Source organism: Anomaloglossus baeobatrachus, chromosome 7 (genome assembly GCF_048569485.1).
Source record: "Anomaloglossus baeobatrachus isolate aAnoBae1 chromosome 7, aAnoBae1.hap1, whole genome shotgun sequence".
Lineage (NCBI taxonomy): Eukaryota > Metazoa > Chordata > Amphibia > Anura > Aromobatidae > Anomaloglossus > Anomaloglossus baeobatrachus.
The window spans coordinates 299,620,605-299,673,382 of NC_134359.1; the positions used below are offsets into that span (position 1 = coordinate 299,620,605).

Consider the following 52,778-nt stretch of genomic DNA (forward strand, 5'->3'; position numbering starts at 1 on the left):
TTTTCTTGGCTGTGTGCTTTGGGTCGTTGTCTTGTTGGAAGATGAAAAGACGACCCATCTTAAGATCCTTGATGGAGGAGCGCAGGTTCTTGGCCAAAATCTCCAGGTAGGCCGTGCTATCCATCTTCCCATGGATGCGGACCAGATGGCCAGGCCCCTTGGCTGAGAAACAGCCCCACAGCATGATGCTGCCACCACCATGCTTGACTGTAGGGATGGTATTCTTGGGGTCGCATGCAGTGCCATCCAGTCTCCAAACGTCACGTGTGTGGTTGGCACCAAAGATCTCGATCTTGGTCTCATCAGACCAGAGAACCTTGAGCCAGTCTGTCTCAGAGTCCTCCAAGTGATCATGAGCAAACTGTAGACGAGCCTTGACATGACGCTTTGAAAGTAAAGGTACCTTACGGGCTCGTCTGGAACGGAGACCATTGCGGTGGAGTAAGTTACTTATGGTATTGACTGAAACCAATGTCCCCACTGCCATGAGATCTTCCTGGAGCTCCTTCCTTGTTGTCCTTGGGTTAGCCTTGACTCTTCGGACAAACCTGGCCTCGGCACGGGTGGAAACTTTCAAAGGCTGTCCAGGCCGTGGAAGGCTAACAGTAGTTCCATAAGCCTTCCACTTCCGGATGATGCTCCCAACAGTGGAGACAGGTAGGCCCAACTCCTTGGAAAGGGTTTTGTACCCCTTGCCAGCCTTGTGACCCTCCACTATCTTGTCTCTGATGGCCTTGGAATGCTCCTTTGTCTTTCCCATGTTGACCAAGTATGAGTGCTGTTCACAAGTTTGGGGAGGGTCTTAATTAGTCAGAAAAGGCTGGAAAAAGAGATAATTAATCCAAACATGTGAAGCTCATTGTTCTTTGTGCCTGAAATACTTCTTAATACTTTAGGGGAACCAAACAGAATTCTGGTGGTTTGAGGGGTTGAATAATAAATGACCCTCTGAATAAACTTTTCACAATTTTAAAAAAAAAAAAAAAAAAAAAAAAGAAATAACATTCTTTTTTGCTGCATTTCACACTTCCAGGCTGATCTACAGTCCAAATGTCACAATGCCAAGTTACTTCCGAATGTGTAACCTGCTAAATCTGCAGGGGGTTGAATACTACTTGTAGGCACTGTATATCTAACAAGGACCTGGTGGCAGTCTACCGCACTGTACCGGATCGGCAGATTTCTGTTCCACTGGGGCTAGTGGAAAGTTCTTGTTGGCCTGTCGGGCTTGTGGGAAAGCTGTGCTGGAGGTTGCGTGGCCTGCTGTCTCCCTCCCTGTGTCCGCGAGGACTGGAGGTGTCAATGTTACATGGCGGCAAGCGGACCTTAGGTACCCCTTGGGGTGCGGAACATCGCATGTTGGCGATAGTGATGAGACTGTATCGTGTGGCTCCGATGTATTAGAGACGTCAGGCTGGGGCTGCAAGGTGCAGTTTCATCACAGATTGACAGGGTCGTGACCGAGTGAACCCCCCGGCCCGTTTCGTTTCCACCCAAAGATTGTTTACAACCCAGCGACAGGGCGGCGCAGAGTGCAGACCTCCATCATAGAGGAAAGAAGACATACAGCTGGAAAATGGCAGCCAGAGATGAAATGCTGAGAGTCTAAAGGCCCCGTTACACGCAGAGACGTATCTAACGATATATCGCCGGGGTCACGGATTCCGTGACGCACATCCGGCATCGTTAGCGACGTCGTTGCGTGTGACAAGCGCGAACGACCGTTAACGATGGAAAATACTCACCAAATCGTCCATCGTTGACACGTCGTTCCTTTTTAAAAAATTGTTGATTGTTAATCTCGCAGGTTGTTCGTCGTTCCTGCGGCAGCACACATCGCTACGTGTGACACCCCGGGAACGACGAACTGCAGCTTACCTGCGGCCGCCGGCAAGGTATGTGTGATGGCTCCTAACGATATTGTGCACCACGGGCAGCGATTTTTCCCGTGACGCACAAACAACGGGGGCGGGTGCTTTCACCAGCGATATCGAGTGAGATCCGTCCCTCGGTGAGCGCTGCTGTGCGGTTGGGCGATATTTCTCTCTCTGTGCTACCGAATGGAAATGTATCCGGAAAAACCAGACGGCGTAAAAATGGTCCGCGTGCCGTCCGTTTTCTGTCTCGCACCCATTCAATTGCATTGGCGAGTCTTGCGGGATATACGCGGCCATACGCAGCAGCTGGACTTAGTGGGGCTTGGCCCATATGCTGCATGTTCCTGTATACATTGGTTGTGTGTTCGGCACACAGCGGGGGTGGGTCTTAGCATATATCCTGTATACACAGTGTGTCCACCCATATTCTGTCCACCGCCATTAACTGGAGAACGGCGGCGGCTATCCTCTATTATTATTGCTGTCTTCTGATTCTTATCTATCATGGGATTTTTGCCCTTTTGTTCGCCTCGACTTTTTTTGGCGCCTCTGATGTGGACACATCAGGGGCTCCAAAAAAGGTTGAGGGGAACAAATCAACCAGACAAGTCACTGGAAGCAAAGATCACCGAGATACGACCCGTCCACACATCGCACGAAGAGCGTAATCACTGGAGAAGGACATCATGGTGGCAAAAATATAAGGAACAAGGTGAAGAGGAAGACGGGAACCCGATGGCTTGATACTGTCAAGAAAACGGCAGAGAAGACCCTGGTGGACATATCTAGGCAGCGAAGACCTTGGTATACCTATCTAGGTGAAGAAGACCCTGGTAGACCGATCCAGGCAGAGAAGACCCTGGTGGATCTATGTAGGTGAAGAAGACCCTGATGGACCTCTGTAGGCGGTGAAGACCTTGGTAGACCTATCTAGGCAGGAAAGTCCCTGATGGATCTATCCAGGCGGGGAAGACCCTGGTGGGCCTATCTAGACAGAGAAGACCTTGTTGGACCTATCAAGGTGGAGAAGACCCTCATAGACTTATCTTAGCGTAGAAGACCCTGGTGGACCTATTTACGTGGAGAAGACCCTGGTGGACCTATCTAGATGGAGAAGACCATTGTAGACCTAACTAGGCGAAAAAGACCCTGGTGAATGTATCTAGGCGGAGAAGACCTTGGTGGACCTATCTAGGCTGCACAAGATCGATCTTCCTAGAGAGCGTTCATCTATCAAGTCACCATGGCTAGAGATCGAGCTGAAGGCTACAATAGAAGGGCTACAACAGATCCCAGGAACATCAGTCCACCACCAGTCAGTCCACACTGCGGCTTTCATTCTATCCCCCCCCCCATCACTGCCGGTCAGTCCACACTGCGGCTTTCCTTCTATTCCCCCCCCCATCACTGCCTGTCAGTCCACACTGCGGCTTTCATTCTATCCCCCCATCACTGCCGGTCAGTCCACACTGCGGCTTTCATTCTATTCCCCCCCCATCACTGCCTGTCCGTCCACACTGCGGCTTTCATTCTATCCCCCCATCACTGCCTGTCAGTCCACACTGCGGCTTTCATTCTATCCCCCCATCACTGCCTGTCAGTCCACACTGCGGCTTTCATTCTATCCCCCCATCACTGCCTGTCAGTCCACACTGTGGCTTTCCTTCTATTCCCCCCCCATCACTGCCTGTCAGTCCACACTGCGGCTTTCCTTCTATTCCCCCCCCCCATCACTGCCTGTCAGTCCACACTGCGGCTTTCATTCTATCCCCCCATCACTGCCGGTCAGTCCACACTGCGGCTTTCATTCTATCCCCCCATCACTGCCTGTCAGTCCACACTGCGGCTTTCATTCTATCCCCCCATCACTGCCTGTCAGTCCACACTGCGGCTTTCATTCTATCCCCCCATCACTGCCTGTCAGTCCACACTGTGGCTTTCCTTCTATTCCCCCCCCATCACTGCCTGTCAGTCCACACTGCGGCTTTCCTTCTATCCCCCCCCCCCATCACTGCCGGTCAGTCCACACTGCGGCTTTCATTCTATTCCCCCCCATCACTGCCTGTCAGTCCACACTGCGGCTTTCATTCTATCCCCCCATCACTGCCTGTCAGTCCACACTGCGGCTTTCATTCTATCCCCCCATCACTGCCTGTCAGTCCACACTGCGGCTTTCATTCTATTCCCCCCCCCCATCACTGCCGGTCAGTCCACACTGCGGCTTTCATTCTATTCCCCCATCACTGCCTGTCAGTCCACACTGCGGCTTTCATTCTATCCCCCCATCACTGCCTGTCAGTCCACACTGCGGCTTTCCTTCTATTCCCTCCCCCATCACTGCCTGTCAGTCCACACTGCGGCTTTCATTCTATCCCCCCATCACTGCCTGTCAGTCCACACTGCGGCTTTCATTCTATCCCCCCATCACTGCCTGTCAGTCCACACTGCGGCTTTCCTTCTATCCCCCCCATCACTGCCTGTCAGTCCACACTGCGGCTTTCCTTCTATTCCCCCCATCACTGCCTGTCAGTCCACACTGCGGCTTTCCTTCTATTCCCTCCCCCATCACTGCCTGTCAGTCCACACTGCGGCTTTCATTCTATCCCCCCATCACTGCCTGTCAGTCCACACTGCGGCTTTCCTTCTATCCCCCCCATCACTGCCTGTCAGTCCACACTGCGGCTTTCCTTCTATTCCCCCCATCACTGCCTGTCAGTCCACACTGCGGCTTTCATTCTATCCCTCCCCCATCACTGCCTGTCAGTCCACACTGCAGCTTTCATTCTACACCCCCCCCATCCCTGCCGGTCAGTCCACACTGCGGCTTTCATTCTATTTCCCCCCCCATCACTGCCGGTCAGTCCACACTGCGGCTTTCATTCTATCCCCCCATCACTGCCTGTCAGTCCACACTGTGGCTTTCATTCTATCCCCCCATCACTGCCTGTCAGTCCACACTGCGGCTTTCATTCTATCCCCCCATCACTGCCTGTCAGTCCACACTGCGGCTTTCATTCTATCCCCCCATCACTGCCTGTCAGTCCACACTGCGGCTTTCCTTCTATTCCCCCCATCACTGCCTGTCAGTCCACACTGCGGATTTCATTCTATTCCCCCCCATCATTGCCTGTCAGTCCACACTGCGGATTTCATTCTATTCCCCCCCCATCACTGCCTGTCAGTCCACACTGCGGCTTTCATTCTATCCCTCCCCCATCACTGCCTGTCAGTCCACACTGCGGCTTTCATTCTATTCCCCCCCATCACTGCCTGTCAGTCCACACTGCTGCTTTCCTTCTATCCCCCCCCCATCACTGCCTGTCAGTCCACACTGCGGCTTTCATTCTATCCCCCCCCATCACTGCCTGTCAGTGCACACTGCGGCTTTCATTCTATTCCCCCCCCATCACTGCCTGTCAGTCCACACTGCGGCTTTCATTCTATCCCCCCATCACTGCCTGTCAGTCCACACTGCGGCTTTCCTTCTATTCCCCTCCATCACTGCCTGTCAGTCCACACTGCGGCTTTCATTCTATTCCCCCCCCATTACTGCCTGTCAGTCCACACTGCGGCTTTCCTTCTATCCCCCTATCACTGCCTGTCAGTCCACACTGCGGCTTTCCTTCTATCCCCCTATCACTGCCTGTCAGTCCACACTGCGGCTTTCCTTCTATCCCCCTATCACTGCCTGTCAGTCCACACTGCGGCTTTCCTTCTATCCCCCCATCACTGCCTGTCAGTCCACACTGCGGCTTTCCTTCTATTCCCCCCCCCATCACTGCCTGTCAGTCCACACTGCGGCTTTCCTTCTATCCCCCTATCACTGCCTGTCAGTCCACACTGCGGCTTCAATTCTATTCCCCCCCCATCACTGCCTGTCAGTCCACACTGCGGCTTTCCTTCTATCCCCCCCATCACTGCCTGTCAGTCCACACTGCAGCTTTCATTCTATTCCCCCCCATCACTAACTGTCAGTCCACACTGCGGCTTTCCTTCTATCCCCCCCATCACTGCCTGTCAGTCCACACTGCGGCTTTCCTTCTATCCCCCCCATCACTGCCTGTCAGTCCACACTGCGGCTTTCCTTCTATCCCCCCCATCACTGCTTGTCAGTCCACACTGTGGCTTTCCTTCTATTCCCCCATCACTGCCTGTCAGTCCACACTGCGGCTTTCCTTCTATCCCCCCATCACTGCCTGTCAGTCCACACTGCAGCTTTCATTCTATTCCCCCCCCATCACTGCCTGTCAGTCCACACTGCAGCTTTCATTCTATTCCCCCATCACTGCTTGTCAGTCCACACTGCGGCTTTCCTTCTATCCCCCCCATCACTGCCTGTCAGTCCACACTGCGGCTTTCCTTCTATCCCCCCCATCACTGCTTGTCAGTCCACACTGCGGCTTTCCTTCTATTCCCCCATCACTGCCTGTCAGTCCACACTGCGGCTTTCCTTCTATCCCCCCATCACTGCCTGTCAGTCCACACTGCAGCTTTCATTCTATTCCCCCCCCATCACTGCCTGTCAGTCCACACTGCAGCTTTCATTCTATTCCCCCATCACTGCTTGTCAGTCCACACTGCGGCTTTCCTTCTATCCCCCCATCACTGCCTGTCAGTCCACACTGCAGCTTTCATTCTATTCCCCCCCCATCACTGCCTGTCAGTCCACACTGCGGCTTTCCTTCTATCCCCCCCATCACTGCCTGTCAGTCCACACTGCAGCTTTCATTCTATTCCCCCCCCCCCATATCACTGCCTGTCAGTCCACACTGCGGCTTTCCTTCTATCCCCCCCATCACTGCCTGTCAGTCCACACTGCGGCTTTCCTTCTATCCCCCTATCACTGCCTGTCAGTCCACACTGCAGCTTTCATTCTATTCCCCCCCCATCACTGCCTGTCAGTCCACACTGCGGCTTTCCTTCTATCCCCCCCCCATCACTGCCTGTCAGTCCACACTGCTGCTTTCCTTCTATCCCCCCCATCACTGCCTGTCAGTCCACACTGCGGCTTTCCTTCTATCCCCCCCCCATCACTGCCTGTCAGTCCACACTGCTGCTTTCCTTCTATCCCCCCCATCACTGCCTGTCAGTCCACACTGCGGCTTTCCTTCTATTCCCCCATCACTGCCTGTCAGTCCACACTGCGGCTTTCATTCTATCCCCCCATCACTGCCTGTCAGTCCACACTGCGGCTTTCATTCTATTCCCACCCATCACTGCCTGTCAGTCCACACTGCGGATTTCATTCTATTCCCCCCCATCACTGCCGGTCAGTCCACACTGCGGCTTTCATTCTATTCCCCCCCATCACTGCCCGTCAGTCCACACTGCGGCTTTCATTCTATTCCCACCCATCACTGCCTGTCAGTCCACACTGCGGCTTTCATTCTATCCCCCCCATCACTGCCTGTCAGTCCACACTGCGGCTTTCATTCTATCCCCCCCATCACTGCCTGTCAGTCCACACTGCGGCTTTCATTCTATTCCCACCCATCACTGCCTGTCAGTCCACACTGCGGCTTTCATTCTATTCCCCCCCATCACTGCCCGTCAGTCCACACTGCGGCTTTCATTCTATTCCCACCCATCACTGCCTGTCAGTCCACACTGCGGCTTTCATTCTATCCCCCCCATCACTGCCTGTCAGTCCACACTGCGGCTTTCCTTCTATTCCCTCCCCCATCACTGCCTGTCAGTCCACACTGCGGCTTTCATTCTATCCCCCCATCACTGCCTGTCAGTCCACACTGCAGCTTTCATTCTATCCCCCCATCACTGCCTGTCAGTCCACACTGCGGCTTTCATTCTATCCCCCCATCACTGCCTGTCAGTCCACACTGCAGCTTTCATTCTATTCGCGCACCAGGGAGCTCAGGATGAGCGGTTGTTGCGGTCGCGGTGTTGCGGTCTTATCTCGGGGTCACAGTACGCTCCGTCCTCGCCGGGTGGATATTTGCTGTGTTACTTGGCTCGTGATCAATGATAAGAAGCTTCCAGATCTGCGGAATGTTCTAGATGGACTGGGAGGACAGGACGACTTAAAGGGAAAGTCTCCCAGTAGAGGCCGCTCCGCTGTATGGAGCAAGCTTTCTGTTGCTCTCTGCTCAGCCAAAACGAGCAGAGCTGCAGTGTAAAGCATCGCGGAAAACGAGAGTTCAGTCCTGGATTCTAGAACATTTTTGAAATTCAGGTAAATTAACCCCTCGTTTTCCCGACTCCAAAATTGTGACAAACAGAAGTCGGAGGGAGATTTTTTTATAACTTTATTGGAAAAACAAAATTCAGCTGTGATCAGCGTTGTCATCGTATAGACCTCTGCTTGCGGTCAGTGAGCGGGAACCTCAGCGGATGAGGGTTTGGTACCTTTGCGTCTGGGTTAAACACATCAGCACCTCTGATAGTTTGTTACAGTGTATCAGCGCAGTCCGGATAGTGTCCTCCAATCAGAGATGACGTCAGGTGGAGTTCCCCTTTAAGTCACAGTGTGGAGTTACAGAAGAGGTGGCGCTCCCCGTGTGTGGCGGTTCCGCGGAGGTCCCGTGGATGTGGGGATTTGGACGTTCTGAAGATCTCCGCTTGCTGTCAGGGATCCTTTCTGCCGTCAGATGTTGTTGCGGAATCTCAGGGTGGATCCCTTCATCTGCCGCTGATATTCCTCATCAAATATCTTATTCTGAGACGCGGTGAAGTGATTCATCCAATCAGCAACTTCCCCTGAAATTGTAAAAGGAATAATAAATACATTAAGAGGCGACACTCCTGTATACAGATGGGGGCCGTATATGGCGGCACTGAGGTCCGTACGGCCCGCGGTCACTCTACAGGTCCGATTTATGCCGTTTTACGCCTTTTACAGCGTATTTACAGCTTGCCATAAAGTGAGAAGCCATGATGAGCACTTCGCTGACATCTAGTGGCCACTAGAAGTACTGCACTGCTTTTTATCATTATTCCAATCCCCCATAGACTATTTTGCCCGCACCTTTCCTCATGAAGGGGGACACGGTCTGGTCCAGCACGGTTCCGGGGATGCTGCTGTAGTTGGCCATCGGGTTCTCCTTCATGGCGCTGAACGACGTGTGCTGGTGGATCTTCTCCACGGCCTCCTCCGACAGATCCTTCCCTAAGAACTTCATCACTTTTCTGATCTCCCGTTTGGGGTCCTGTATAAATAGTGATAATCAGTGACATTCTTGTTGTGACCAGCTACTTCTCTCTGGAGTCAGCCAGCTCCTCACCTCCTTCATGTCTTCATAGAACATGTACAGGATGTCGTGCTTCTCTCTGGCTTTCCACCAGCTGAGGACGTGCTGGAACCAGCTCCCCCAGGCCACTGTGAGAAGAAAGAGGGTCAGGGGCTGGAGACACGGGAGCTCTCAGGCTGCAGACACGGGAGCTCTCAGGCTGCAGACACGGGCGCTCTCAGGCTGCGGACACGGGCGCTCTCAGGCTGCAGACACGGGCGCTCTCAGGCTGCGGACACGGGCGCTCTCAGGCTGCGGACACGGGAGCTCTCAGGCTGCAGACACGGGAGCTCTCAGGCTGCAGACACGGGCGCTCTCAGGCTGCGGACACGGGCGCTCTCAGGCTGCGGACACGGGAGCTCTCAGGCCGCGGACACGGGAGCTCTCAGGCCGCGGACACGGGCGCTCTCAGGCCGCAGACACGGGATCTCTCAGGCCGCAGACACGGGATCTCTCAGGCCGCAGACACGGGCGCTCTCGGGCCGCAGACACGGGCGCTCTCGGGCCGCAGACACGGGCGCTCTCGGGCCGCAGACACGGGCGCTCTCGGGCCGCAGACACGGGCGCTCTCGGGCCGCAGACACGGGCGCTCTCGGGCCGCAGACACGGGCGCTCTCGGGCCGCAGACACGGGCGCTCTCAGGCTGCAGACACGGGCGCTCTCAAGCTGCAGACACGGGCGCTCTCAGGCTGCAGACACGGGCGCTCTCAGGCTGCAGACACGGGCGCTCTCAGGCTGCAGACACGGGTGCTCTCAGGCTGCAGACACAGGAGCACGCTCTCAGGCTGCAGACACGGGCGCTCTCAGGCTGCAGACGCGGGCGCTCTCAGGCTGCAGACGCGGGCGCTCTCAGGCTGCAGACGCGGGCGCTCTCAGGCTGCAGACGCGGGCGCTCTCAGGCTGCAGACGCGGGCGCTCTCAGGCTGCAGACGCGGGCGCTCTCAGGCTGCAGACGCGGGCGCTCTCAGGCTGCAGACGCGGGCGCTCTCAGGCTGCAGACGCGGGCGCTCTCAGGCTGCAGACACGGGCGCTCTCAGGCTGCAGACACAGGAGCTCGCTCTCAGGCTGCAGACGCGGGCGCTCTCAGGCTGCAGACGCGGGCGCTCTCAGGCTGCAGACACGGGCGCTCTCAGGCTGCAGACACGGGCGCTCTCAGGCCGCAGACACGGGCGCTCTCAGGCTGCAGACACGGGAGCTCTCAGGCTGCAGACACGGGCGCTCTCAGGCTGCAGACACGGGCGCTCTCAGGCTGCAGACGCGGGCGCTCTCAGGCTGCAGACACGGGAGCTCTCAGGCTGCAGACGCGGGCGCTCTCAGGCTGCAGACACGGGCGCTCTCAGGCTGCAGACACGGGCGCTCTCAGGCTGCAGACACGGGCGCTCTCAGGCTGCAGACACGGGCGCTCTCAGGCTGCAGACACGGGCGCTCTCAGGCTGCAGACGCGGGCGCTCACTCTCAGGCTGGAGACACGGGCGCTCTCAGGCTGCAGACGCGGGCGCTCTCAGAAGGTACACTCAGACAATTCATTGTAGTGACCAGAGGCAGAACTGTGATTTCTGCTCTGGAGTATAAGGTGGGATGTAAGGAGAGGAAGTCTAGAAGTCTCACGTTCACCCACCGTCGCCCTTCAGGAATTTCAGCACATATTCATCCCATGTCCCGGGGTCCGGCTGCGTTTTGTTCATCACATCAAAGAAATAATATGAAACCGCGTTGTCCTTGGCGTTACGAGCGACGTAAATCGTCTGGAAAGAGAGGAGACAAATGGCGGCGTGGTCACCGTATGTCACAGTGTATGCGGAAATAGTCTCTGGTGGGGGGGCCTGGATGTCTCTGTGATGGGGGGGCCTGGATGTCTCTGTGATGGGGGGCCTGGATGTCTCTGTGATGGGGTTCCTGATGTCTCTGTGATGGGGTTCCTGATGTCTCTGTGATGGGGGGCCCTGGATGTCTCTGTGATGGGGGGCCCTGGATGTCTCTGTGATGGGGTTCCTGATGTCTCTGTGATGGGGGGCCCTGGATGTCTCTGTGATGGGGGGCCTGGATGTCTCTGTGATGGGGGGCCTGGATGTCTCTGTGATGGGGGGCCCTGGATGTCTCTGTGATGGGGGGGGCCTGGATGTCTCTGTGATGGGGTTCCTGATGTCTCTGTGATGGGGTTCCTGATGTCTCTGTGATGGGGGGCCTGGATGTCTCTGTGATGGGGTTCCTGATGTCTCTGTGATGGGGGGCCTGGATGTCTCTGTGATGGGGTTCCTGATGTCTCTGTGATGGGGGTCCTGGATGTCTCTGTGATGGGGGGCCTGGATGTCTCTGTGATGGGGGGCCTGAATGTCTCTGTGATGGGGGGCCTGGATGTCTCTGTGATGGGGGGCCTGGATGTCTCTGTGATGGGGGGCCTGGATGTCTCTGTGATGGGGGGCCTGGATGTCTCTGTGATGGGGGGCCTGGATGTCTCTGTGATGGGGGCCCTGGATGTCTCTGTGATGGGGGGCCTGGATGTCTCTGTGATGGGGGGGCTGGATGTCTCTGTGATGGGGTTCCTGATGTCTCTGTGATGGGGGGCCCTGGATGTCTCTGTGATGGGGGGCCTGATATCTCTGTGATCGGGGTCCTGATATCTCTGTGATGGGGGGGTCCTGGATGTCTCTGTGATGGGGGGCCCTGGATGTCTCTGTGATGGGGGGGGCCTGGATGTCTCTGTGATGGGGTTCCTGATGTCTCTGTGATGGGGGGCCTGGATGTCTCTGTGATGGGGTTCCTGATGTCTCTGTGATGGGGGGCCCTGGATGTCTCTGTGATGGGGGGCCTGGATGTCTCTGTGATGGGGTTCCTGATGTCTCTGTGATGGGGGTCCTGGATGTCTCTGTGATGGGGGGCCTGGATGTCTCTGTGATGGGGGGCCTGAATGTCTCTGTGATGGGGGGCCTGGATGTCTCTGTGATGGGGTTCCTGATGTCTCTGTGATGGGGGGCCCTGGATGTCTCTGTGATGGGGGGCCTGGATGTCTCTGTGATGGGGTTCCTGATGTCTCTGTGATGGGGGGCCCTGGATGTCTCTGTGATGGGGGGCCTGGATGTCTCTGTGATGGGGGGCCTGGATGTCTCTGTGATGGGGTTCCTGATGTCTCTGTGATGGGGGTCCTGGATGTCTCTGTGATGGGGGGCCTGAATGTCTCTGTGATGGGGGGCCTGGATGTCTCTGTGATGGGGGGCCTGGATGTCTCTGTGATGGGGGGCCCTGGATGTCTCTGTGATGGGGGGCCTGGATGTCTCTGTGATGGGGGGCCTGGATGTCTCTGTGATGGGGGTCCTGGATGTCTCTGTGATGGGGGTCCTGGATGTCTCTGTGATGGGGGTCCTGGATGTCTCTGTGATGAGGGGCCTGGATGTCTCTGTGATGGGGGGCCTGGATGTCTCTGTGATGGGGGCCTGGATGTCTTTTTTCTGGGGGGTCCTGGATTCCCTGTGATGGGGGGCCTGGATGTCTCTGTGATGGGGGTTCTGGATGTCTCTGTGATGGGGTCCTTGGATGTCTCTGTGATGGGGGGCCTGGATGTCTCTGTGATGGGGGGCCTGGATGTCTCTGTGATGGGGGTTCTGGATGTCTCTGTTGTGGGGGGTCCTAGATTCCCTGTGATGGGGGGTCTGTTGTGGGGGCCGTTTTATAAGGTGATGAATGTCTCCCGACCTTACACTTCTCCTTCCAGAAGGTCTCCGGCACGAGCTCATAGGGTAGATGCGTCTTCACCAGGCGCGGGGACGGCGTCACCTCCAGGAGGTCAATCCCTGGAGAGAGGGAAGGAGTCGTCTCCAGAGTCGCACACACACGCTGCATCCTGCAGCCACTTCCAGAGCTGCAATCACACTTCTGCAGGCTTCCCCTGACCTCTGTGCAGACTACTGGCCTCAGAACCCCATACTGCAGGAGGTTAACATTGCAAGCAGCATTGAGTAGAACTATGATTACAGCTCTGGCTGTGACTGGAATAAGAACCCTGGACTAGTCACCAGCAGGGGGCGCTCCAGAGAGGTGGCGGTGCACTCACCAGACGGCACCGGAGGGGGGGAGCAGATCTCCAGGAAGGGCGAGCGCACATGAGTGGGGGCACGTTTGGTTTTCTCCACTTCTCCCTCATTCATTACGGAGTCGATAATCTCCTGCATCCATGTGGTCCCTGGAGGAATTCAGACCGATACATTGTAACGAAATATCAGGACAGGAAAGAAATCGGCCTTGCTGATGTGCTGAGCTCACAGAGGATTGCCTGCACTGATACATTGTAACTATAGGAGAGATGTGCTGAGCTCACAGAGGATTGCCTGCACCGATAAATTGTAACTATACGACTGATGTGCTGAGCTCACAGAGGATTGTCTGCACTGATACATTGTAACTATAGGACTGATGTGCTGAGCTCACAGAGGATTGTCTGTACTGATACATTGTAACTATAGGAGAGATGTGCTGAGCTCACAGAGGATTGCCTGCACCGATAAATTGTAACTATAGGACTGATGTGCTGAGCTCACAGAGGATTGTCTGCACTGATACATTGTAACTATAGGAGAGATGTGCTGAGCTCACAGAGGATTGCCTGCACCGATAAATTGTAACTATAGGACTGATGTGCTGAGCTCCCAGAGGATTGTCTGCACTGATACATTGTAACTATAGGACTGATGTGCTGAGCTCACAGAGGATTGTCTGCACTGATACATTGTAACTATAGGACTGATGTACTGAGCTCACAGAGGATTGCCTGCACTGATACATTGTAACTATAGGAGAGATGTGCTGAGCTCACAGAGGATTGCCTGCACCAATACATTGTAACTATAGGACTGATGAGCTGAGCTCACAGAGGATTGTCTGTACCGATAAATTGTAACTATAGGACTGATGTGCTGAGCTCACAGAGGATTGTCTGCACTGATACATTGTAACTATAGGAATGATGTGCTGAGCTCAGATGATTGCCTGCACCGATACATTGTAACTATAGGACTGATGTGCTGAGCTCACAGAGGATTGTCTGCACTGATACATTGTAACTATAGGACTGATGTGCTGAGCTCACAGAGGATTGTCTGCACTGATACATTGTAACTATAGGAGTGATGTGCTGAACTCACAGAGGATTGCCTGCACTGATACATTGTAACTATAGCACTGATGTGCTGAGCTCACAGAGGATTGCCTGCACTGATACATTGTAACTATAGCACTGATGTGCTGAGCTCACAGAGGATTGTCTACACTGATAAATTGTAACTATAGGACTGATGTGCTGAGCTCACAGAGGATTGTCTGCACTGATACATTGTAACTATAGGACTGATGTGCTGAGCTCACAGAGGATTGCCTGCACCGATACATTGTAACTATAGGACTGATGTGCTGAGCTCACAGAGGATTGTCTGTACCGATAAATTGTAACTATAGGACTGATGTGCTGAGCTCACAGAGGATTGTCTGCACTGATACATTGTAACTATAGGACTGATGATCTGAGCTCACAGAGGATTGCCTGCACCAATACATTTTAACTATAGGACTGATGAGCTGAGCTCACAGAGGATTGTCTGTACCGATAAATTGTAACTATAGGACTGATGTGCTGAGCTCACAGAGGATTGTCTGCACTGATACATTGTAACTATAGGACAGATGTGCTGAGCTCACAGAGGATTGTCTGTACCGATAAATTGTAACTATAGGACTGATGTGCTGAGCTCACAGAGGATTGTCTGCACTGATACATTGTAACTATAGGAGTGATGTGCTGAACTCACAGAGGATTGACTGCACCGATACATTGTAACAATAGGACAGATGGGCTGAGCTCACAGAGGATTGTCTGCACTGATACATTGTAACTGTAGGAGTGATGTGCTGAACTCACAGAGGATTGCCTGCACTGATACATTGTAACTATAGCACTGATGTGCTGAGCTCACAGAGGATTGTCTGCACTGATACATTGTAACTATAGGACTGATGTGCTGAGCTCACAGAGGATTGTCTACACTGATAAATTGTAACTATAGGACTGATGTGCTGAGCTCACAGAGGATTGTCTGCACTGATACATTGTAACTATAGGACAGATGTGGTGAGCTCACAGAGGATTGTCTGCACTGATACATTGTAGCTATAGGACTGATGTGCTGAGCTCACAGAGGATTATCTGCACTGATACATTGTAACTGTAGGACAGATGTGGTGAGCTCACAGAGGATTGTCTGCACTGATACATTGTAACTATAGGACAGATGTGCTGAGCTCACAGAGGATTGTCTGCACCGATACATTGTAACTATAGGACTGATGTGCTGAGCTCACAGAGGATTGTCTGTACCGATAAATTGTAACTATAGGACTGATGAGCTGAACTCACAGAGGATTGTCTGCACTGATACATTGCAACAAACCCTGCAGTCTGAGCCTTTATGATGGGGCAGGTCGGTCACCCTGGAACGTCTCTCACCTGCTTTGGGGTAGGTGGCGATCAGGAGGTCGTCCGGCCTCGCCTGGAATTTCTCTATTCTCTCCCAGGACTCTACAATTGGCTTCATGAGGGGAACGCCGTGAACCGGGAGGAGGGGAAACCTGTAGAACATGCCCTCCGGGACCTTGGCGAGGAAATCCGAGTAATCCACGGAGGAGTCCTGGAATAGGGAGAGGGTTGTAATTGGCTCATACAGGCGTCACCCAGCTTTCCCAGAGTCCAGAGCGGCTCCATCACTCTCTCCTGTATCATCAGTTTATCAGGAGTCTCAGAAAGCTGGAAAACATCAACAGAGAGAACAGACAGCGGCCGCAGGGGTCGTCACCCAGCTTTCCCAGGAACTGATAGGTCTGAATGCTGAAGCGTCAGCTCTCTGCCGCCACCCGGTGGCCAAACACTAAACTGACAGCACAGAGCCCAGCGACACGCCCGACCTCTGCCACCGGACGAGGGCAGCAGCGGAGAAATAACAGGGCGAGGACGTATTATACAAGAAGGCAGAGAACAGGGGCATCTCAGGGAAACCTCCATGCTTTACACTGCAGGCTGCATCCAGAGAGCCATCTCTCATTGATTTATATCTATTTACTGTGCAGGAAAATGCATCCTTTGTTCTCTGTTATCAGCCATTACTTGGGGAGGAGACTAGGACAGGTGACTACAATCTATTACTCCCTGTTATCAGCCATTACTGGGGGAGGAGACTAGGACAGGTGACTACAATCTATTACTCTCTGGTATCAGCCATTACTGGGGGAGGGGACTGTAGGACAGGTAACTACAATCTATTACTCCCTATTAACAGCCATTACTGGGGGAAAAGACTGTAGGATAGGTGAGTACAATCTATTACTCTCTGGTATCAGCCATTACTGGGGGAGGAGACTGTAGTACAGGTCAGTACAATCTATTACTCCCTGTTATCAGCCATTACTGGGGGAGGAGACTGTAGGACAGGTGATTACAATCTATTACTCCCTGCTATCAGCCATTACTGGGGGAGGAGACTAGGACAGGTGACTACAATCTATTACTCTCTGGTATCAGCCATTACTGGGGGAGGAGACTGTAGGACAGGTGAGTACAATCTATTACTCTCTATAATCAGCCATTACTGGGGGAGGGGACTGTAGGACAGGTGACTACAATCTATTACTCCCTGTTATCAGCCATTACTGGGGGAGGGGACTGTAGGACAGGTGACTACAATCTATTACTCCCTGTTATCAGCCATTACTGGGGGAGGGGACTGTAGGACAGGTGACTACAATCTATTACTCTCTGTTTTCAGCCATTACTGGGGGAGGGGACTGTAGGACAGGTGACTACAATCTATTACTCCCTGTTTTTAGCCATTACTGGGGGAGGGGACTGTAGGACAGGTGATTACAATCTATTACTCCCTGTTATCAGCCATTACTGGGGGAGGGGACTGTAGGACAGGTGACTACAATCTATTACTCCCTGTTATCAGCCATTACTGGGGGAGGAGACTGTAGGACAGGTGACTACAATCTATTACTCCCTATTAACAGCCATTACTGGGGGAGGAGACTGTAGGACAGGTAACTACAATCTATTACTCTCTGGTATCAGCCATTACTGGGGGAGGAGACTGTAGGACAGGTGACTACAATCTATTACTCCCTATTAACAGCCATTACTGGGGGAGGAGACTGTAGGACAGGTGACTACAATCTATTACTCTCTGTTTTCAGCCATTACTGGGGGAGGAGACTGTAGGACAGGTGACTACAATCTATTACTCCCTGTTATCAGCCATTACTGGGGGAGGGGACTGTAGGACAGGTGACTACAATCTATTACTCTCTGTTTTCAGCCATTACTGGGGGAGGGGACTGTAGGACAGGTAACTACAATCTATTACTCCCTATTAACAGCCATTACTGGGGAGGAGACTGTAGGACAGGTGACTACAATCTATTACTCCCTGTTATCAGCCATTACTGGGGAGGAGACTGTAGGACAGGTGAGTACAATCTATTACTCTCTGGTATCAGCCATTACTGGGGGAGGAGACTGTAGGACGTGACCACAATCTATTACTCCCTGTTATCAGCCATTACTGGGGGAAAAGACTGTAGGACAGGTGACTACAATCTATTGCTCCCTGTTATCAGCCATTACTGGGGAGGAGACTGTAGTACAGGTCAGTACAATCTATTACTCCCTGTTATCAGCCATTACTGGGGAGGAGACTGTAGGACAGGTGATTACAATCTATTACTCCCTATTAACAGCCATTACTGGGGAGGAGACTGTAGGACTTGTGAGTACATTCTATTACTCCCTGTTATCAGCCATTAATGGGAGAGGAGACTTTAGGACAGGTCAGTACAATCTATTACACTCTAGTCTGTTAGCCATTACTGTGACAGGTGAGTACAATCTATTACTCCCTGTTATCTGCCATTACTGAAGGAGGAGACTGTAGGACAGGTGAGTACAATCTATTACTCCCTGTTATCAGCCATTACTGGGGGAGGAGACTGTAGGACAGGTGAATACAATCTATTACTCCCTGTTATCAGCCATTACTGGGGGAGGAGACTGTAGGACAGGTGACTACAATCTATTACTCCCTGTTTTCAGCCATTAATGGGAGAGGAGACTTTAGGACAGGTCAGTACAATCTATTACACTCTAGTCTGTTAGCCATTACTGTGACAGGTGAGTACAATCTATTACTCCCTGTTATCAGCCATTACTGAAGGAGGAGACTGTAGGACAGGTGAGTACAATCTATTACTCCCTGTTATCAGCCATTACTGGAAAGGAGACTGTAGGACGGGTGAGTACAGTCTATAACGCTCGGTTATCCCCTGTGGATAGTCTGACCTCCGCCCGGTGATCATGTTTTGGACTGTGCAGTTCGGATCTTTCATGTCTCTGCACCGCTGCTGCCCCTCTGTAATCTGTCTTTGCAGCTTCTCCGCTCAACTGTGTGATCAGAGATTAATCCGTGTCTGTGTTTATTCGCCCAGTCCTGGATGAGCCGCGTCCGGTCCCCTCCCGCTGTTTCCACCTTACATCCACTCCTATTGATACACATAGTCCCGGTGTATCCGCTCTTCATGTACGCAGCTCTCCTGCTGTCTGAGACTGTTCATCCTGAGCTACTGATTCATGAATACAATTCTAGAACTGCAGTGTAGACTGACATGAAGGAATCATGCCCAGCTGAGCAGACGTGTCCCCGTAATGCCCCGCACAGCGCGGTCGCACCTTCCACCGCAGCCTTTGCCCCTTGTACTGCGCTACTCACATCCTTCTCCATTCTGAGCTCCGCAGTCGCCTCTCTGCCGCCGCTCCGATCTCAGCGCAACCGAGAAATATAAATAAGGTTCATAATCAACGACGTCACCGAGGGCGTGAACCCCGCAGAAGAGGACGGGGCAGAGCCAGCGCCGGCAACACAGACGCAGCAGAGCTGAAAGTGTGCTAACTAAGCACAGATACTGGAGGAGATGTCACCTGCAGTCCTATGTAACACCACAGATAACACAGTGATATCTCTCTGAGTACAGATAATGTAGTAGATGTCACCTGCAGTCCTATGTAACACCACAGATAACACAGTGATATCTCTCTGAGTACAGATAATGTAGTAGAGGCCACCTGCAGTCCTATGTAACACCACAGATAACACAGTGATATCTCTGAGTACAGATAATGTAGTAGATGTCACCTGCAGTCCTATGTAACACCACAGATAACACAGTGATATCTCTCTGAGTACAGATAATGTAGTGGATGTCACCTGCAGTCCTATGTAACACCACAGATAACACAGTGATATCTCTCTGAGTACAGATAATGGAGTAGATGTCACCTGCAGTCCTATGTAACACCACAGATAACACAGTGATATCTCTGAGTACAGATAATGCAGTAGATGACACCTGCAGTCCTATGTAACACCACAGATAACACAGTGATATCTCTGAGTACAGATAATGTAGTAGATGTCACCTGCAGTCCTATGTAACACCACAGATAACACAGTGATATCTCTGAGTACAGATAATGTAGTAGATGTCACCTGCAGTCCTATGTAACACCACAGATAACACAGTGATATCTCTCTGAGTACAGATAATGTAGTAGATGTCACCTGCAGTCCTATGTAACACCACAGATAACACAGTGATATCTCTGAGTACAGATAATGTAGTAGATGTCAACTGCAGTCCTATGTAACACCACAGATGAGCTTGGCTCTGCTACATCGGGATAATACTAAATCTCCTGGATCGTGGACAGTATAAACATTGAGGTCTCTGGTTCCTCCCCGGATTTGCGTCTTTTCCGGTTCGAGGATTTAGTCCAGGACCTCGGGTCACTCTGAGGTTTCGCCGCCGTCCCCAGGACTCATTCTCCTCCGGCCGGTGACCTCTGTTGTGAATCTTCCCTCGGCCGCAGTTCAGGTCACCGTCTCCTCTGCTTGCTGTCAGTTAATAAAATATGTTTTATTATATCCAGATGTTTCTGACCTAAAATTGTCTCCAGTCTGGGCTGTTCTGTGAGAGGAACCTTCCTACATTGTCTCCAGTCCAGACTCCTCTGTGAGGGGAACCTTCCTCCATTGTCTCCAGTCTGGGCTCCTCTGTGAGGGGAACCTTCCTCCATTGTCTCCAGTCCGGGCTCCTCTGTGAGGGGAACCTTCCTCCATTGTCTCCAGTCCGGGCTCCTCTGTGAGGGGAACCTTCCTCCATTGTCTCCAGTCCGGGCTCCTCTGTGAGAGGAACCTTCCTACATTGTCTCCAGTCCGGGCTCCTCTGTGAGAGGAACCTTCCTCCATTGTCTCCAGTCCGGGCTCCTCTGTGAGGGGAACCTTCCTCCATTGTCTCCAGTCCGGGCTCCTCTGTGAGAGGAACCTTCCTACATTGTCTCCAGTCCGGGCTCCTCTGTGAGGGGAACCTTCCTCCATTGTCTCCAGTCCAGACTCCTCTGTGAGGGGAATCTTCCTCCATTGTCTCCAGTCCGGGCTCCTCTGTGAGGGGAACCTTCCTCCATTGTCTCCAGTCCGGGCTCCTCTGTGAGGGGAACCTTCCTCCATTGTCTCCAGTCCAGGATCCTCTGTGAGGGGAACCTTCCTCCATTGTCTCCAGTCCGGGCTCCTCTGTGAGGGGAACCTTCCTCCATTGTCTCCAGTCCGGGCTCCTCTGTGAGGGGAACCTTCCTCCATTGTCTCCAGTCCAGGCTCCTCTGTGAGGGGAACCTTCCTCCATTGTCTCCAGTCCGGGCTCCTCTGTGAAGGGAACCTTCCTCCATTGTCTCCAGTCCAGACTCCTCTGTGAGAGGAACCTTCCTACATTGTCTCCAGTCCGGGCTCCTCTGTGAGGGGAACCTTCCTCCATTGTCTCCAGTCCAGACTCCTCTGTGAGAGGAAACTTTCTCCATTGTCTCCAGTCCGGGCTCCTCTGTGAGGGGAACCTTCCTCCATTGTCTCCAGTCCGGGCTCCTCTGTGAGGGGAACCTTCCTCCATTGTCTCCAGTCCAGACTCCTCTGTGAGGGGAACCTTCCTCCATTGTCTCCAGTCCGGGCTCCTCTGTGAGGGGAACCTTCCTCCATTGTCTCCAGTCCGGGCTCCTCTGTGAGGGGAACCTTCCTCCATTGTCTCCAGTCCGGGCTCCTCTGTGAGGGGAATCTTCCTACATTGTCTCCAGTCCAGGCTCCTCTGTGAGGGGAACCTTCCTCCATTGTCTCCAGTCCAGACTCCTCTGTGAGAGGAAACTTTCTCCATTGTCTCCAGTCCGGGCTCCTCTGTGAGGGGAACCTTCCTCCATTGTCTCCAGTCCGGGCTCCTCTGTGAGGGGAACCTTCCTCCATTGTCTCCAGTCCAGACTCCTCTGTGAGGGGAACCTTCCTCCATTGTCTCCAGTCCGGGCTCCTCTGTGAGGGGAATCTTCCTCCATTGTCTCCAGTCCAGGCTCCTCTGTGAGGGGAACCTTCCTCCATTGTCTCCAGTCCGGGCTCCTCTGTGAGGGGAACCTTCCTCCATTGTCTCCAGTCCAGGCTCCTCTGTGAGGGGAACCTTCCTCCATTGTCTCCAGTCCAGGCTCCTCTGTGAGGGGAACCTTCCTCCATTGTCTCCAGTCCGGGCTCCTCTGTGAGGGGAACCTTCCTCCATTGTCTCCAGTCCGGGCTCCTCTGTGAGGGGAATCTTCCTCCATTGTCTCCAGTCCGGGCTCCTCTGTGAGGGGAACCTTCCTACATTGTCTCTATACAAAAAGAGCCACAGCCACCCCACGATTTACCAGATACATATATGACCATTGAGCACCATGTTATGTATAGGGAATTGGATGGGGACTGAGGATAAGTCGTAATAATTATAAATCAAAGAGAAAACACACGACCAAGAATCCAAGGTGCAAAAGGTGAAATCTTTATTGACACAGGGGTAGGTGCGGGGCGGCACGAAACAAGTGCGGACACCATTCACTGATCAGATTATACATACAATTATCACAGATTCCTTATAAACTGATGTTTCAGTCTATCCATAATATAATGTAATCGTGTACCATCAACTATTTCATATATTGCATGTAAATTACACAATGATAAACATATGATAAAACCGTAAACACCATTAACAACCAGGCAGGGCCATGTCACAATCTGGTAGAGAGGAAAAATTTCCTTCAATTCCCGTCCATCTAGCTCCCTGATACTAACTAGTGGGGAGGAAAGATTCCCTTAGATTCCCATCCATCAGAGTCCATAATCAAATTAGGACAATATTATGGCAAAAATAATAGCAGTAACATGTCAAAAAACTCAGGGGACTAAGCTCCAAGGCTATGTATAGGTAAGATAGACAGGTGGCACATTTTTACCTGGGAGACAATGGTGGTCAGAGAGAGGTGTTCAGAGAGAGGTGTGTCTGCGTCCTTCCCGACGGCCGTTTCGGCTATGCAGCCTTCGTCAGGGGGCGTGAGGGGAACCTTCTTACATTGTCTCCAGTCCGGGCTGCTCTGTGAGGGGAATCTTCCTACATTGTCTCCAGTCCGGACTCCTCTGTGAGGGGAACCTTCCTACATTGTCTCCAGTCCGGGCTCCTCTGTGAGAGGAACCTTCCTCCATTGTCTCCAGTTCGGGCTTCTCTGTGAGGGGAACCTTCCTCCATTGTCTCCAGTCCGGGCTCCTCTGTGAGGGGAACCTTCCTCCATTGTCTCCAGTCCGGGCTCCTCTGTGAGGGGAACCTTCCTCCATTGTCTCCAGTCCGGGCTTCTCTGTGAGGGGAACCTTCCTCCATTGTCTCCAGTCCAGACTCCTCTGTGAGGGGAATCTTCCTCCATTGTCTCCAGTCCAGACTCCTCTGTGAGGGGAATCTTCCTCCATTGTCTCCAGTCCGGGCTCCTCTGTGAGGGGAACCTTCCTCCATTGTCTCCAATCCGGGCTCCTCTGTGAGGGGAACCTTCCTCCATTGTCTCCAGTCCAGACTCCTCTGTGAGGGGAATCTTCCTCCATTGTCTCCAGTCCAGACTCCTCTGTGAGGGGAACCTTCCTCCATTGTCTCCAGTCCGGGCTTCTCTGTGAGGGGAACCTTCCTCCATTGTCTCCAGTCCGGGCTCCTCTGTGAGGGGAACCTTCCTCCATTGTCTCCAATCCGGGCTCCTCTGTGAGGGGAACCTTCCTACATTGTCTCCAGTCCTGACTCCTCTGTGAGGGGAATCTTCCTCCATTGTCTCCAGTCCAGACTCCTCTGTGAGGGGAATCTTCCTCCATTGTCTCCAGTCCGGGCTCCTCTGTGAGGGGAACCTTCCTCCATTGTCTCCAATCCGGGCTCCTCTGTGAGGGGAACCTTCCTCCATTGTCTCCAGTCCAGACTCCTCTGTGAGGGGAATCTTCCTCCATTGTCTCCAGTCCAGACTCCTCTGTGAGGGGAACCTTCCTCCATTGTCTCCAGTCCGGGCTTCTCTGTGAGGGGAACCTTCCTCCATTGTCTCCAGTCCAGACTCCTCTGTGAGGGGAATCTTCCTCCATTGTCTCCAGTCCGGGCTCCTCTGTGAGGGGAACCTTCCTCCATTGTCTCCAATCCGGGCTCCTCTGTGAGGGGAATCTTCCTCCATTGTCTCCAGTCCAGACTCCTCTGTGAGGGGAATCTTCCTCCATTGTCTCCAGTCCAGACTCCTCTGTGAGGGGAATCTTCCTCCATTGTCTCCAGTCCAGACTCCTCTGTGAGGGGAACCTTCCTCCATTGTCTCCAGTCCGGGCTCCTCTGTGAGGGGAACCTTCCTCCATTGTCTCCAGTCCAGGCTCCTCTGTGAGGGGAACCTTCCTCCATTGTCTCCAGTCCGGGCTCCTCTGTGAGGGGAACCTTCCTCCATTGTCTCCAGTCCGGGCTCCTCTGTGAGGGGAACCTTCCTCCATTGTCTCCAGTCCGGGCTCCTCTGTGAGGGGAATCTTCCTACATTGTCTCTATACAAAAAGAGCCACAGCCACCCCACGATTTACCAGATACATATATGACCATTGTGCACCATGTTATGTATAGGGAACTGGATGGGGACTGAGGATAAGTCATAATAATTATAAATCAAAGAGAAAACACACGACCAAGAATCCAAGGTGCAAAAGGTGAAATCTTTATTGACACAGGGGTAGGTGCGGGGCGGCACGAAACAAGTGCGGACACCATTCACTGATCAGATTATACATACAATTATCACAGATTCCTTATAAACTGATGTTTCAGTCTATCCATAATATAATGTAATCGTGTACCATCAACTATTTCATATATTGCATGTAAATTACACAATGATAAACATATGATAAAACCGTAAACACCATTAACAACCAGGCAGGGCCATGTCACAATCTGGTAGAGAGGAAAAATTTCCTTCAATTCCCGTCCATCTAGCTTCCTGATACTAACTAGTGGGGAGGAAAGATTCCCTTAGATTCCCATCCATCAGAGTCCATAATCAAATTAGGACAATATTATGGCAAAAATAATAGCAGTAACATGTCAAAAAACTCAGGGGACTAAGCTCCAAGGCTATGTATAGGTAAGATAGACAGGTGGCACATTTTTACCTGGGAGACAATGGTGGTCAGAGAGAGGTGTTCAGAGAGAGGTGTGTCTGCGTCCTTCCCGACGGCCGTTTCGGCTATGCAGCCTTCGTCAGGGGGCGTGAGGGGAACCTTCTTACATTGTCTCCAGTCCGGGCTGCTCTGTGAGGGGAATCTTCCTACATTGTCTCTAGTCCAGACTCCTCTGTGAGGGGAACCTTCCTACATTGTCTCCAGTCCGGACTCCTCTGTGAGGGGAACCTTCCTACATTGTCTCCAGTCCGGGCTCCTCTGTGAGAGGAACCTTCCTCCATTGTCTCCAGTTCGGGCTTCTCTGTGAGGGGAACCTTCCTCCATTGTCTCCAGTCCGGGCTCCTCTGTGAGGGGAACCTTCCTCCATTGTCTCCAGTCCGGGCTCCTCTGTGAGGGGAACCTTCCTCCATTGTCTCCAGTCCGGGCTTCTCTGTGAGGGGAACCTTCCTCCATTGTCTCCAGTCCAGACTCCTCTGTGAGGGGAATCTTCCTCCATTGTCTCCAGTCCGGGCTCCTCTGTGAGGGGAACCTTCCTCCATTGTCTCCAGTCCGGGCTCCTCTGTGAGGGGAACCTTCCTCCATTGTCTCCAATCCGGGCTCCTCTGTGAGGGGAACCTTCCTACATTGTCTCCAGTCCTGACTCCTCTGTGAGGGGAACCTTCCTCCATTGTCTCCAGTCCAGGCTCCTCTGTGAGGGGAACCTTCCTCCATTGTCTCCAGTCCGGGCTCCTCTGTGAGGGGAACCTTCCTCCATTGTCTCCAGTCCAGGCTCCTCTGTGAGGGGAACCTTCCTCCATTGTCTCCAGTCCGGGCTCCTCTGTGAGGGGAACCTTCCTCCATTGTCTCCAGTCCGGGCTTCTCTGTGAGGGGAACCTTCCTCCATTGTCTCCAGTCCGGGCTCCTCTGTGAGGGGAACCTTCCTCCATTGTCTCCAATCCGGGCTCCTCTGTGAGGGGAACCTTCCTCCATTGTCTCCAATCCAGGCTCCTCTGTGAGGGGAACCTTCCTCCATTGTCTCCAGTCCGGGCTCCTCTGTGAGGGGAACCTTCCTCCATTGTCTCCAGTCCGGGCTCCTCTGTGAGGGGAACCTTCCTCCATTGTCTCCAGTCCAGGCTCCTCTGTGAGGGGAACCTTCCTCCATTGTCTCCAGTCCGGGCTCCTCTGTGAGGGGAACCTTCCTCCATTGTCTCCAGTCCGGGCTCCTCTGTGAGGGGAACCTTCCTCCATTGTCTCCAGTCCGGGCTCCTCTGTGAGGGGAATCTTCCTACATTGTCTCTATACAAAAAGAGCCACAGCCACCCCACGATTTACCAGATACATATATGACCATTGAGCACCATGTTATGTATAGGGAACTGGATGGGGACTGAGGATAAGTCATAATAATTATAAATCAAAGAGAAAACACACGACCAAGAATCCAAGGTGCAAAAGGTGAAATCTTTATTGACACAGGGGTAGGTGCGGGGCGGCACGAAACAAGTGCGGACACCATTCACTGATCAGATTATACATACAATTATCACAGATTCCTTATAAACTGATGTTTCAGTCTATCCATAATATAATGTAATCGTGTACCATCAACTATTTCATATATTGCATGTAAATTACACAATGATAAACATATGATAAAACCGTAAACACCATTAACAACCAGGCAGGGCCATGTCACAATCTGGTAGAGAGGAAAAATTTCCTTCAATTCCCGTCCATCTAGCTCCCTGATACTAACTAGTGGGGAGGAAAGATTCCCTTAGATTCCCATCCATCAGAGTCCATAATCAAATTAGGACAATATTATGGCAAAAATAATAGCAGTAACATGTCAAAAAACTCAGGGGACTAAGCTCCAAGGCTATGTATAGGTAAGATAGACAGGTGGCACATTTTTACCTGGGAGACCATGGTGGTCAGAGAGAGGTGTTCAGAGAGAGGTGTGTCTGCGTCCTTCCCGACGGCCGTTTCGGCTATGCAGCCTTCGTCAGGGGGCGTGAGGGGAACCTTCTTACATTGTCTCCAGTCCGGGCTGCTCTGTGAGGGGAATCTTCCTACATTGTCTCCAGTCCAGACTCCTCTGTGAGGGGAACCTTCCTCCATTGTCTCCAGTCCGGGCTCCTCTGTGAGGGGAACCTTCCTCCATTATCTCCAGTCCGGGCTCCTCTGTGAGGGGAACTTTCCTCCATTGTCTCCAGTCCAGACTCCTCTGTGAGGGGAACCTTCCTACATTGTCTCCAGTCCGGGCTCCTCTGTGAGGGGAACCTTCCTACATTGTCTCCAGTCCGGGCTCCTCTGTGAAGGGAACCTTCCTACATTGTCTCCAGTCCAGACTCCTCTGTGAGGGGAACCTTCCTACATTGTCTCTAGTCCAGACTCCTCTGTGAGGGGAACCTTCCTCCATTGTCTCCAGTCCAGACTCCTCTGTGAGGGGAACCTTCCTCCATTGTCTCCAGTCCGGGCTCCTCTGTGAGGGGAACTTTCCTCCATTGTCTCCAGTCCGGGCTCCTCTGTGAGGGGAACCTTCCTCCATTGTCTCCAGTCCGGGCTCCTCTGTGAGGGGAACCTTCCTCCATTATCTCCAGTCCGGGCTCCTCTGTGAGGGGAACTTTCCTCCATTGTCTCCAGTCCAGACTCCTCTGTGAGGGGAACCTTCCTACATTGTCTCCAGTCCGGGCTCCTCTGTGAGGGGAACCTTCCTACATTGTCTCCAGTCCGGGCTCCTCTGTGAAGGGAACCTTCCTACATTGTCTCCAGTCCAGACTCCTCTGTGAGGGGAACCTTCCTACATTGTCTCTAGTCCAGACTCCTCTGTGAGGGGAACCTTCCTCCATTGTCTCCAGTCCAGACTCCTCTGTGAGGGGAACCTTCCTCCATTGTCTCCAGTCCGGGCTCCTCTGTGAGGGGAACTTTCCTCCATTGTCTCCAGTCCGGGCTCCTCTGTGAGGGGAACCTTCCTCCATTGTCTCCAGTCCAGACTCCTCTGTGAGGGGAACCTTCCTACATTGGCTCCAGTCCGGGCTCCTCTGTGAGGGGAATCTTCCTCCATTGTCTCCAGTCCAAACTTCACTGTGAGCAGAGCTGTATCTGTAGCGCCCCACGGGGCAGGTAGTTAACCTACTCGTTGCCGGGCTATTGAGGGTTGGGTCAGGCGATGTCACGGGGTGGCCTTGCATGGTTCCGTTGCCCCGAGGCGTACAGTAAATGGTGGGGGAAGCGGGGTATTTGGGAGAGTTTGTCGTGGCGCCACCTGTGGTATGCGGCCAGGAGTAGTCACCACTGCAGAATTCCTCGCCGGGGCTGGTTTTATGGCAGCCGGGATGGTGTTGCTTCCCACAGGCGGAGCGGGCCCTGGGTGGATGAAGAGGGAAAAAGTAATGGTGGTTGGCGCCTAAGCGCTGGGCGGCGCCGCCGGTAAGGACAAGCCAACATAGTCTCTGCGGGTTCAGGGTGTAGATTACTCACATCTTCAGCTGACAGCCCGGTCACACTGGTCACTGCCGTGATGGGCTCAGGTCGATCCTGAATCCGCGGGAAGTCAGAACTCGTCTGGGAGTCTGTGGGCCCTTCCTCACTGCGCTTTGTAGTGTGGGTCTCTGTGGCTTGAAGCACTAAAGGGTACTTTACATGCTGCGACATCGCTAGCGATCTCGTTAGCAATGTGAAATTCTAGATCCCAAGTGCGATCTTTTGAGATCGCACATAGGTCATTTTACGCATGTGCGATCTAGAATTTCACATCGCTAACGAGATCGCTAGCGATGTCGCAGCATGTAAAGTACCCTTTAGTCTCTTCCATACTAGGTAGAGTACTGTTCCCTATGCCAGTAGCGGGGATTTCCTTGAGCCTGACCATGATCGAGGCCCGGGAGTCCTAGGTGCCACTTGGCTTTGGAAACTTGGGTGGTCAAAGATGCATGGAAACTCTCCGTCCGGCAGAATCTGGTGATGCAACGTGGAATTACACCACCCTAGGGTGCTGCACCCTGAACAGCGCTGGTCCCGGGGGAACTGACACGGTATCCTCCTCAGCGCCCGTTAAACTCCTATGTCCCACAGGAGCTACCGGGAAAGACGTCCGCTCACTGTCACTCCTGCTGGACAACTCCTATCATTGCTGTGTGTGTGACTCCTTACTTCTCCTGGTGGCCGCCCCTCCCCCTGCCCAGGTCCTAAGCTAGTGGATTGGGGCCCCTATTGTGATGGCATCCTGTAAATGCCACACTGTTGGCAACCTCTTTGGTACCCGACCCTAGCCCAGTCCCCAGTGGGGAAGGGGCAACCCTTGTGAGTATGTGGTTGTGTATCATGAAACTGGCACGAACCTCCCTTAGATCCATGATCAGTACTACACCCCAAGTGGAGTGCAGTACCCTGTGGCGACCCGAGCCTCAGGGGTGCCACATTCCCCCACGGCAAATGGCAGCACTCCCGGGCTGCAACAAAACACAAATAACACTGCAATATTTATGTATGCATGCAACAGGTTAACAGTAAACATTCTTCCCTTTATGGGAGCCAGCAATGATTTCAAAACGTTTCAAACATGTTCAACAATACCGGTCACAGGTCATCAAAGCATTTTAATGCAGCAAATGTCAGCATAAATATTTTCATATAAAACTGTGCAAATATAAAACAGTTAAAACATTTTCACTTTTACATCAGTCTGGGTACATTGATCTTGTAAAATACACAAGGTGCTGGGTGGGAAGCGGGGACTGGTTCTGGATGCCTGACTGAAGTGGGCTCTGCCTCAGTTTCGGCATCTTCCTGTCGACAAAGTCCCACATCTAAGGCATACCAGCCCCACTCTCCCCTGTGCCGTGTATACACAACCCGGTCTCGCGGGTGGAGATCCCGGTCCGGATTGCCCCGCTGGAGGTGGGATTCAACAACTCGCCGGGACACAAACACTTCCTTGCTCAGCCCCGGCTCTGAAATGAACCACCACCCCCATTCAAGATCAAGCCTGGTCACAGTACCTCTATGCAGCGGACCCCGCTCTGATGGATGGGACTGGCGGGCCCGCTGATTAGCTGCCAGGTTTCGGGTCTCCACTGCCAGCTTTTGTTCCTGTCGCCGCCACTCCTCCGCGGCCAGCTGGGCAACGGTGTCTGGATAAGCGGTCCAGCTTGTTGTGGCATCCCAGCTTAATTGAGATTGTCCCTTTTCCCACACCAGACCGGGAATGGGCTCCTCCAACTCCTCGTCGCATGCATCCGCCCCTGGTGGTTGGTGGGTCTTGGACGGGTTTGCAGCCTCTTGGGTGATGGTCACCGTTCCTTCCGTGACCTGGGGGACTGTCACTGGTTCTTCAGCAACCTGGGGGGTGGTCGCCGGCTCTTCCGTGACCTGGGGAACGGTCACCGGTACTTCAGCGACGTGGGGTGTGGTCACCAGGTCTTCAGCAACTTGTGGGGCGGCTCTCTGGTTCTTGACAACTTTGATTGCAGCTTCCAGGTCTTTAGCTGGGGATGGCTGGTGGTGTGAGGGATCCTGGAGGGTGTCACCGGTTGCAGTGGTGACTGGAGTCTCGGTCTCCTCCACCGCAAACCCTTCCTTCGACATTTCTCCATCCAGGATTGGCAGAAGTTGGTCCTCGTAGGCCCGCATGGCCCCCACCATCCCCATCATGGATGCCCTGCAGTCACGGATGACGCCCCCGCTGAGATCGCTGAAGCTCCTGAGTTACCCAGTTCACTTCTTCCGAGCAGTCCAGAACATTGGGCGCACCGGTGTCCCCCCTTGACGGCCAGGGTATGCCATAACTGACACCCTGCACCTCCGGTGGACCTGGTACGTCCGCTCTCGTGTTCCTCCAACTCTCGACTCGACCATAGGAGGGGGCAGGCTTAGGCTTTCGCGCCACTTTTTCTCACCAACCCACGAAGGGTGGGCACACCCTGGCCAATTGTTGTCTTCTAATGGCTGCTGAGGTGTAACTTTTTCAAATAAACAGTCAGAACTAGGTAGTACATAAGGCGCACAGTACCCAGTTAAATGAGCACGATATCCTGTTCGTGACGCCAAATGTAGCGCCCCAGGGGGCTGGTGGTTAACCTACTCGTCGCCGGGCCGTTTTGGGTCGGGTCAGGCATTGTCACGGGGTGGCCTTGCCCAGTTCCGTTGCCCAGAGGCGTACAGTAAATAATGGGGGAAGCGGGGTGATTGGGAGAGTTTGTCGTGATGCCACCTGTGGTATGCGGCCAGTAGTAGCCGCCGCTGCCGGGTTCTTCTCCGGGGCAGGTGTTACGGCAGCCGGGATGGTGTCACTCCCCACAGTTGGGGCGGGCCCCGAGTAGATGATGAGGGTAGTAATGGCTGTTAGTGCCCAAGCACTGGGCGGTGGCGCAGGTAAGGATGAGCCAACACAGTCTCTGCGAGTTCAAGGTGTTGTTTATTCACAGCTTCAGTTGCCAGCCCCAGTAGAATTGGTCACTGCTGTGATGGGCTCAGGTCGATCCTGGATCCGTGGGCGGTAAGAACCGGTGCAGTAGTCTGTGGGCCCTTCCTTGCCGCGCCTTGTAGTGCGGGTCCTGTGGCTTGAAGAACTTAGTCCCTTCAGTACTGGGTAGAGTACTGTTCCCTATGTCAGTAGCGGGGATCCCCTTGAGTCTGACCATGATCTAGGCTCGGGAGTCCTAGGTGCCACCTGGCTCTGGAAACTTGTGTGGTCGGAGAAGCATGGAACTCATCCGTCCGGCAGAATCTGGTGATGCAACGTGGAATTACACCACCCTAGGGTGCTGCACTCTGAACTGCGCTGGTCCCAGGAGAACTGACACGGTATCCTCCACAGCAACCGTTAAACTCCTATGTCCCACAGGAGCTACCGGGAAAGACGTCCGCCCAGTGTCACTCCTGCTGGACAACTCTCTATTACTGTGTGTGTGACTCCTTACTCCCCCTGGTGGCCGCTCCTCCCCCGACCCAGGTCCTAAGCTAGTGGATTGGGGCCCCTGTTGTAATGGCATCCTGTAAATGCCACACTGCTGGCAACCCCTTTGGTATCCGACCCTAGCCCAGTCCCCAGTGGGGAAGGGGCAACCCATGTGTGTATGTGGTTGTGGATGGTGAAACCGGCACCGACCTTCCTTAGATCCATGATCAGAACTACACCCCAAGTGGAGTGCAGTACCCTGTGGCGACCGGGGCCTCAGGGGTGCCACATTCCCCGTCCTGTCTGATACTGAGCCCTGGAGTCTGAACTGAGCTTTTAAACTAGGATCGGGGGGGGGGGGGAGGGTAGTGGAGCAAATAAGGGGATAGATAGAGCAGATAGAGACAGGGAGACGGTAGGGGTCAATGAAGGATTAGGGGGGGATGGGACATGCAAGGAACGTAGGGAGGCTAGGAGTAATAAAGGTGTTAATAGGATTAAATGTCTACTGGCAAATGCAAGAAGTCTTGCAAACAAAATGAATGAATTGGAGACTCTTATGTCAACCATGGATTATGATGTGGTGGGCATTACGGAAACCTGGCCAGATGAAAGCCATGACTGGGTGACAAACATACAGGGTTATAGTACATTTAGGAGGGACAGGAAAGACAAAAAAGCTGGTGGGGTGTGTATATTTATCAAATCTAACCTAAAACCTGTGTTGTATGATGACATTGAGGGGAACAGCAACAATGTAGAGTCAGTATGGGTAAATGTACATGGGGAGGGGAATAATGGAAAAATGCTAATTGGAGTTTGCTATAAGCCTCCTAACATACCTCAACAAATAGAGGGTGAAATGCTGGAACAAATTGAAAAGGCAGCTAATAATAATAATCGTGTTCTTATTATGGGGGATTTCAACTATCCAGACATACAGTGGGACATAGAATCTTCTGGTTCTGCTAAAAGCTGTAAGTTCTTATCTACCATTCAAGACCATTTCCTCTCTCAGGTGGTAGATGAACCGACGAGGGGAGATAATTTGCTAGATCTGGTCCTGTCAAATAGACCGGATACAATTTCAGATCTACAGGTCCGGGAGCACTTGGGCACCAGCGATCATAATATGGGAAGCTTCAACATAATATTCAATAGAACATTTCAAAGGGGGAAATGCTAAAACCTGGAATTTTAGGAAAGCTGATTTCAGCAAATTATGGGAAGAGCTTAAATGTGTAGATTGGGACAAAGTCATGGTAACTGGGCATACCGAACATAAATGGGGAAAGTTTAAGGATATACTACTAGAGTCCTGTAAAAAACGTATACCCTCTGGTAATAAAACGTCCAGGAATAAAAAGAAACCACTATGGATAAATAAGACTGTACAAAGTATAATAAAACAAAAACAAAGGGCGTTTAAAATCTTAAAGGCTGAGAATACAGAAATAGCATTGCAGGAGTATAAAGATATCAATAAGCAATGCAAAAAAAGAAATCAAACAAGCAAAACTAGCTACTGAAACAAAAATCGCCAATGACATTAAAATAAATCCCAAAATCTTTTATAAATACATTAATGCCAAAAGGAAAACAAAGGATAGTATCGGCCCCTTAAAATATAATAACAAGTTAGTTATAGAGGACAAACAAAAGACTGAGATATTAAATAGGCATTTCTCATCTGTATTCACCAAGGAACTGACTGTACCAGGGATCATTCAACAAGTGAAAAATCAAAGTCCACCACCCGATATAATTAATTTAACACAAGAAGAAGTACGCCTACGTCTGAGTAAATTAAACATTGACAAATCCTCAGGGCCAGATGGCATTCATCCACGAATATTGAGGGAATTGAGCTCCGTAATCGACAGACCGCTGTATCTCATCTTTTTAGACTCACTTGTAACAGGGTTGGTGCCTCAGGATTGGAGGATTGCTGATGTGGTACCGATATTTAAGAAAGGTAAGAGGGTAGATCCAGGCAGCTACCGTCCAGTAAGCCTGACATCAGTAGTATGCAAAGTTTTTGAGGGCATTTTAAGGGATGACATGCAAAAATATATTGCAGAAAATAATATGATAACTGACAAACAGCATGGATTCATGAAAGATAAGTCGTGTCTAACCAACCTGTTGGGGTTCTATGAGGGGGTAAGTTCAAACCTGGATATTGGTAATGCAGCTGATGTGATTTATTTGGACTTTGCAAAGGCATTTGATACTGTACCACATAATAGCCTTATACTAAAGCTCCAGAAGCAAGGACTAGGGGAAACTATATGCAACTGGGTAAGGAATTGGCTAAAAGATAGGAAACAAAGAGTAGTCATAAATGGTACATTCTCTAAATGGGCTATAGTCAGCAGTGGGGGCCGCAGGGATCTGTACTGGGAGCAGTGGGGACCGCAGGGATCTGTGCTTGGACCGATTCTTTTTACTCTCTTTATTAATGACCTTGTGGATGGGATTGATAGTACAGTGTCAGTCTTTGCCGATGACACCAAACTATGTAGGATATTAAAAACTGACCTGGATAGTACAATATTACAAAAAGATCTGGATAAGATGTCAGAATGGGCAGATACTTGGCAAATGAGATTTAATGTTGATAAATGTAAAGTAATGCACCTAGGACGGAGTAATCCTATAGCTGCGTATACATTAAATGGAAGTAAACTCGGGACTACAGAACAGGAGAACGACTTGGGTATTCTCATTACAAATAAGCTGAGCAGCAGCACTCAATGTCAAGCAGCAGCTGCTAAAGCAAACAAGATTCTAGGGTGTATAAAAAGAGAGATTAGATCCCGGGATCCCAGCGTATTGTTCCCCCTCTATAAATCACTTGTAAGGCCACATCTGGAATATGGGATCCAGTTTTGGGCTCCACATTTTAAAAAGGACATTCAGAAGTTAGAGTCAGTTCAAAGGCGGGCAACTAGACTACTACAAGGAATGGAGGCCGCCCGTATGATGAGTAATGGAGGCCGCCCGTATGATGAGTAATGGAGGCCGCCCGTATGATGAGTAATGGAGGCCGCCCGTATGATGAGTAATGGAGGCCGCCCGTATGATGAGTAATGGAGGCCGCCCGTATGATGAGTAATGGAGGCCGCCCGTATGATGAGTAATGGAGGCCGCCCCTATGATGAGTAATGGAGGCCGCCCCTATGATGAGAGGTGGAAAAAGTTAGATATGTTTAGCTTAGAAAAAAGACGTCTCAGAGGAAATCTCATTTATATGTATAAATACATGTGTGGTCAATATAAAGGACTGGCACATGACTTATTCCTTCCAAAGACAGTACTAAGGACCAGGGGGCACTCACTGCGAGTGGAAGAAAAGCGATTCCGACACCTAAATAGGAAAGGGTTCTTTACAGTTAGAGCGGTCAGACTGTGGAATACACTACCACAAGAGGTAGTAATGGCAGATACTAGAACCGCAAATGGCTATAAAAGTCACATGTAACTCCGATAAGGCAGACATTCTCTCATATTGATTATTGAAGGTGATTTACCTCTGAGATTGTCTCCTCTATATATGAGAATAATCAAATAAGTCATCCATTGATAGGAGTGAATTCTCCTTACAGTGTCCCCCGGTCCATCCTGTCTGATACTGAGCCCCGGAGTCTGAACTGTATCTCCCAGTCTGTCCTGTCTGATACTGAGCCCTGGAGTATGAACAGTATCCCCCGGTCCATCCTGTCTGATACTTAGCCCCGGAGTCTGAACTGTATCTCCCAGTCTGTCCTGTCTGATACTGAGCCCTGGAGTATGAACAGTATCCCCCGGTCCATCCTGTCTGATACTTAGCCCCGGAGTCTGAACTGTATCCCCCGGTCCCTCCTGTCTGATACTGATCCCTGGAGTCTGAACTGTATCCCCCGGTCCATCCTGTCTGATACTGATCCCTGGAGTCTGAACTGTATCCCCCGGTCCATCCTGTCTGATACTGATCCCTGGAGTCTGAACTGTATCCCCCGGTCCATCCTGTCTGGTACTGATCCCTGGAGTCTGAACTGTATCCCCCGGTCCATCCTGTCTGGTACTGATCCCTGGAGTCTGAACTGTATCCCCCGGTCCCTCCTGTCTGATACTGAGCCCCGGAGTCTGAACTGTATCCCCCGGTCCATCCTGTCTGATACTGAGCCCCGGAGTCTGAACTGTATCCCCCGTTCCCTCCTGTCTGATACTGAGCCACGGAGTCTGAACTGTATCCCCCGGTCCATCCTGAACTGTATCCCCCGGTCCATCCTGTCTGATACTGATCCCTGGAGTCTGAACTGTATCCCCCGGTCCATCCTGTCTGATACTGAGCCCCGGAGTCTGAACTGTATCCCCCGTTCCCTCCTGTCTGATACTGAGCCACGGAGTCTGAACTGTATCCCCCGGTCCATCCTGAACTGTATCCCCCGGTCCATCCTGTCTGATACTGATCCCTGGAGTCTGAACTGTATCCCCCGGTCCATCCTGTCTGATACTGAGCCCCGGAGTCTGAACTGTATCCCCCGGTCCATCCTGTCTGATACTGAGCTCGATAGCCTGAGCTGTATCTGTAGCACCCAGGGGGCAGGGGTTGTCAGGCACGGGGCCAAGCACCTGAATTACTCATCACCGGGCCGGTGTGATGGTCTGGGATGTCGCGGTGACCTGTCCGGCTTCCTGCCCCGAGGTGTACACCAATAAGGAGGGAGGATGATGGGGGTTGTAGTAGGATGAATGTCGTGACGCCACCTGTGGTATGCGGCCAGAGATTAGCCGTCGCTGCCGTCGCTGCCCTCTGGGACGGATGGTAGTAGCAGCAAAGATGGTATCACTCCCCTTAGGTGGATCGGGTCCTGGGAGGGATGATGAGGGGAGTAGTGATGGCAAAGGCCTTTGGCGCCGAGGCGCAGGGCGGCGGCGCCGGTTATAAGAGTCTGAGTCAGATGCTGCGGCTCCAGGTGTCTTTACTAACTTTTTGTGCTGCTCGCCCGGGTAGTACTGGTCACCCACGTGGTGCTTGGTTGGTCCCTTACACCTAGCGCCTTGTGTGTTGGATCCCCGTGACCTAAAGCTACTTGGGGACCCAAGTCCGTCTCGAGTAGTACTCTTGTCCCTATTTGCAGGTGCCGCGGCTCCGCAGTGGGGCCTGGCTGTTATGGTCAGGAGACCGCAATAAGAGCTACAAAAATCCCATTAAAAGGTAGAAGATAATGCACAAAGAGTAGTTGGAAATTTAGCTGGCTGCAATCCCCTGAATACAACAACACAATTAGAAGAAGCGGTGGAGCGTTCCTAACCAACCTAGACGCCTCGTCACTGCCGGAGAATTAGCTAACCTCAAAGATGGAATCCTAACATGCCTCGGAGCAGCCCCAAAGGAAAGTACAAAGCCCCCAACATATAACAGTGATGTAAGGAAAAAACACACGGATGGAAAGTATAGGGTTAGGCAAAGTGAGGCTCTGCTAGCTACATACAAAAGGATAGCATAAATTGCTGGTTGCAGTCAGCAAAAACCCTGAAAAAATACCAACACCTGATAATAAAAATATTCCCTTAAAGATCACACGATCTTCCTCCCACTATATCAGGAACTCTTGTGCAAATAATTTAAAAGGAAAATTTATACCCCCAGGCTGGACTCAATAGGCTACTTGAAACAGCAATCATCTTCTACACTTGTCTGAGCGACAGATGCAGAATCGGACTCACTACCAGCACTAGCCACCAAAGGGAGTTCAGAAACACTCCCAGGGACAGCACCATCTCTGATGGAATTCAAAACACCTGGCTGTGTCCAAGGCCCCAGATCCTATTTGGCACTGTGCTTTCAGGCTCTGTGTGGCCAGGGAAGCTTGAAACCTCCCCGTCCCGGCAGATTCTGGAAAACCAACTTGAAGAATGTTCTTCCCTAGCGTCCTGTACCCTGCGTGGTGCTGGTTCCGAGGGAACAGCAAGAACAACTCCTATGCCCCACCAGAGCACTGGTAAGACATGTCCGCTCCTTTCCTCTCCTGACGGAGAACTCCCCTAAGTGTTGTGTTGGCTCCTAACTCCTCCTCAGTGGCTGCCCCTCCCCCGGCTCCCTGTCACTAGGGGGTGGTGCCCCCCATGTTTGAAGGCTACCTTAGGACCCTACCCTAGCCCAGTCCCCATTGGGGAGGGTAACCTGGTTGTGTATTTGGGTGTGTAAGTGGTGAAACCGGTACCGACCTCCTCCAGATCCGGGATAAGAATTACACCTTAAATCAGGTGCAGTACACCGTGGCGACTGAAGCCTCAGGGGTGCCACATATCCCCCAGTCTGCACTGTCTGATACTTAGCCGCGGAGTATGAACTGTATCTCCCAGTCCATCTTGTCTGATACTGAGCACCGAAGTATAAACTGTATCCCCCGTTCTGTCCTGTCTGACACTGAACCCCGGAGTCTGAGCTGTATCCTCCGTTCTGTCCTGCCTGATACAGAGCCCTGGAGTCAGAACTGTATCCCTGGTCCATCCTGTCTGATACTGATCTATGGAGTCTGAACAGCATCCCCCAGTCCATCCTGTCTGAGAGCCCCGGAGTCTGAACTTTATCCTCCGGTACACACTGTCTGATTACTAAGCCCTGCAGTCTGAACTGTATCCCTGGTACACACTGTCTGATTACTGAGCCCGGGAGTCTAAACGGTATCCCCCGGTCCATCCTGTCTGATACTGAGCCCCGGAGTCTGAACTCTTAACCCCGGTCTGTCCTGTGTGATACTGAGCCCTGGAGTCTGAACTGTATCCCCCGGTCTATGTTGTTTGATACTAAGCCCTGGAGTCTGATCTGTATCCCCCGGTCCATCTTGTCTGAACTGTATCCCCCGGTCCATCCTGTCTGATACTGAGCCCCGGAGTCTGAACTGTATCCCCCGGTCCATCCTGTCTGATACTGAGCCCCGGAGTCTGATCTGTATCCCCCGGTCCATCCTGTCTGATACTGAGCCCCAGAGTCTGATCTGTATCCCCCGGTCTGTCCTATGTGATACTGAGCCCCGTAACAACCTGAAAATCTCCTTTTGCTGCCAGTGAATGAAGCAGCTGATAAACCCCCTCCTGGCCTCATCTCTGATGCTTCGTTACAATGTATCAGTGCAGGGAGGAGCTGTGTTATTTTTATTTTATTTGCACTGATTCATTGTAACAAAACACGTCAAAGATCAATCGGGGCCAAAAGGTAGAGAAACTGATTTCTGAGGGGAGGACGGTGAGATCTATGCGCAGAGGAGGCTGCAGGGGAGGACGGTAAGATCTGTGCGCAGAGGAGGCTGCAGGGGAGGACGGTGAGATCTGTGTGCAGAGGAGGCTGCAGGGGAGGGCAGTGAGATCTGTGCGCAGAGGAGGCTGCAGGGGAGGGCGGTGAGATCTGTGCGCAGAGGAGGCTGCAGGGGAGGACGGTGAGATCTGTGCGCAGAGGAGGCTGCAGGGGAGGACAGTCAGATCTGTGCACAGAGGAGGCTGCAGGGGAGGACGGTGAGATCTGTGCGCAGAGGAGGCTGCAGGGGAGGGCGGTGAGATCTGTGCGCAGAGGAGGCTGCAGGGGAGGGCGGTGAGATCTGTGCGCAGAGGAGGCTGCAGGGGAGGACGGTGAGATCTGTGCGCAGAGGAGGCTGCAGGGGAGGACAGTCAGATCTGTGCACAGAGGAGGCTGCAGGGGAGGACGGTGAGATCTGTGCACAGAGGAGGCTGCAGGGGAGGACGGTGAGATCTGTGCGCAGAGGAGGCTGCAGGGGAGGGCGGTGAGATCTGTGCGCAGAGGAGGCTGCAGGGGAGGGCGGTGAGATCTGTGCGCAGAGGAGGCTGCAGGGGAGGGCGGTGAGATCTGTGCGCAGAGGAGGCTGCAGGGGAGGACGGTGAGATCTGTGCGCAGAGGAGGCTGCAGGGGAGGACGGTGAGATCTGTGCGCAGAGGAGGCTGCAGGGGAGGACGGTGAGATCTGTGCGCAGAGGAGGCTGCAGGGGAGGACGGTGAGATCTGTGCGCAGAGGAGGCTGCAGGGGAGGACAGTCAGATCTGTGCACAGAGGAGGCTGCAGGGGAGGACGGTCAGATCTGTGCGCAGAGGAGGCTGCAGAGGAGGACGGTCAGATCTGTGCGCAGAGGAGGCTGCAGGGGAGGACGGTGAGATCTGTGCGCAGAGGAGGCTGCAGGGGAGGTCGGTGAGATCTGTGCGCAGAGGAGGCTGCAGGGGAGGACGGTGAGATCTGTGCGCAGAGGAGGCTGCAGGGGAGGACGGTGAGATCTGTGCGCAGAGGAAGCTGCAGGGGAGGACAGTCAGATCTGTGCGCAGAGGAGGCTGCAGGGGAGGATGGTGAGATCTGTGCGCAGAGGAGGCTGCAGGGGAGGATGGTGAGATCTGTGCGCAGAGGTCGCTGCGTTACAGTGTGTCAGCGCTGATTACACCTGAGGGAACTTTCACCCCCTACAATCGCCCTCCGCACAGGACTGATACCCGCGGTACAATGTACCTCGCGCCTCGCTGATAGTGACGCCTGGACTCATAAAATGCATATAGGAAGACGTATGCCCTAGGAAGGGTGCGATCACGGAATATTAACCCTTCACTGTCCACAGCAGCTGCACAAGGGAGCAGGAAAGGATTGGCTGCAGCTTTGGATGTGACTAGAGGAGAAAGACATCAGTGAGTGGCGGCCGGAGGTGCCGGGCTTTCCATAGGGATTAGGGCGGTGGGCACGCGATCCAAGAGACCAACGTAACAGGAAACCAAAGGGTTAATAGTCAGCAACATGAAAAAGAGAAACAGGAGCCAAAAAAGGGAAGATCTGGATGAGCAGAGAGGGGCGGAGCTAAAGTGCAGCTTTAGGGGTGGAGCTAAGATTGGGACCAATAACAGGAGACAGGAGAAGAGCAAGGAAATTCCCAAACAGGAAGTAACTGGAGAAAGTTGGAAAAGGAAAAGCAGCGGTGTCCGGAGAACGTAGGAGCGGCAGGTGAGAGCAGATCAGAGCGCGGAAAAAGGGAACGCACTGGCCCTTTAAATAAACACGTTCTTAACAAAAAGTTTCTTAAAGTGATATCGCCCCAAAAATGTACATGCGTTGTACAGATGGGAGATTCCGGAACGTACGGGATCCTAGAGCGCGACATTCGATGGAGAGATGTGATGGAGGGAGGTGGGATGGGGGGGTCTATAATGCTGGGGGACGCCTGAGGTGGAGTTTACACCCTGGGAACAGCGCCCCTGATGGCCCCTGGCCACTTTATGCATTGCAGTCCTTGCTCAAACCATGTTGCATGGAGATCTGCATGAGCCCTTACAATTACACCCGGCCCTGTGATGGCGGCCATAATGCCGATGAGTGTGACTCCCCCGTCCTCCGACTAAAGGTAGGTTGTGTGATTCCAGAATGGATCCGGAAATAATGGAGAAGTTAGCGGAGGAGATGAAGAACATGACCGTACAAATGGGGGAGATCCAAGGCGTCCCGCTCCCCAAAAGCACCTGTGACATCTGGGACCAAATCTATAACTTTCAGGCCCGAGAGGACGATATCCTGATCGCAACGTTCCCTAAAGCAGGTGAGAGAGCGAACGGGGGAGGGGGGATCAGAAGAGACCGGACCCCCACAGCTTAATATTAATGTATTATCTCTATACAGGGAGCTCCCCCTAGTGGTGGCTGCAGACAGGATCTTATCATGTATCTCTGTATACAGGGAGCTCCCCCTAGTGGTGGCTGCAGACAGGATCTTATCATGTATCTCTGTATACAGGGAGCTCCCCCTAGTGGTGGCTGCAGACAGGATCTTATCATGTATCTCTGTATACAGGGAGCTCCCCCTAGTGGTGACTGCAGACAGGATATTATCATGTATCTCTGTATACAGGGAGCTCCCCCTAGTGGTGGCTGCAGACAGCATCTTATCATGTATCTCTGTATACAGGGAGCTCCCCCTAGTGGAGGCTGCAGACAAGATCTTATCATGTATCTCTGTATACAGGGAGCTCCCCCTAGTGGTGGCTGCAGACAGGATCTTATCATGTATCTCTGTATACAAGGAGCTCCCCCTAGTGGTGGCTGCAGACAGGATCTTATCATGTATCTCTGTATACAGGGAGCTCCCCCTAGTGGTGACTGCAGACAGGATCTTATCATGTATCTCCGTATACAGGGAGCTCCCCCTAGTGGTGACTGCAGACAGGATCTTATCATGTATCTCTGTATACAGGGAGCTCCCCCTAGTGGTGACTGCAGACAGGATCTTACCATGTATCTCTGTATACAGGGAGCTCCCCCTAGTGGTGACTGCAGACAGGATCTTATCATGTATCTCTGTATACAGGGAGCTCCCCCTAGTGGTGACTGCAGACAGGATCTTATCATGTATCTCTGTATACAGGGAGCTCCCCCTAGTGGTGACTGCAGACAGGATCTTATCATGTATCTCTGTATACAGGGAGCTCCCCCTAGTGGTGGCTGCAGACAGGATCCTATCATGTATCTCTGTATACAGGGAGCTCCTCCTAGTGGTGGCTGCAGACAGGATCTTATCATGTATCTCTGTATACAGGGAGCTCCCCCTAGTGGTGACTGCAGACAGGATCTTATCATGTATCTCTGTATACAGGGAGCTCCCCCTAGTGGTGGCTGCAGACAGGATCTTATCATGTATCTCTGTATACAGGGAGCTCCCCCTAGTGGTGACTGCAGACAGGATCTTATCATGTATCTCTGTATACAGGGAGCTCCCCCTAGTGGTGGGTGCAGACAGGATCTTATCATGTATCTCTGTATACAGGGAGCTCCCCCTAGTGGCTGTAGACAGGATCTTATCATGTATCTCTGTATACAGGGAGCTCCCCCTAGTGGTGGCTTCAGACAGGATCTTATCATGTATCTCTGTATACAGGGAGCTCCCCCTAGTGGTGGCTGCAGACAGTATGTTATCATGTATCTCTGTATACAGGGAGCTCCCCCTAGTGGCTGCAGACAGGATCTTATCATGTATCTCTGTATACAGGCAGCTCCCCCTAGTGGTGGCTGCAGACAGTATGTTATCATGTATCTCTGTATACAGGGAGCTCCCCCTAGTGGCTGCAGACAGGATCTTATCATGTATCTCTGTATACAGGGAGCTTCCCCTAGTGGTGACTGCAGAGAGGATCTTATCATGTATTTCTGTATACAGGGAGCGCCCCCTAGTGGTGGCTGCAGACAGGATCTTATCATGTATCTCTGTATACAGGGAGCTCCCCCTAGTGGTGGCTGCAGACAGGATCTTATCATGTATCTCTGTATACAGGGAGCTCCCCCTAGTGGTGGCTGCAGACAGGATCTTATCATGTAACTCTGTATACAGGGAGCTCCCTCTAGTGGTGGCTGCAGACAGGATCTTATCATGTATCTCTGTATACAGGGAGCTCCCCCTAGTGGTGGCTGCAGACAGGATCTTATCATGTATCTCTGTATACAGGGAGCTCCCTCTAGTGGTGGCTGCAGACAGGATCTTATCATGTATCTCTGTATACAGGGAGCTCCCCCTAGTGGTGGCTGCAGACAGGATCTTATCATGTATCTCTGTATACAGGGAGCTCCCCCTAGTGGTGGCTGCAGACAGGATCTTATCATGTATCTCTGTATACAGGGAGCTCTCCCTAGTGGTGACTGCAGACAGGACCTTATCATGTATCTCTGTATACAGGGAGCTCTCCCTAGTGGTGGCTGCAGACAGGATCTTATCATGTATCTCTGTATACAGGGATCTCCCCCTAGTGGTGGCTGCAGACAGGATCTTATCATGTATCTCTGTATACAGGGATCTCCCCCTAGTGGTGGCTGCAGACAGGATCTTATCATGTATCTCTGTATACAGGGAGCTCTCCCTAGTGGTGACTGCAGACAGGACCTTATCATGTATCTCTGTATACAGGGAGCTCCCCCTAGTGGTGACTGCAGACAGGATCTTATCATGTATCTCTGTATACAGGGGGCTCCCCGTAGTGGAGGCTGCAGACAGAATGTTATCGCACATGAGTCTTGATGTTTGGGATTTGATATATTTACAATGAGTCGGATGGCTCTGATCCATTTTCCAGGTAGGGCACCTGAGGTCAGGGCCATTTTTATATGAAGGCGGGGGTGGAAATGGGACAGAGGTCAGGGGTCACCTCGGATTATTTCATTCTCTTTTGCTGAATCATTGTGAAACAAACTTCAGAGCCAAGAATGAGATGATGATATGGGAGGTGGGGGCGGGGGATTTAAAGGGGCAGTGATCCTAGAAATCCTCTTTTCCTCATTGTGATTTTGCAATGATGTTGGATAAAGTTCTCAAGAATCGGAGATGGATAATATCTTAATTGTAGGTTCAGTGGAGACAGAACCCGATCTCCTGAGATAATACGACCGTTCTCTCAACTTCGCTGCCATAATAAGTTCTGCGCAGATTTACATTGCCACCTGCACAGAGTTATCATAGAGTTAAAGGGACAGAACAATACAAGGGACTTCATTTGTGCCAGGCCAGGAGGTGCTGATGATAGAATAGAAAGGGAATATTAAAGGAAGTGTACAAAAAAAAATCTAGAAATTGTAGTTGCATGTCACTTTAAGATTTAAAGGGGACATGCATATTAATAGAAAATTTAGTTTAGGGTGTAAAGTGGTTCAGATCAGTGACGTGGAGGAGTTTTTCAGGGACTACATGGATGCAGGAGATTGTGGACCTGATAATGCTGAATGGGGATGTGGAGAAGAGCATGAGGGCCCCGTGCTTCGTCAAGGTGCCGTTCATTGACCTCCATCCAAAGCCCATGCCGTCGGGTAAGAGAGAGACCACCAGTCTTTGGCTACAACCTGTAAACATGAAACAAGGATGTTGTGTTCGTGGCAAAAACCCGACTGGTTTATGATCTTCTGACGTTTTAGGTGTGGATGCCGCTAACGCCATGCCATCACCACGACTCCTGAAGACTCATTTACCGATACAGCTCATGCCACCATCTTTCTGGGAGAAGAACGTCAAGGTGAGCGTGAAGAAAGGGAGTGAGGGGCGTTCCTACAGTACAGATATGAGGTCTCCGTCCTTCTCGACCTCCTGGATGATCACCCATGGGACCCTCTAAGATTGTATTCTGTGACCATCTGACCAGAGGGAGATCTGGTGGTCTCCACCGTCTGACACATAACTGTGGGGTCTATCTGTAGGTTAAGGGACAAGCTGAAGACGTCTCCTATTATGCCGATGTCTCTATCTCATGTCTTTCCTTTCAGGTAGTCTACGTTGCTCGGAACGCCAAAGATTGCATGGTCTCCTACTTCTACTTCCAGAGGTTGAATAAAGGTTTACCAGATCCGGGGACCTGGAACGAATACTTCTCAACCTTCACATCTGGACATGGTAAGTGAAAGGGGTGTCGCAACCTCCAGCAGGAATGCCGCGCCTCAGAACTCAGAGCCTTATCCTGTCATGGTGCCTCCAACAACCCACAGGTTGGTGGGAAAATGGAAACGGGAATACCGTAGTAAGGGAAGGTAAGTAGGTGGTCGCAGGGGCTGATTCCATAGTCAGTAATAGGGGAAGGTAAGTAGGAGGTCGCAGGGGCTGATTCCGTAATCAGTAATAGGGGAAGGTAAGTAGGTGGTCGCAGGGGCTGATTCCATAGTCATTAATAGGGGAAGGTAAGTAGGTGGTCGCAGGGGCTGATTCCATAGTCAGTAATAGGGGAAGGTAAGTAGGTGGTCGCAGGGGCTGATTCCATAGTCAGTAATAGGGGAAGGTAAGTAGGAGGTCGCAGGGGCTGATTCCATAGTCAGTAATAGGGGAAGGTAAGTAGGAGGTCGCAGGGGCTGATTCCGTAATCAGTAATAGGGGAAGGTAAGTAGGAGGTCGCAGGGGCTGATTCCATAGTCAGTAATAGGGGAAGGTAAGTAGGTGGTCGCAGGGGCTGATTCCGTAATCAGTAATAGGGGAAGGTAAGTAGGAGGTCGCAGGGGCTGATTCCATAGTCAGTAATAGGGGAAGGTAAGTAGGTGGTCGCAGGGGCTGATTCCGTAATCAGTAATAGGGGAAGGTAAGTAGGTGGTCGCAGGGACTGATTCCGTAGTCCAGCTATGTGTAGTGGCTAAGCTCCATGGTCTGGTGTGACTTTCATGTGGTTACTGGCATGCGCAGACACCCAGATCATATGGCCTGGAGTAGAAGCCGGGGTGAAGGCAATCTCACAAGAAACACAGATACCTTAGGTTTCATGAAGAAAAAGAGGGAACTTTTACTCCATATAACCTGCAGTGTGGACAATGTGGACTATAAACCGGTCCATATAACAGTCTCCACAATTTATATTACAGTTCTGTCCTTATCAGCAGGATTATCTCTCCCTCATCAAAGGTCTGAGAGGATCTTACCATCAGGCCTCTAGACCTGTCTTGGCTTTGATCGGATTGTGGCTTTCTGGATCTTTCTATATTCGGGCCTACCTTAATTTAGAATAAATGGCAGCCTGGATTTTCCCTTTCCACAAATCGTTTCCTTCTCCTCACCAGACACCGTCACTAGAGGATAGAAGTGACTGCAAGTATCCCCCAAACTCCAGCGTTCATACACCTCTCCCACCAAACTCAGTCCTCACCTCCTCAGCCCCTTCATCTCCTGAGCCCCTTCACCTCCTCAGCCCCTTCACCTCCTCAGCCCCTTCACCTCCTCAGCCCCTTCACCTCCTCAGCCCCTTCACCTCCTCAGCCCCTTCACCTCCTCAGCTCCTTCACCTCCTCAGTTCCTTCACCTCCTCAGCTCCTTCACCTCCTCAGCCCCTTCACCTCCTCAGCCCCTTCACCTCCTCAGCCCCTTCACCTCCTCAGCCCCTTCACCTCCTCAGTTCCTTCACCTCCTCAGCCCTTTCACCTCCTCAGCCCCTTCACCTCCTCAGCCCCTTCACCTCCTCAGCCCCTTCACCTCCTCAGCCCCTTCACCTCCTCAGCCCCTTCACCTCCTCAGTTCCTTCACCTCCTCAGCCCCTTCACCTCCTCAGCCCCTTCACCTCCTCAGCTCCTTCACCTCCTCAGCTCCTTCACCTCCTGAGGTCTCTTCTCCTCAGCCCCTTCACCTCCTCAGCCCCTTCACCTCCTCAGCCCCTTCACCTCCTCAGTTCCTTCACCTCCTCAGCCCCTTCACCTCCTCAGCCCCTTCACCTCCTCAGCCCCTTCACCTCCTCAGCCCCTTCACCTCCTCAGCCCCTTCACCTCCTCAGCTCCTTCACCTCCTCAGCCCCTTCACCTCCTCAGCCCCTTCACCTCCTCAGCCCCTTCACCTCCTCAGTTCCTTCACCTCCTCAGTTCCTTCACCTCCTCAGCCCCTTCACCTCCTCAGCCCCTTCACCTCCTCAGCCCCTTCACCTCCTCAGCCCCTTCACCTCCTCAGCCCCTTCACCTCCTCAGCTCCTTCACCTCCTCAGCCCCTTCACCTCCTCAGCCCCTTCACCTCCTCAGCCCCTTCACCTCCTCAGTTCCTTCACCTCCTCAGCCCCTTCACCTCCTCAGCCCCTTCACCTCCTCAGCTCCTTCACCTCCTCAGCTCCTTCACCTCCTGAGGTCTCTTCTCCTCAGCCCCTTCACCTCCTCAGCCCCTTCACCTCCTCAGTTCCTTCACCTCCTCAGCCCCTTCACCTCCTCAGCCCCTTCACCTCCTCAGCCCCTTCACCTCCTCAGCTCCTTCACCTCCTCAGCCCCTTCACCTCCTCAGCCCCTTCACCTCCTCAGTTCCTTCACCTCCTCAGTTCCTTCACCTCCTCAGCCCCTTCACCTCCTCAGCCCCTTCACCTCCTCAGCCCCTTCACCTCCTCAGCTCCTTCACCTCCTCAGCTCCTTCACCTCCTGAGGTCTCTTCTCCTCAGCCCCTTCACCTCCTCAGCCCCTTCACCTCCTCAGGTCTCTCTCTCCTCCTCAGACCCTTCACCTCCTCAGTCCTCAGCCACAGACCTCCTTATTTTTTCCTGTCAGAAAAGACCCGGGATTTTCCCCACTGCTGCTTCACTTCCTTTTACCACATAAGGTAATTTTGAGAATGGCCAGCCGAGGTCAGTGCAGACGCTACAACTCTCAGAACCAGGCTTCAGAAGGCACAGATAATGCGGAACATTATAGAGATACACACGGCCCATCAGGGGACAATCTAGTAGTATCTTCTCTGGGTCACTACAGAGGCTCAACACGTTCCTGGGGTTCCTCACTGTGCTCCTTCTCATTTCTTTACCATTTGTCATTATTTCCTCACCATGTTTTTCTTAGCGTTCATTCTTGTGCTCTTCTTTACCATTTTTCTCGTCTTCCTCTAGTTGCTGTACTATTCCTTCTTTCTGCACAATACTCCTCCCACACACCATGTTACTCATGCTTTTTTCTCCATGTTTCTCATTGTTTCACTCCAATATTCTTCCTCTGACTCCTGTCACCATGGTCTTCACTGTTTTTCCACTGTATTTCTCCCCTGCCACTCCTCATTTCTTCTCCTCTCCATGTTCCTCCTCAAAGGATCCTTGTTTTCTCTCAATGTTGCTCCTCCTTGTTTCCTCTCCTCTCAATGTTCCTCCTCACTGTTTGACTCCTTTTTTTGTTTCTTCTTCTTCTTGCTGTACAGCTCCTTGTTTCTGCTCAATGTTTCTCTTCACTGTGCTCCTCCTTGTTTCCTCTCCTCTCCATGTTCCTCCTCTTCAGGCTCATCCTTGTTTCCTCTCCTCTCCATGTTCCTCCTCTTCAGGCTCATCCTTGTTTCCTCTCCTCTCCATGTTCCTCCTCTTCAGGCTCATCCTTGTTTCCTCTCCTCTCCATCTTCCTCCTCTTCAGGCTCATCCTTGTTTCCTCTCCTCTCCATCTTCCTCCTCTTCAGGCTCATCCTTGTTTCCTCTCCTCTCCATGTTCCTCCTCTTCAGGCTCATCCTTGTTTCCTCTCCTCTCCATCTTCCTCCTCTTCAGGCTCATCCTTGTTTCCTCTCCTCTCCATCTTCCTCCTCTTCAGGCTCATCCTTGTTTCCTCTCCTCTCCATGTTCCTCCTCTTCAGGCTCATCCTTGTCTCTTCTCCTCACCTTGTTCCTCCTCGCTGCGTTCCTTCTTGTTTCCTCTCCATGTTCGTCCTTGTTTCTTCTCTTCGTAATGTACCTCTTTGTTTCCTCTCCATGTTCCTCCTCACTATGTTTCCTTCATTCAGTTCCTTGGGGCAGCTGGTTTGACCACGTCATTGGATGGTGGAAGGTAAAAGATCATCACCAGATTCTCTACGTCTTCTACGAGGACATCATTGAGGTGAGGACAGTGACTTCCTCGTCACGTACCTGGACGCTCAGCATCTTACATTTACCTGTTATCTCTGTCATCAGGATCCAAAACGAGAAATAACAAAAATAGGCAAATTTCTGGGCAAAGATCTGAGTGCGGAGGTGCTGGAGACCGTTCTGCACCACACGTCCTTCCAAGCCATGAAGGAAAATCCATTGACCAACTTTAGTGTCCTGCCGTCCTTTGTATTTGACCAGTCCATCTCGCCCTTCATGAGGAAAGGTGAGATTGTGGAGGCAGGACTATTGTATATGAGATGTGTTCATCCTGAGCATCCTGCTTCATGAGCCAGATCCTCAGGAGTTCGGCCTTTATCTGCTGGGCATTAACCCCTCGTTGTCTTCATTTTCAGGTAAAGTCGGGGACTGGAAGAATCATTTCTCAGTGTCACAAAATATTGTATTTGATGAGGAATACAAGAAGCAGATGGAGGGGAGCGGGCTGAGCTTCCGCACCGAGCTGTGACCGGGAGCACAGGATCCACGACCACCGCAATCCCGCCACCTTATACAGGGAAATCAATCAGCACAGCTCTATGAAGGATCTAGCTCATTATGATACTCCTCCCACATCTGGAGGCTCCTCCCCCACAGTATGGCTCCTCCCCTTTGTTATATGTGACAGTTTTCTGACTTCTTTTGCTTGTGGTTCTTCATCACTCTGTTCTCGCTGTCCTCCATGCACTGACTTGCTCTGCAGGCAATCTGAACAGGCAGAGCTGCAGTATAAAGCATGGTGAAGGGCTAGAACATTATATATATTGGTATGTAAGTAACTTTCAGACTACCTCAGCCTCCAGTAGACAACGCAGCTCAGGTGGAGTCACTGACCCGAACTTGTACATTGTAACAAACCCTCCATAAAGAACAGTTTCCATAAATCTCCAGTGATTGTCTGTGTACAGGGGGCGTCGTATATAGATTAGTCACATAAATGCCTAAATAATTTGGGTTAATCAGAGTTCTGTGAAATTTACTTAGACTTTTTAACACTCTTTCACATTCAGCTATTTTTCTCTGATATCAGCCTCCTCTATCCAGAATTTCCAGAGAGTAATTATGATCCTGCAGCTGTGGAGCGATCATATTGTCTCACAGTCCCCCGGGCTCAGTAGAGGCGCACAGCCTCTTCTATGTCTGCCTCTTTCTATGTAAGAAAAAAAGGAGGAGGGGAGAGGAGGGAGATGAAGCTGCAGTTAAGTTTCTGAGAAACTGCATACTGTGAGAGAGGAGGAGCCTGACATTGTCGAAGCTCTTAGATAACAACAGGAGGCTCTGGCCACCAAACAAGCAAGAAGAAAAGAAAATGTGCCTATACAGCAGACACAAGAGGGCAAGAAAAGACCCCAAACCTGCCACATGACCTGCTGGTTTTGGTACTACGTCCTTTATTGATACCAGCACAGTATTATTTTACCCCATATAGCAGACATGGGTTGTATTTTCTTATTGTTGATACCCCGTATGTATATCACATGCTTTACGGCAGCAGACTGGCACTGAGCTGCTATATTTGTCCTTTCATCAGTCGGCACATGTTTTGATGCAGAGTCGGACCGGCCCACCTGAAGGCGGGGGGAACCTCCGGTGGGCCCAGGCACTGGCACCTCTATAGATCTGCTGCTCCTCGCAACTATCTGTTGTTCTCTCGGTGTGGCAGCCGGGGAAAGCGGTGCTGCTCCTGACCGGGCGCTGTCTGCTCCGCTCACCCCATGGATACTCACCTCTGACCCAGGAGAGCGGTGCTGCTCCTGACCGGGCACTGTCTGCTCCGCTCACCCCATGGATACTCACCTCTGACCCAGGAGAGCGGTGCTGCTCCTGACCGGGCGCTGTCTGCTCCGCTCACCCCATGGCTTCTCACCTCTGACACAGGAGAGAGGTGCTGCTTCTGACCGGGCGCTGTCTGCTCCGCTCACTCCATGGCTTCTCTCCTCTGACCCAGGAGAGCGGTGCTGCTTCTGACCGGGCGCTTTCTGCTCCGCTCACCCCATGGCTTCTCACCTCTGACACAGGAGAGAGGTGCTGCTTCTGACCGGGCGCTGTCTGCTCCGCTCACTCCATGGCTTCTCTCCTCTGACCCAGGAGAGCGGTGCTGCTTCTGACCGGGCGCTGTCTGCTCCGCTCACTCCATGGCTTCTCTCCTCTGACCCAGGAGAGCGGTGCTGCTTCTGACCGGGCGCTGTCTGCTCCGCTCACCCCATGGCTTCTCACCTCTGACACAGGAGAGAGGTGCTGCTTCTGACCGGGCGCTGTCTGCTCCGCTCACTCCATGGCTTCTCTCCTCTGACCCAGGAGAGCGGTGCTGCTTCTGACCGGGCGCTGTCTGCTCCGCTCACCCCATGGCTTCTCACCTCTGACACAGGAGAGAGGTGCTGCTTCTGACCGGGCGCTGTCTGCTCCGCTCACTCCATGGCTTCTCTCCTCTGACCCAGGAGAGCGGTGCTGCTTCTGACCGGGCGCTGTCTGCTCCGCTCACCCCATGGCTTCTCTCCTCTGACCCAGGAGAGCGGTGCTGCTTCTGACCGGGCGCTGTCTGCTCCGCTCACCCCATGGCTTCTCACCTCTGACACAGGAGAGAGGTGCTGCTTCTGACCGGGCGCTGTCTGCTCCGCTCACTCCATGGCTTCTCGCCTCTGACCCAGGAGAGCGGTGCTGCTCCTGACCGGGCGCTGTCTGCTCCGCTCACTCCATGGATACTCACCTCTGACCCAGGAGAGCGATGCTGCTTCTGACCGGCCGCTGTCTGCTCCGCTCACTCCATGGATACTCACCTCTGACCCAGGAGAGCGGTGCTGCTCCTGACCGGGCGCTGTCTGCTCCGCTCACTCCATGGATACTCACCTCTGACCCAGGAGAGCGATGCTGCTTCTGACCGGCCGCTGTCTGCTCCGCTCACTCCATGGATACTCACCTCTGACCCAGGAGAGCGGTGCTGCTCCTGACCGGGCGCTGTCTGCTCCGCTCACCCCATAGATACTCACCTCTGACCCAGGAGAGCGGTGCTGCTCCTGACCGGGCGCTGTCTGCTCCGCTCACTCCATGGATACTCACCTCTGACCCAGGAGAGCGATGCTGCTTCTGACCGGCCGCTGTCTGCTCCGCTCACTCCATGGATACTCACCTCTGACCCAGGAGAGCGGTGCTGCTCCTGACGGGGCGCTGTCTGCTCCGCTCACCCCATAGATACTCACCTCTGACCCAGGAGAGCGGTGCTGCTGACCGGGCGCTGTCTGCTCCACTCACCCCATGGATACTCACCTCTGACACAGGAGAGAGGTGCTGCTTCTGACCGGGCGCTGTCTGCTCCGCTCACTTCATGGCTTCTCACCTCTGACCCAGGAGAGCGGTGCTGCTCCTGACCGGGCGCTGTCTGCTCCGCTCACTCCATGGATACTCACCTCTGACCCAGGAGAGCGATGCTGCTTCTGACCGGCCGCTGTCTGCTCCGCTCACTCCATGGATACTCACCTCTGACCCAGGAGAGCGGTGCTGCTCCTGACCGGGCGCTGTCTGCTCCGCTCACTCCATGGATACTCACCTCTGACCCAGGAGAGCGATGCTGCTTCTGACCGGCCGCTGTCTGCTCCGCTCACTCCATGGATACTCACCTCTGACCCAGGAGAGCGGTGCTGCTCCTGACCGGGCGCTGTCTGCTCCGCTCACCCCATAGATACTCACCTCTGACCCAGGAGAGCGGTGCTGCTCCTGACCGGGCGCTGTCTGCTCCGCTCACTCCATGGATACTCACCTCTGACCCAGGAGAGAGGTGCTGCTTCTGACCGGGCGCTGTCTGCTCCGCTCACTCCATGGATACTCACCTCTGACCCAGGAGAGCGATGCTGCTCCTGACCGGGCGCTGTCTG

The 52,778-nt window shown here is 52.5% G+C and overlaps 2 protein-coding genes across 3 annotated transcripts; one reads left to right on the plus strand and one right to left on the minus strand.

Annotated features, from left to right (window-relative positions):
* Positions 1–8,123: 8,123 nt before the first annotated feature.
* On the minus strand, positions 8,124–18,981 carry LOC142246531 (sulfotransferase 1B1-like). The gene is made up of 8 exons (XM_075319592.1): positions 18,919–18,981; positions 15,612–15,792; positions 13,170–13,298; positions 12,812–12,909; positions 10,740–10,866; positions 9,116–9,210; positions 8,860–9,040; positions 8,124–8,591 (listed from the first exon to the last, which is right to left on the minus strand). Exons 1-8 carry the CDS (start codon positions 18,928–18,930, stop codon positions 8,479–8,481), a joined length of 936 nt encoding a protein of 311 aa, XP_075175707.1. The 5' UTR covers positions 18,931–18,981; the 3' UTR covers positions 8,124–8,478.
* A 19,835-nt stretch (positions 18,982–38,816) lies between these two features.
* LOC142246532 (sulfotransferase 1C2-like) lies at positions 38,817–49,806 on the plus strand. 2 transcript variants are annotated; one of them, XM_075319594.1, is made up of 8 exons: positions 38,817–38,869; positions 40,990–41,162; positions 44,281–44,406; positions 44,512–44,609; positions 44,857–44,983; positions 48,786–48,880; positions 48,955–49,135; positions 49,266–49,806. In XM_075319594.1, the coding sequence occupies exons 1-8, from the start codon at positions 38,841–38,843 to the stop codon at positions 49,376–49,378; spliced, it is 942 nt and encodes a 313-aa protein (XP_075175709.1). In that variant the 5' UTR covers positions 38,817–38,840; the 3' UTR covers positions 49,379–49,806. The 2 variants fall into 2 exon arrangements, with proteins under 2 accessions (XP_075175709.1, XP_075175710.1); XM_075319595.1 differs by lacking the exon at positions 38,817–38,869 and adding an exon at positions 40,438–40,573 and having other exon boundaries at positions 49,266–49,805.
* Positions 49,807–52,778: the final 2,972 nt, after the last annotated feature.

What these genes read in the sequence shown, in the direction of transcription:
- LOC142246531 (XM_075319592.1), bottom strand. An exon ending in TCTGGAAGGAGAAGTGTAAG is followed by an intron (nt 10,867 to 12,811) that starts GTCGGGAGACAT and finishes CTCTCTTTCCAG; the next exon opens with ACGATTTACGTCGCTCGTAA. An exon ending in TCTATGAAGACATGAAGGAG is followed by an intron (nt 9,041 to 9,115) that starts GTGAGGAGCTGG and finishes CTATTTATACAG; the next exon opens with GACCCCAAACGGGAGATCAG.
- LOC142246532 (XM_075319594.1), top strand. Translation starts at nt 38,841, where the DNA reads ATGCGCAGAGGAGGCTGCAGGGGAGGACG. An exon ending in GGAGGCTGCAGGGGAGGACG is followed by an intron (nt 38,870 to 40,989) that starts GTAAGATCTGTG and finishes GTGTGATTCCAG; the next exon opens with AATGGATCCGGAAATAATGG. An exon ending in TCCAAAGCCCATGCCGTCGG is followed by an intron (nt 44,407 to 44,511) that starts GTAAGAGAGAGA and finishes CTGACGTTTTAG; the next exon opens with GTGTGGATGCCGCTAACGCC.